The sequence below is a fragment of the Argiope bruennichi genome, chromosome X2 (assembly GCF_947563725.1).
Source record: "Argiope bruennichi chromosome X2, qqArgBrue1.1, whole genome shotgun sequence".
In the NCBI taxonomy this organism is placed as follows: Eukaryota; Metazoa; Arthropoda; class Arachnida; order Araneae; family Araneidae; genus Argiope; species Argiope bruennichi.
Window position 1 is genome coordinate 49826639 of NC_079163.1, and position 65446 is coordinate 49892084.

Genomic DNA, 65446 nt, shown 5'->3' on the forward strand with positions numbered 1-65446 from the left:
GTATAAATGATAGCCGGTCACCCTCGACGAGCTATAAATCTTCTTAATGCAAATAAAAAATTATCAGTAGACATAGAAGAGACAAGTTCCAGATGCATAGCCCGGAATACTGAACAGGTAAATAAAACTATCCATGATTTGCTTCCATCTCTCAAGAAGACTAGTCCAGCCAGATCTATTCCAGTGACTTCAAAACAAGAAGCATCCTTGAATCGATCTTCAGGCAGAGGAGCAAACATTACTTCAATGTACTTAAGAAAATGCAAGTAGCATAGGCTTGTTGACTAGCGTCACAAAATACATGCAAACTATGTTTTGAGTTCTTATCCCCTCAATCCATCCTGGTATTTCTAGTTTATTTAACTGATGTAACTGTCTGTCCCATTTTTCAAATTTATGAGCAATTTCTTCTGGAAGAGTATCATCCCAATTAGCCTTAATTCTCCACGTTTCTTGGAGCAATATTTTTGGAATTAAAGTTATGAGGGCAGTAATTCCAATAGGGTCAAATCTTTTGTGACATTTTGAGAGAATATATCTCTTTGTTACTTTCACAGATTCACTCTGAGTGTCATTTCTGACATCAATTTTTAACGTGTCTCTTTCAATGTTCCAAAGAAGACCAAGAACTGGAAAGGTAGGAAAAGCATCTTGAGAGTCATTACAATTGTCTCTGAAGGACTCAAAAGAATTGTGTTGCCAGCCACGTAAATCAAATTTTCCGAGAGCCATGATTTCTGTGGATTAATTTATAAACTTTGTCAAGTCAGCTTCGCTTTTAACACTAGCCACACAATTGTCAACATACATAGATTTTTGTAGGTGTTGAGCTGCCATCTTGTATCAATCAGGAGCTCCATCTAATAGGGGATTCAATGTTGCCCCCAAAAGAAATGGACCTGATTTGATCCCAAACACTACACGGCAATGTCTGTAGATTTTGACAATATTTGAATCTCCATCTTGCCACCAAAGAAATCGCACATAATCCTTGTCATCATACCTTCCAATACGAAACCTATTTATTAGGGATGGAATAAGTTCCGCAAGGTTTGGATCTGTTACTAGACAGTCATTTAAGGATGGACTTCCTTTGGATTTTGCAGAACCATCGAAGACAGGTCTGATCCCTGTTGTTGAATAGTCTTTTATGACAGGTCGATGAGGAAGATAGTGACACTTAGAGTCCTTGAGATCTTCACTATTTAACTCTTCAACAATACCTTCTTTCTTCAAAAAATTTTCATAGTCCCGTAGAATACCAATATTTTTTATTCCATTAACTGTGTTTTTCAATCTTTTCTCAGCAAGACCTTTGTTCGCAGGTAGAACAGAGTGATCTTCTAACCATGGCAGTGAAACAACATAGGCTGGATGGCACTCACAATGACCTAATTACTAAAGGAGCTTAGGTATTGATTTACACGCAAGATGCCTAGGTCATTTCTCATACATATACATCAAAATTTCCACGCGAACGAAGTCATGGGTAATAGCTGGTATTACTATAAGTACATGAAGCTACATTTAATGATTACAAAAATCTGAGTTTCTATTGCATCATATATTTTTCTTAAACCTGTTCCACTTCAGCAAGTTATTATTTTTTTCAATCAATAATCGTATATGCATGCGAGAAGATATGATTATGTCTGTTCGGCCAAATCTTTCTTTAAATAACTATATCGAAGCATCATAATTCCCGGCATTTAATGCAATTCCACGAAGATACATTTTTAGATAAGTAAATTTCTCAATTTTTGTTAATGAATCATTTTTATGAATTGCAACTTCGAAAGAATTTCAAAAGTTTATTAATTGATTGCAATCGCTATGAAAGGTTTGTATATTTTATTTAGGTAAATTAACACTTTGATTTCTTAAGGGGATAACATTTCCCGCGTTATTTGTAATTGGACTGTTTGTCCTTCTTTGTGGAATATCACTTAAATTTTTATTTGTCTTTCTAGCTTAGATGTTAGATCGATTTTTTGTCTTTCTAGTCTTCGCATAACTCACTTCGGCCTATCATTTCGTTTAGGTCTATATTTAATATTATAATGTCATCCACGCTAAATAAATCCTTTAATTTTTCCGTGAGTTGAGCTTTTAAACTCACAAGCTCATTAAGTTTGGTTTCTTTCGTGTATTCATTAGAAATTTCTTTATTTACGGTATGCTTTATTTTAGTTAGATGTTTCGTGAAGATATTTCGTAATCCTTTCCTTTTCTTCTTTATGCTATTGATATCCATTTTTAAACCAAATCATTCAAAAAAAAAACTAGAACAAATAAAAAATGTGCCCATCTCTTGTTTCAACTCCTCACCGTTCTTCTTCCAAATTGTCGCGCATTCCTAAAAATTTCCAAATTTCAACAGATCACGTCCAGGGTACAATATACAATGAGTGTACGATAATTGCATCAATTGGGGTCAATTCATGTGGGGTCAATTCATGTGACTTCTTGCGCATGGCATTTAAGTTTCATCCGAACCGCTTTCGTCGATCAGTCTGCCATTAACGTTCTCCGCGTAGTATGAAGCGGATTTTTTGTTTACATTTGAAGTTATAATTTTTTAGTCATTTTCTTTCCTCTTATTATGTGTTAACAGAGGAAATGCTGATGTGCTGATGGATGCATGCTTTAATGCGAAACACAAGAGGGACTGTCATGATAAAATGTTTTCTTATTTTCCTTTCAACAATCCTGGCTTGGGTTGATAGCTTTGGTATAGATATTTTCGCGCCTTCGAAGTCGGTGATATGCTCCGATCATTTTGAAGAATTCATTCAGTGTGTGTCCATTTATTAAATATATCTGTTCCAGTAATTTGCTAGAAAAACTCTTCGAAGAAAAAGAAATCGGTAAGCGATTTGCCGTCAAAAACAATCAAATAAAATCGTGAGTGCATTTCTAATTTATTTAATTCACATTTGATGAAATTTCTGATAATTTTGAATATGCTTAGAAGGTTTTAAAATGTTTACATGAATATTACATCGCATTTTTTTACAAAATCTTATCTAAATTTAATTAATGTAAGTAAACAAACTCCTGTTGCAAAAATAACAACTGCTATAATGCTAAACTTAGGTGGAAGTGAATATTACTAGCTTTCTAATTACATTTGCAGATTTGTGATGGATTCAAAGTGAATTTATATCAAACAACCTTTCTATTGTTAAAAATGAAATGTCAATAGTTTATTGTATTTAAACTGAATTTGACTGTTATCATAATATCCTGCTATAACACTGTGCACGTCAGTGATTTCTGTTTTAATAAAAAAGGTATTTTCATTGAAAATCAATTTCCATATGAGCATTTATTATATAATTTTTATTCCCAACTTCATTGCTACATGCATGTTACACTTTTTTTTTCTATTTCTTTAACGTATCAATTTTGAATTATAAAATTTTGTGAAAGCATAAAAGTGTTTCTTTCAATTCCTCTTTATATCCTATTTAACTTCTCTCTCTCTCTGTATATATATATATATATATATATATATATATATATATATATATATATATATATATATATATATATATATATATATATATATATATATATATATATATATATATCATGACCTTATTCTTGTTTATTAAATTTACTGTATTGTATGTTTTTGTTTTATATTATGATATTCATTCAATGTAATTTTTATCAATGTAACTCTAGCAATTAAAAAAATTTCATAAATGTTCTGCTTTCAAAGTATATTGTTCAACATTATGTTTTTATTAATGATAAAAAAAAAACTGTTCTTTAGTATCTAGGATGTTTCTGTTGAATAAAATTGATTTCATCATTTACATTGACATTCTTGTCATACTGTGTTTATATTATTTCTAAGTGTCAAGAAAAATAAATGTTGATAAATAGTAAATATTTTTTTTTAGTTTATTGAATTAGTGAGTGCATTGAAACAAACATTTGATCATATTTTTTCATTGAAAATACAAATTAAAATTTTAATATAAGAAATAAAATTATATGACTACGAAAATTTGGAGAAAAAAATTCAAAATAATATCTTTAAAAAAATGAGAAGTTTTTAATAATTGATCGGCTAGCGTAATATTTACTAAACAATGGTTTCGTCAACGTTATCGGCAGACATCACGACATGAGCAGAACGGTTGAAAATTGAACAGAAGCGGTTTGTTTGGTACCTGACACGTGACCATGAATTGACCCCAATGAAGAAACAGTTGATTTTTCTTACGTTTTATTTTAACATTTATAAAGACATGGGCATTTTCTAAATCTTCTACGCAAGCACAACAAACTGAGAGAAAACAAAAGTACATGCTGTCGCTTCGACGTTGTTTGGAAGACAAAATTTCACTTTTCTTCACCGGGGGGGGGGGGAATTGAAGCATTTTTGGCAAAATGAGAATAAATTATTTTACCATTCAAATGGTAAAAATGTACAGATGGATATTGTATACTTTGAAAAAAAAATGTGGTACTTTCTATGGTATTCATAAGAAATGTTTTTCTTGCAGAGAAAGGCAGAGTACACAGAACTTCACAACTTAAAATGTTTCATTAGATTTGAAAAGTCAACTGATTACCAGATATTAGTTTTTAAACAAATATACATGCCACCTAAAAATCACGATATAAATTTACGTGTATACGCCGTTTCGACTCTATATTATAGCATGCTTTCATCCACTTGATTTTGAAGGAATCAAATTGATTTTAAAAACATTAATCCATTATTGTTTTTACAGAAAAAGAAATATAAATTTAGAAATAAATGTAGCCATAATTTAAAATTATGGTGAGATTGTTTTTTTGTTTTTTTGAAATTTAAATTTTAACTCATTTGCATATATGCAGGAAAACCTGCAAATAAAACAAACATGCGTTTAATTTCTTCTTTTCCATAATTTTACTTCATCTGTACATTTTTATTTCTGTAAATACATTAATATGCACTGATTGACAAAACTAACGACCTACATGAGATCAATAATGTATTAAAATACACATGATCGAAACTTTACTTCGGGTTTTAAAAAATTCATAGGGAAAATGAATAATTTAATAGACAAACATGCAAGATGACGACAAGATATCTTAAAATGCAGCATTAACATAAAAAGAATAGCAAACAAAAATAAATGTCAATAATCTGCAGGAACCATAAACAGGCAACATTTCATCATGTTTTTCAATAAGTATTTTTCCTACCCTGTGCACGGTTGAGAGCCTGATAGCAATTTTTCAACTAAAGTATTCTGGGAACTTTTCCACGTGGGTTTAATCCATTCAATAAGATATCTTAAATGTCAACAAATTCTGAATTGCACAAAAGAGCATTACTTTAAACAAATAAGTTTGGCCCAGCTGCTTCTAAAAAAATTCACATATTAATACTATTAACATTTCCTACAAAAAAAAAAAAATGTTCACATTGATGAATGGCCATTTATAACTTTTCGAGATTTTCAGTAAAGATATTTCATTACATGTCACTGATCCTGAGTTTTTAGTTTCTCTTCAATCAAAAACTCACTTCATTAGATGCAACATGAATTGCCTGCAAACAGATTACCAATCGAGTCATCATCACTCAAGTGTGGATGACAGAATCTCAAACAAGCTATATCACATTAAAATGGGACAAAAAGGCCATTCAAATATCTTATATGAGCCAATTTACCAAGCTTTCAATATAGAATTTGTGATAATATATTTTGAACAGAAACTATACTGCAAGAAAATTGCAGAGATATTTAGTCTTTTCTAATTATGAAATCTAAAGATCAATCATGGCAACTGTATAAATTAAATAGCCATTAGATTCACAGGCAATCCAAATGAATACATTATCAATTTCAATTACAATTCTGACAAAAATTTTAAGTCTTTACATACTGGTTTTGTAACTACGTAGCTCACAAACTGCATACAGCAACAAAATTCTTGCATTTCATAAGGAAAATTCACAAATAAAAACTTCCATAATTCATTAATAGCAATAGTCTATGAATTATATAAGCACATTTTATACTGCAATTTTATTCTTTCTGGACCTGCATCAAAGGGGGGGGCATATATATACAATAGCATAATTTATTACTGAGAATTAAAGGTCTTTTCTTCAGCTCAGAACAAAGCGTGGACTAATTTTGCAAACCATGTACATAAATTCTTAATCAAAATTAAATAAACATTAAAAATCAAATTTTAAGGAATAAGGTGCTTTATTATTATTATTATTCAATATATTTAATAATTAAGCTGCTTTGGTTTCAGAATATAAAATGAGCAATGATGATAAAATGAAAATATAAAAGTTTAAGACTAAATTATAAAAAGACACAACTAAATTGAAAATAAAATTTTATGATTGATATCTTTAATGGATTATTAAATCTTTTATAACATTTTACAATGAATTGGGATAAAAAAACCATATTTGTCCTTCAGGTATATAACATAGTATAGCAAAACAATGAACTGAAACTAATACTCAGTTCCCATGTAAACAGCAGATACATCATGGTCAGAATTATTTCGAAGTTTAGTACGTTCGAACACTTCATTTGCTGCTGTCGTGACTGACATTGGGAGTTCACGGTCATTATCCAATGCAAGAGCCAAAGTTATATCTCTTTGTTGATGCTTAAGAGAAGTATTAGTTTTAAAGTTACGTGATATTATGGCTTTTCCTAGTTCTTTAAGAAGAGGTGAACATATTGGTCCAAGTTCCATAATTTCAAAGAAGTCGACCTGAGAAAGATTGCAACGCTCAACAAGTGCCATGGCTTCTGCAAAGGCAACACATGATACTCCCACTAATGTACTAAGAATCAGATTCATCTTAGATCCGGAGCCAACATCAGAGCCAAGATAATAGGCATTTCTTGAAAGGGTAAAAAAGCAACTGTGACACGAGACAAAAACTTTCTTATCGCCTGCACACAAAATTAACAGACTTCCATCTTCTACGCTTCTTAATGATCCACTGAAGGGAGCTTCAAGATATCTTCCACCTTTACGTGTGATAGCTTCTGCAATGTTTATTGATGTAGTTGGATCTAATGCAGTCATTTCAACATAACTTTTTGACCCAGGTGGCGACTTTTCAAGACCTGACAGAACGCCATAGTTTCCAAAAACCAGGCTTTTTGAGGCCTCAGGACCAGAAACACAGCAAAAAATTATGTCAGAGTTCTCAACCACATCACTTGGAGTATGTGCAAGCTCAGCCCCAACATTAGCAAAATCTGCACCTTTCTCAGGGGTTCGATTCCAAACTGTGACCTTGTGATTGGAAGTAAGCAGATTTTTAACAAGCCTTTGACCCAACATTCCGAGACCAAGAAATCCTATCTTCTTATGCGATGGCGTGACATTTTTTGCTTTTATGGCTTCATTGGGTTCATGTAAATCAAAAGTAGGAAACGACTGAAATTCACTGCTGGTAATTCCTGAAGAAGGATACTCATCTAATGGTCTGCTAACAGCTATACGCTTATAGTTTAAATTAGGAGGTGTATTTAATTCAGAGAAATCTTCAGTAGGCCTTTTAATTAACTTCTGAGGAGGAGATGTTCTTTCATAATCTGATTTATCCGTACAACATCGTTTAGGTAAAACTCTCTTCCGAACTTCCTGGTTTTCCTTCTTCACTTTCTTTCTTTGTACTTTAGAAATTTTCTTTTCAGTACCACTTGTCAATACTTCAGGAGATTCATTTTCTTTGAATAGTGATTTAGCTTGTTTGGGTGCATCTGTAGTGTTTTCTTCCTCTGCTTCAGTTTTCACTTTCTTTCTTTGTACTTTAGCAATGTTCTTTTCAGGACCACTTGTCAATACTTCAGGAGACTTCTCAGGATATTCAATTTCTTTGACTAGTGATTTAGCTTGTTTGGGTGCTTCTTCAATGATTTGTTTTATTGCTATTTTTAAAAGGGCTGATTTTTTCTTACTGGAAGTAGACTGTAGCATTTCTTCAGAATGACGTACAATATTTTCATCTTGTATCCATGCATAATTTAGACTTCCAAAAAAGAATACATAATGACGTGCCTTTTTAGGAGTAGATTTTTTATCTGTAGGGGGTTCTACTATCTTGGCTGGCCAAAAAGGAAAACCCTTCATCTTTGCCCAAACGAAATCTCCAATACTAAAATCTTTATTGACTGCCATCTTCAGTTAGAAGCCTGCTGTCTTTAAATCTATGATTGAACAAACGAAACAAGAGAAGTCAGTAATTATTTACATCATTAAGTGAATAAGTTTAAGGCATACTTCCAGTAGCAGGAACTGAGAAGTCATTCTTCTTCTAAACATACTTTATAAACAGAACTTCTGCATGTTTAAATTTATTTATGTTAAAATTTAAATAGATAGCATTTGGAAAATAAGAGAATCTGGCATTCATGTGAGCAAATTCGAACAAGAAGCCGTGAATTTGAAATTAGCCATTCTATAAATTATACTTATTCCTTTTAGAATAAAATATAAACTTCAATTAAATAAAATCAAACAATGTACATAAAAAAAAATTGAGATGCATTCCACATCTACCTATTATAATTTTAACTGTATATGTAGATTATGCAGTTGCAAAATAACACCCTCCCCTCTTTATTCACTAGGTATACAGTCTGAATTTAAAAAAAACAATTGCTTCATATAAGTTTTAAATTACATGAAAACAAAAACTAGGCTCAGTCCTATTCACTGAAAGTATGCCAAATGAAAAATCAGTTTACCTTTTGTAAATATCAGTCTATATCTTCTATTTCTTAAGTTTCTTTTCAAGGCAATAGGCTTCCCTGGAAAGAGAAATTTGTTGAGTATATAGAAATTATCAATGTTTATGAAAAACTATTAACAAAGCAACTATTAAAAATGTTATACTTTTAAAAAGCTTATTGTTTTTAAGGATTTATTAGACACTATAAATTCAGTTATATTAAAATATTTACTAGGCATTTTAATTTTAATTATGACATAATAAAAAATAGACGAATTGAGTTTGATATATTTGCAGTAACAGGAGGCAACACCACATAAAAACTGAAAACTATTTAATTTAATAATTTAAACTTATAAAATTCAATTATAGCTTAATACGTACATAGATAAATAGTTAACATATGTATCAGTAAACTCTGAAATGCAAGAACTCTAAAACAACAGCAAAAGAAAAATTATGCAATTTTTAAAAATTGCTTTCAATTGGCACTCTGAATACTTCAGCTACTCTCACTACTGCCATTTTCAAAGCAATGCAGATCCTTTAAAGCAAAAATTATCTAGCCCTTATTCTGACAAAAATTAAATATTTTTATATGAGAAGAAAGAAAGAAATGGTAAAAAGGCCGAATGAAGAATTTCTTAATCAAAGATATGATTCTGAAAAATTAAAATTCAGTTTATGACGTCATGAATCATTTAAATTCAGATGCAAAAGATTAATGAAAAATATTGCAGAAACTAAATTCAACAAGAAAAGTTTGATAATATTCTAAAGTAAAACTAAAACACGAAGAACAATCTCATAAACCTGATAACACATTTAAGCAATACAAACTACAAATATACAATATTAAAAATTGTAAGAAACATCCCTATTAATTTACTTAATAAGAATGGGGCATTTTTTTCATTTTTATTTTAAAAAATAACATAATGAAACTCTTATTTAGTTCCAAACCTTTTAGATTTTTCCATTATTGTATCACTAAAAGGTTTGGTAAAACATAAAGATAGCAAAGAGGGGAAAAAAATTCAAGCAAAACACTGTGATTGGACTAATATAAATATTACTGCATATAATATAAACAAATCAAGAATGAACAAAAAAAAAGTTACTAGCAATTCATGTTTAAACATAGCTATTCATTTTACTTCAGTATTTATCAATTCAAAAGATGAACAAATGCTGTAAGTACAGAATTGGCCATGAAATAACTATAATTTTCAAATACTAAAACCAAGACAAAGAAAATAAAAAGATGTAATAACATTATATATTATTATTGTCACATTATATTTATGTAGTATAATACACATCCTCACATCATCAAGAAAGCAATTACTACAACAGCATTTCACAGATTCGCGAGTGATTAGCCATCATTTTCCAATTATATGGCTTCTTAGTTCGCTGGAATTCACTCCGTGCAACTTTTGGTTGTGAAGTTTCCTAAAAGAACATGATGGACCAAAACATGTTGGTCTGTGAAAGACCAGCATCTGTGCTAGGTCTGATGGACAATATTTGGCACTGTGTTCTTGAAATTCTAACAGACTTATTCCAGTCAGATATGACAAATATAGTTCTGTGATTAGAGCCCATTGTTGAACATGAAGAAAAACATCTTGAGTAGTTTTAATGCTACATTTTTTTTGTGTGTTATTTAACATTTATAAAGCATATTAAATGTTTGAAATTGTATTTACATTGCCATTTATTGGTGGAATTTCATGTAAAAATGTTTTGTTTAATAAATGTTAAGCACATCATTTGAATAATCTGTAGCTCAAATTTCATTTCATTTGGACTAATGGCCTTCATTCTAAAGCCCTCTGAAGGGGGAAAATTATTTCATGCTCAGTATATAAGAGAATAAGTATTAGAAAAAGTCAGCAAATTACAATAAATATACGATTTAAGCAAATATTTCTACAATGTTAATGGGATTTTGTTGCTATTTCAGACACATTGTTAACAGGTCTTTCATTGGTATGACTATTGACATTTCATAGTCTGCTTTTGAATGTAGCTACAACAAACATCTTTATTTTGTCTACTGAGAGTCAGACAAGGAAGAAATCTGGGACCTGGGCCCTCATTTTTTTCTATGAAATATTTACCTACCATTCAACAATTTTGCCAGATAAAGTGGGCAAAGATATGCAGCAAGGAAGAACTACTTTCTTTCCACAATGGAAAATTCCTACCATAAGATAAATTACAAAAAAATCTTATTTTTCAAGCTAGTTATTTCCATACTTCATAAATTTTAAAATACAGCCATTATTTCATTTTTATCTTTTCCTCTAAAAATTAGCATATAATTGAAAAAAGTTAACTTTTTATAATTTAAACATGCAGAATATATCAAATATCTTTTTGAGTATGCCAAGTTGCGATATGGCGCTAAAAAAGGTCAGATTTCCTCGGAGTCACATGACTCATGTTGCATACACTTGTTTAGACAAGAAACAAGCGATTAGCTTCCTCAATTTATATATCAGCTCTATGGTAGAGAATGACAAGAGTGCACGTGTATGAAAAGAATATCAATATATCTATTAGATAATATAGCGATTCATTAAATTGGCGGAATATAATTATTTTTGCTATAAATCGGCTAAGATTGAAGTCTTTAAGCCTGAGAATTCCAATAAACCTTCACTATCAATCAAGATGTATAATTTTCAATGATTATTATTGATTGTAAATTTACCAGCAAAATATCTTGTATGTACCATAGTGTAAAAAATAAGCCGCTTATTCTAAGTAAATACGGAATATTAATCATATAAAAAATTGTAATTTTATTTTTAAGTTTATCAAATTTTACATGTTTTATTTTGTAGACATTTACATTTTCAAAATAAATTTGATTTGTTTTTCTAAAAAGTATTTAATTAAAAGAAAGGGAGGAGAGAAATATTCATGTTTATTTTATTTTTCAAATGTGTTTTTATTCTTGATTTGAGTAAAAGTAGTGGCAAATAAAATAGAGTAATAAAGTGACAATTTTCCGTAAGAAATACCTTATACCCATTCCTAAACTTTCTATTCAAATTTACTTAAAAAAAAATTAGATGTAGAGATACTTCCCAAAAAAGATGATGTAATGATAAACATACTACGGAATTTTTCATTATTCCATAAGAATTTGTTCTCTAATTTCCATATTTCCAATAAAAAGAAATTCTGCTTAAAATAGAAACTTTATTATTACACTTACACAATGATAAAAAATGATGGGGGTAGTAAGGGGAAAAAATACTTAACCTAAAGTTTAAACAAAATATAATTTTGGGGGCAGTGAAAAAAAGAATCAAACAAGCGAAAACCATTATCCAGCTTTAATGGACTCTGGAAGATATACACAATTGAGTTGTAAACGATTATGCTGTTCTTAACTATATGTAAAAACAACATTGAAATGAAAAGAATACTTCTTTGATGATTTTTCTAAGAAATGCCAACTCCCTTCATTCTAAATCTCTAATAAGTAATATTTGTATCATTAGCAAAAGCCTCATAAAATCAAGTGTTGACCTGTTTGGCACCTTGGATTATCAGATTGAAATCAGTACTGCCAGTCTGCTAAAATCATGACAGTTAAGAGTGACTAAAAATTTTTCTAAGTCCGAGTAGGATCGAGATAGTAAAAATCTAAAGCAGCTCTTTTCAACTTTTTAGCGTGAAGCCAGAATAAAAGCGATTGGATGAGAAGCATAACTTCAAATTCTTGGTATTTTCAAAATTCTAGAAAAGATTGTCATCTATTTTAATACATTTTTAGATGAAGGAATTCAGTAAAATTCGAATAGAAAGATAATCAGTCAGCCGAGAAAAGCAACATTTTAGGAAAATTTCTCACTCTATTATCTTATTAAAAGGTTGAGAAATGAGCGGAGGGGACCATGCAAATTGAAAGGAAAGGGATTTTTTTAAAAAAAAAAAAAATCAAAATGAGAGCAATCGGTCATGAAACTCACTTAGTACTTCAGGTCTACTTTTATGATAAATAACAGCATATACTTTTTTCTTAAAAGCGAACTTTTACAACTTAGTCCAGGAATAAAAAGTAATAAAGCTTATAAAAAAGTAAATTTTCAGAGTTTGAGAATGAGTTAAACGAAGCATCATTTATAAGAATAACAAAAAGTAGCTTTATGATGACAAGAAAAACTTCTATTTTTATAACTGCATAATTGCAGAAGTTATTTAGCTTTAATTTATTGGAAAAGAATCATGAAAATGATTATTAATATAATATCAAACAGCTGAGAAGGGAGACGGTTTTGTGGGTAAATTTTCAGGAAGATAGTAAACGAAAAATACTGTTAGTCCAGTGAAGAATAAATTGAAAATCCAGAGAAGATCAAAAAGCTCAGTTGAAACTTATTGCTATTTAATTTAAACTAGAAAACTCAGAGTTTCCTATAAAAACAACCTGTTTATCATTATTCAAGTATAAAAACAAAGCAGGCTTTAAATAACCATAGAAAATTTATAAGTCCAAGTACAGGTTTAAAAAATAATTCCTCCCAAAAATTAAGATTTGAAAGAATAACTCTAGTGATGGAGTTTATGATGGAGAAAAGTGTTTTCAAAATTGTGATTAAGCCATTTTAATCTCTTTTTAATTGGGGAGTCTCTTAAACTCTTTTAAAAAATTAAAATTCATGCCTATAAGAGATGTACACATGAAAAAACACTTAATAATAATAAATTGCTCTGAAGTTTTGTTATTGTCTTTACAATTTTTTTTCTTTCAAAATCATAAGTGATTTTTATTCGAAACTATTCTTTTAATATATATATATATATATATATATATATATATGTAATGATATTTTAACTCAAATTTCAATTTAATTAATTTTCAAGATTTTATCTTAATTTAGCCCATAGTAACTTCATTCTAAAATATTCCTTTATTTCGTGATCCAATTCCACTGTCTCTACTTAATTAATTCAAGAGAAGCTTTGTTAAATTGCTGAATCAGCTAAAATCTAACTTTCCCACACTGCGCGTGAAGAGGCAAAATACCGTTGATGAGGGAAATTCTTTTTTAAAATCTCCCTGTGTTTCCCCTGTCTTTATTCAAAACTATTCTTTTAATATATATATATATATATGTGTGTGTGTGTGTGTGTGTGTGTAATGATATTTTAACTCTAATTTCAATTTAATTAATTTTCAAGGTTTTATCTTAATTTAGCCCATAGTAACTTCATTCTAAAATATTCCCTTATTTCGTGATCCAATTCCACTGTCTCTACTTAATTAATTCAAGAGAAGCTTTGTTAAATTGCTGAATCAGCTAAAATCTAACTTTCCCACACTGCGCGTGAAGAGGCAAAATACCGCTGATGAGGCAAATTCTTTTTTAAAATCTCCCCGTGTTTCCCCTGCCTTCTCCGCGCGTGTAACGAAAATCCCTATCGAAATCTCGTAATATATTAGCACTATGAAGAAATGTTTTCCCTATCAAAATCATAGGTAATATAAGACCAGGGATAAAATGTCCAAGAGCTTTTTCCTCATTCTTTTTCTGTGTCGTTCTGTGTGCTCATCGCTTGTACATATGCCTGCTTCTTCAAAATGAAATAAAACGACCTCACGAAATTAAAAGTATCTTCACTGTCTTCAAACTGCATTCTGCTTCACAAAAAATAATGTTACACACACACACACACACACACACACACACACACACATATATATATATATATATATATATATATATATATATATATATATATATATATATATAACTGTAGTGAATGCAGAGATGCCTTTGCGACTGAATATTTCCAAACTCCCGTCAATCAATCAATATCAAAAGCAAGAACTCTTCTCCTCCAAACGCTTTTTTTAGCTATCACTTACAGATCCGAGGAATGAACGGAACACATTCAATTATTAGATCCGACTGCTTGAACCCAGATCTTCGAACTTATTTCTGCCTGAACGACACATCTCCAGATACGGTTACCCGTACATAAAAATAAAATATATATAACCCCTTAAAAGCATAGTAAACGTTCAAATTCCACGATATATCACTGATATATTACCCCTAAATGATAATCAATTAAAAATAGTTTTAAATTATCGAAATTTGGAGAAATATAACTTTTTTATTTTCTGATAGCTTTCTCATAGCTATCAGAAAACTAAAAATGTTTTTAAACTACAAAATAAATGTATATACATGAAATAAAATTCTCACATTAAGAAAAATATTTATACAAACATTAAATAATTTTAAAATGATTTTATCATAATTTTTCCAATACAATTCACTAGGACGCCCGCCTAACGCTATTTTTCACGATTCATTTTTCTTCAGTTAACACACCTCCACTTCACTGCGGGATCAGAATACCAACCAAAAATTTGAAAGCATGTTTTCGATTAATTCTTGTTTTGTAAGAGCCTGGTTTAGATTATTTTAATAAATATAAATTCTGTATACTTCAAGTGGACTTAAGTGTGATGAATACAAGTAGTCAAGGTAACGTCCACTATTTCATTCTAGAAAATTACGACCTGCTTTATTACTATGAAACAGCTTCAACCTCTCAATATTATGGTTATACCCCTTTCATCGAAATTGAAAGTTTCATGACTGGATTTATTAACGATTTATCGTTAGCAAGATGTTATCCTTTGAAAATGCACGTTACGGGTACGATAATACGATTCGAAAATTTTATTAAATGCCTTTTTTTCGTATTTATTTTAATAAAATCAAAGAAGCAAATGGTTAAACCTCTCTCCTCTATTGAAACAGCAATATTATTATTTATATAAAGAATAATGCGTTCATTCACAAATGTAAGCTTTATTATAATGTTTTTTTTTTTTTAATTATCCTATTAAACTGCCATAGCATATAAAAATTGTTTTGCAATGCTCAAATATATATATATGATGTTTTCCAACACTGAGTAAAGTACATTTTCTCTTTCTTAAAGACCTGCATGAAAAACATTCAAATCTATTTCAAGCTTAATAAAGGTATATTATTATACTTATACTTAACATATAAAATAATGTTATAATTTTAGTTGTAGGTTTTAGATCTTTATCTTTCTGAAATAAGAAATTTGAGCCTAAGCCTAAATGTTTTGTTCATTGCTTCAAGTTCTTTTAAACAATCTTATCTGTGATTTCCTCTTTGAAAATTATATTTTGATACATATAATGCAGCCATAGTTCAATTTTGCTATGAGATTTTTAACTCCATGATTGATAGCAGGGATGGATTGATCAGGCAGCAGCTCAGACTGAATGTGTCAAATGTAATGCTACATACAGGTAGTAGAAACTTTAATTTCTTTTTATAGTTCTATATTATTGGATACAAGAAATCTTGAGCCAGTATATTTTTTTAACAATTGCAACCTTTTTCTCTTCATTTACTATTTTAATGAATCCTTGTCAAATGACCATTACATTTGATACGAATTCCTAGGCAATACACTTTATAAAGTACTTTTTTAATTTTTATTATAGAAGCATATTTTCCTTCTACTGTAGGTATAGTAATTATTTTAATACATGTCTAAAAAAATTGTGCTATGCTTCCATTCATTTTTTTTCTCTTTATATTTTAAAAATAAATCATCTCTCATGTCCAGGTTTATTTGAAATTTGACCAGAGATTTGATATTTCTGGTTTATTTCTTATTAATTCCTCCATGATTTTTCATGCCATTATTTACTTTCTCCAGATATATAAATTATAAATTTCTGAATATCTGTATCTATTATAATCCTTGACTCCCATTTACTCCACTCAAAATTTTATTTTTGCTCATAAATCAAAAACCAACATCCAGACTGAAGAAAGCTATTATTCAACATAATAAAACAAAGATACTTAAACTATTATCTTTTAAAAAGTGCTTCTTCTTATTTTATGATATAGGCATTTGTTTTGATGCCAAAGACATTTTTTTTTAAATATGTGTTCTACATTTCTGTAAATATTAAGTCTTAGATTAGATTTTGTAAATCTTTTAGACTTAAAAAAAGAGTAAATATTATATTCTAAATTTTAATAATTTTCTATAAATATGTTTTCAGTTAACGTTTTTCTTTGGCACAAATTTTAATTTACCATAGTTTCATTTAAATATCCTGCTAAATTAAGTGTTGAATATTAATCTAATTTTTATTGGGAGGCAGCATTGTTAAAATATAGAATAAAAGAATAAAATTTAAATTAAAATATAAAAATAATTAAACATGATTTTATAGTAATATAAAGTAGGAAATAAAAATTATTACAAATCTAATAAGACTATGAAGAAATTAAGACACAATAAAAACTAAAAGAAATTCCAAAAATTTATTAATTAAAATCCCAATTTGCATAGAGTGCCATGTTCTTGACGAAGTAATTAAAGTAAAATTCTAAAAATGTTTTAGAAAGATGAAATTTTAAAAACATCAAGTAGGAATACATGAACTACAATATTTAAGATAATTTAAAAATTCAAATATTTATTCTTAGAAATTTAGAATATTTAAGTTTATCACATTGAAATTTTATGTGATTGTTTATAATATTGATGTAAAGTTAAAGAAGGCTAGATATTTTGGCATAGTTCTTTGCATGCAGTGCAATCGCATTTGATTTTTGAATAAAGCTTAGATTTTTTTTACGCCTCTATGAAGACCATAAGAGATAAAGACTTAAAAGTGGAAAATAATAAATATAAAAGCTTTTTAAAATTACAAAAAAATTTTTTTTTAATCTTAATCAATTATCTAAAGAAAATTTTTATCACAAAAAAATTGAAGGTCAGAGTATAAATCAATGCCTTTTGAGGTGTAAAAACAGCAGGAGAAAGTTATAAAGCCACTATGAATATCCTTATAAGTATCAGAACGTTTTTCGTCATTTCAATTTAAAGTTTTATTCTTTAAACCTAGTGCTTTCCCAAGATTAGTTTTGACCTTTAAATTTTTAATACATTATTTTTCCTTGTTAGTGCAGAATTTTTTATTAATGTTATGATTCTTTTAAATATAATATTTTGTTTTAAAATAACAGCAAATGATATAAAATAAAATTCTGCTTATTAATCAAATCATTTTTGTAAATTTAAAATTACAATTAAAAATTCGTAACTGAACTTTAAAGCAAAATTCAATAACAATTTTATTAGATTTTTTTTTATTTCTAATTAAAGCAAAGAAATTGGCATAAATCTTACTATCATAATTTCAGAAAATAAAATTGTATAAGCATATTACAAATCCTGCTAATTTCTTATTCAATTCCAATTTTCATATAAAAGTATCAGTGTTTTTATTGAAAAAGGTTTATTCATAGTTTTAAGCAAATTGATTGTCTTTAGGATCTGATATTGGTTAACTGAATAACAAAACAGTTGTTTATTTCCTCAGCTCTTTAGGATTCAAAATTTATTAAGTCATAGTGCCGGTTTAAACTAAAACTACTTTGATCAGCCACAACTCATGAAATACAATATACTGCTGTGATGTATATTTACACTGCTTACTATTTCTGATTTTTTTTGAAAAAGTTAATAGGTTAATTTACTTACTTATGTATTTTCAAATAAAAATATATTTTGAAGTTCATTTTTCATTTCTTTTCCCTGTATTATTTAATATACTTAAAAAGATTCTCACAAAGTTGGTTAAGCAATAAAATAATTGCAAGATGTAAGTTTAAAAGAAATATACTTGTGGGGAATTAATTTCTTATTGAATTATGTGAAAAATCTGAGAGATAATCAGGATGGCCAGCTGATCGGGAATTCTGAAAAATCAGGCAAAGTCTGGGTAATTTATTCTAAAACTTGTAATTTTTTTATATCAGTAATTCCCTTCAAACTTGTCAATTTGCTGGTATTTTTCATTAGTAGAATGAAACATTGTGAAACCATTGAAAATCATTTACTGATAGTCAAAAACAATAGACATCCTTGTTTTTTTTACTGCTCTAGATAGCAGAACATTTGCATTTAAAATTCCAAGAGACCTAAATTTCATCAATGTGGCATTGTTGGTGCTGTATTTAAGAAGTTCCTTCATTTCTGAAGAACAAATTTTGTACATCTAGTTTACAATGGATTCTCACTTAAATTGTATCGGCTGTTTTATGTCAATTAACTTTGCCTTTACTTTTATATTCTGTATGCTTATCTAAAAAATTTTACTTACCTTAATTTATTCACACTAAAAAAATTATCTTATTCTCATGCATTATTTATGGTATTGCAATGATAATCTGATAGTTTAATAATTCATTATTCTTAGATCGAGTCAGTTGCAGGGAAATGAGGCTATGTTTAGGTGGTTATATTAATACTTGGAATTAAAAAAAAAGATTAACCATCATATCAAATTTATTGCATATATATAAATCTATAATATTCCACCTCCATTCCACTTTTGAAAGTTTTTGGTGCTTTTGAGGTCATCAAGTTATTGACATAATTAGCAAAAATGGTATCGTTTTTGCTTTCTATAGGAAAAGGCAGCCTAACTAAAGCCCATCTTCTGTTAGTGTTATGAATGAAAGCTTTAATGGCTCTCTTTTATTTAAATATATAATATGCTCTACCCCCCCCCTCCCAATTTTCTTCCTTTAGACATTGCATTAATCATTCCATGTGTAACGGTAGCAAAAGTATGAATTTTGAGTTTTAAGTTATTTTAAGCAGAATATAAAATGTTGACCCATTATTATAATTCCCTAAACAATTAACTGTAACTAAATAAATGTTATACTAAAATACATTTTTTCCCACTTTGTATTTTTTTTAAATGCTCTAGAAATTAAAAATAATATTAAACACAAAAAGTTAATTTGTTTGATACATTATAGGTACACATTTTTCCTGTTTTTTTCTCAAAAAAATTTTTAAAGGAAAAGAAAACGTTTTTCATGTTTTGATCTATATGAATACATTGTCACAAAAACTTATAAAATTCATTCGTGTTATATATCTTTTTTTAATTTACAGCTCTAAAACATTTTTCTTTACAAGCAATAAAGAATTGATTAGGATCAATTTTCTACTTTTTTTAAGTGTTACTAAATATTCTATTCATTAATTGTGCAAGTGATTTTTTATTACAGTTGGTGGACTAAAAGTTAATGGAATTTTGCTATCATTGAATAATTTTTTTTTCATTTTGATACAATATTTTCATTTTGTTTTTAAATTATTTTTTAATTAATAGAATTATTGTTCAGTTCTGATTTGCATATTTATAAACAATATGGATAGGGGAGACCCCCCCCCACACCACTAGAGCTAAACAATTCATTTCATTTTTAAAAACTTTGTCAATGTACATGTGTTTTTGTACTGCATCATCTGTGAATAAATCTGACAAATAGTTCTGAGATATGACTGGTTGGCTAAAAGTCTGCTTATTAGGGCTTGCATCTAGTATTTTGTTAATATATTTGAACTGAAATAATTATAAACACATGTTACAGACAATGAATTCCTTTTTCTTTTCATTAAAAACAAAGAAGAAAGATAAAAACTTTATAGATAGATAGTAGATGACCACATTTGTTCTGAAACATTCATAGAGGATGATATGTATGAAAATATTACAGACCAGTACCAGACTTGAGTATTGGTTGTGGTAAAATCTTTTCATCATAATCAAAGATACGTACATTTTTGAAGCATTTGAAAAAAAAAAAAAAAAAAAAAAAATGAGTTAAGTAATCAATTCTCTGCTTCTGATGGCACCAACTGCGTAAAGATTTCCCTTAACTGGTAATAAGACATACTATACTCCACTTCCTTTACAGAAAATTAGGCAGAAAAAATTCTATATAAGTAAAATATTTTAGCGTCCAGCGATAGAATTTCAACGTTGCAATTTTTTAAAAATTAAAAAAAAAAAAAAAACTAATATATTGTCCTTTAGAGGACTGAAGGGGAATTACACTAGATTGTTGAAGTATTTAAATACTGTGTACAAAATTAAATTTATATATTGAAAATAACCCTAACTTTTACCGATAAAATATGTTCATTTAAAATTTATCTTCGCATTGAAAAGAACTTCTACTTTCCTAAGTTATAAAGCCTTAAGAAATAATAAAAGTTTGTACACAAATTTCTAGTTCGTAAAATAAATTTGATATATGTTTATTTTATATTTTTCTACATCAGTGCATTCTGGATTACAAAAATATAGATATATAATTTTGTTGTTTTATACTATAAGTATTAATTTCAGAAACATTTAATTTGATTTTTCTAGCCATTTCATTATATTTGTATATCAATATCATATTATTGAGAGAAACTGTAAGATAGAAAGAAACTGCACAAATATGAATCAGTATTAGTAAGAATCCTATAGATTCAATCTGTACTGATAAATCCTATAGATAGAAAAATTATATGTCCTTGAATTATTGTGTGACATAAATTTCCATCATTTATTTGACAAAACAAAATGAATCATCCGTACTAAAGAATTATCATGATAGCAATAGCGGTTTTAGGGGAAAAAATCAATTTCATGCAAACAGAATTCATACTTATGGATACTATTAAAAATTATTTAATTTTTTTTTATTATATTATTAAAATTAAATATCTAGTTATTTATAACCTTTTCATACTCATCTTTATAGACACTATATATGTTGAAATAACTGAAATTTATTCACTTAATTTTTGACATTTTGGAATGCTTCAACCAGAACTAAATGAAAAAATATTTGGAGTTTAAGAAATTTTGAAATAAAAGGCTATTCAACTAGCAGAAAAATTCTTAAAATGAAACTATCATTAATCAATAAAAATGCATTCCAGGAACTTACTTTTTTGTGATGCTTTAAGGAAAGATCTTATAATATATTAATGCTTATTATAGAATAATCAAAATTATATATGTATTACTACTACACAATCATTGAAATTTACAGTAAGAGAAATCTAAAATAATTAAATTTAAAAAGCACAACGCTTTTTCTGAGCATCATATTGTTTTGTTTCAGAAGAGGAATTTAATTTATAAAACAAGGATTTTGTTAACCGATTAGAAAATTTAAAAAGAAAAAAAAAATGTTCATACCTTATTGTTTTGAATCAAACTTGAAATATAATGAAAATAACCATAAGTTTATCCTTTTTAAAGACTTAGTATTAAAAAAATTTCAAATTAGTCCTTTTATTCAAAGAGCACATAACATGAATTTTTAAAATGGTTTACATAGTTTACTTGATCTTAGTTTTCCAATTTTATAAATCAATAAATAAATTTTTTACTGAGAATATTTATTATTTTAACTGAATTTCTAATTCTATTTAACTATGTTGCTGGGCTTGGCTTCTGAATTAGAGTACACCTTCTGCCTTGAAGCAACAATAATAATAGATCAGAATATAACATTAAGAAACGTTTTATTCACCAAGCAGTTCAAAAAGGCAGTTCTCTTCCCATCCCACATATATATTAAATGATTCAACCATACACATTGCTAAATAAAATTTTTAAGTCCTATTTTTTAATGATGAAAATTCATTCTACTAAAATACTGAAAATATACTACTAAAATACTGAAACAATATTGGGGAAGATATGAAACTGTTATTCTTACCTTTAGTACTGTACTGTAGAAATCCAGTAGATTTCGGGTAAAAAGAAAGAGCTGTAATTAGAGAAATAAATAAAAAGTTTTGACTTATTTTTTCGAGAAATCATATATATCATTAAGAAGTATTAATAAATAGTTTAATCAATTATGAATTACTAGTGTATTATAGAAGAAACTAGTCTATTAATGTTTTCATAGAGCTGAAAAAGCAATATGAAAGTTTGCAATATATATTACGAATTTCGAAGCGCTTCACTCTGTAAACACTTATAATACGTCTAAACTTTGTATTAATTCACTAATTATTGTGACTAATATATTATATACTTACATTTCAGTTGAAATATCTGATGGAATTGAAGGTTAGTCCTTCACAAAAGTATGGCAGTGCTGAAATGAAGTGAAGCAAACGAATGAAATAATTGTATGCTGGGAAAAGCTCATAAAAATGTTATTAAATTATTAGAGTAGGTTTGAGGAAAAATTGTGAAAGAAAAAATTAAAAATCTTTAAAGAAAATTTTATTGTGAGAAAAGGAGTAAAATATGTCACTCAGAATTTCCCTGGGCAATTTTTTTTATATATTTCATCAAAATCGGCCTTTGTTAGATATCATGGCGCCATCTTTTGATGAAATCTGAAGTACGATTAGTGTTGTACCAATGGGCGAAAATATAAGAGGGCAGCACGAAACTAAAGTAACCATTTCTAGAGAATTTTTACTAGAGCAGGGTGTTCCAAAGCCCTAATTATGAAAAGCGGAGCAATAAATAATGGGATTCGCAGCATTTTTAAAATTTAAAGGTGAGGAGATACTATTTTATCTTGCATGTATCTGCAATGACTCTTCTACATTTTTGAAATCGTTCTATATATATCTGCTAAAATTTTATCACTTCCGTTTTATTTTTCTCGACAGAAAAAAAGGGAGTTTAAAATCTGACACTTTCTTTCATAATTTGTATTTATGTCAATTTTAAGTTGAGAAAGCTACATGATCTTTAGGTTTGACTACAAATATTTACACCCTAATGGTGACCCCATGAAAAATTGTAAATCGGTAGAGATAGATATACGCTTTTTACCCAAAATACGCTTTACCCAAAAATTGATCTAAGCTGTGCATAATTATTATTCTGCATTTTATATTATTGCATCATTAGCTGTGCATTTTTATACAGTCTCCTGGTCATATTTAGTAAAATATTCTTGATGCACATTTTAACAAAAAGTTATTTGGTGAAACGAAGCAGATTTTAAAAATAGTTCTGAGAAATGCTCTTTTTATCTTAAAAAATAATAATAGTTTTATGTGATGCAGAGTCAGTTAAAAATTCCACACTGTTTTCTTATGTATTAAAAAAGTATTTGAACTTATACCTTCGTCACTTTACTTATTTTTTAAAGTTTTTTAGATTTTCATCTAATTGGTGTTCTGGATATCATTGAAAAATAAAGTTGCTCTTTGTAGAAGAAAACATCGATAGCAATTAATCATTGATATCCGAAAGAAAAAAAGAAATTACATATTTTAGCAAAGTTGACTCTTGCGCCATTAAAACTCGCATACCATTAACCGAAAAAGAAAAAAGAAAATTAGATCCGAATAGTTAGGACTTTTGATTCTGAGAAATGAATGCAAGAAACAAGGACGGCAGGTTTGACTTGTCGAAGCTGTGCTCATTGGAAATAATAAGTCTGTTATTTGTGCGAGAATTATTAACTGTAACCGAAATTAAAATGTTTTATTTTGATCTTTTCTTTTTACAGAATTTTAATTTTTTTTCTAAACAGTTTTTCTGGTCCTTTTATATGTTCCTGTTTGCAATTAATAATTTGCCGATTTCATAATAAATTATTCTAAACTACAATAACGGAACATTATCATCGTGCTTTTCTATTGTTTAAGCACTACAGTAATCACTGTAGTGATTATATAAACCATAAAATATTAATACACATAACTAAAATTTTAAAGTAATAAATAGAAAATGCAAGTAATAAAAAAAGAGGTAGGAAGTGGCAAAATATGAAAAACCGAATTAAAAATATGTTGTGAATTTTTATTACTGTAATATGTGACAAGACCCAAAGATTTGCTTTATTATAATTGTACTCATTTTTTAAAAGGTTATTATTAATTTCCTTGTTGCAGAAGTATCTTTTAATTGATTTCAATTTTTACACAAATAATGCTTCAATTTTATTAAAATATTTATAATGATCAGTTAAAAATTAAATAAATTATTTAATTAAAATATTTGTAAATCAATTAAAAAATCTATTTCTTTCTTTTTTTATTTTTATTGACACTGATTATTTAGATGTTTTTTTAAAAAATCTTTTTGTTCATTTTTTTTGATGCCTTATTTAATTATAAATGAATTTTTCTAAATTTATTGCTTTACCAACATCGCCACTTAGATATTAAATAAAAAAATTTTGACAATTACTGTTCTTTTCACATTTAGTGCATTTTTTAAAAAAAATGTGGTGACTGTTAATAAAAATCAATTGTTGTCTAAAATTTAAAAACAAAGTAAAATTTGATGCATTTAACTTAAATTTACATGAAACTTCTTTGAAAATAATTGAAAAATTATGAACACTGATTGAGAAGTGTCTATATGTGCACGAAAAGTACAGATAATCTTATTTTTTTATTAAAAACTTCCTAATTTTATAGAAACGCAAAAATCTTGCTGTTTGGGATAAAATTTATTATGTCTTAATTATGAAATCGAAAATATTAATTTTGATTCAGAAACTAATTTGAATTGCTGTAAGAATACTATATGATTATGAAATAGAATTATTTTATGAGAAGGAATAAAATGATTATTTGGGCAATCATAATGGTAACATTTGAGTAATCAAATGAGCATTTGGGTAGCAATAATTTTTTCATCATAAAATATCACCAGAGCAGTTTTTTTTCTCCATAATTATGCACTTTTAACTGATAATATTAAGATTATATATGTTGAAGATGCAAAAGAATTGTCTTAAGATACTCTTCACGGCCATCTTCACAGAATTAGTTTTTTGTGGAATTTGTATTATTGGAAATTAGAGATATGTTTTAAATTTAATGTTGAGAAAATAATTTTATTATTTTAGCAAAATAACAGATTTTAATGGTGCATCTTTTCAACCATTTCATTGCATTCCTTTCAGTTTTTCGAGCTATAAACACCTTACTTAATGTTGCACTATATCTACAAAGTTTGTAAAAATATTATTGATTAGTTTCAATAAGCAAATAAAAGCAAGCTTAATTTAATTTAATAATTAAAATCAGGTTTGCATTTTGAACATTTTTGGTACTAAAATATTTTCCTATTCATTGAAGTGTTCATATGCTTTATATAAAGGTTTAAAAAATGAAAAAAAAACCACTATTTCTAAAAAACAAACTGAAAATACCAATTTTAATTTTATCAAATGTTTTCATCCTTGATAAGTAAGAAAATAAACTTTTGAAAAAAAAATATCCAAAGAAGATTCGATGATAGTAATGTTTGATGTTAATATAGCTTACTCTTGTTTTATTTTTTGAATTTAGTCTTAATTCTGAAGTAATTATAAAAGACAAAAAAAAAAAAGCATCTAAAATCTTTGAAACACACATGAGTGTAAATTCAGCAACAAAATAAACAAACCCTTCCTTCAAACTGCAACTACAGCAGGCAAAAAACAGACCACACATTTGAATTATAGCTTAATTGGTGTCCCCCTCCTGTAATTTATCTGAAGAAAGAGAAGGACTTTTAGGCACTGGAATTCTTGCACTCACTGAGCTCAGAGTTAATCATATTTAAGTTGAATGATGAAAAATAATACATTTGTCTTTCTATCTATATATATATATATATAAAATATTATTTTGGATTTAAATAGTTATAATAAATTTAAAATATTTTTGTCAGTGAAATGGATTTTGGGACAGTAACATCAAATTAAATAAGAAGTAAATAATATTTGAATTGATTTTAATTGCTCAAATATGGTAAAAAATATAGCTTTTAACACACTCATTTATTAGCAGTAATTTTATAATATGATTTCATGTATTTTGGCATTGAAAGAAGATATTTATTATATTTTTACAACATGATTCTAGACCATAATGGTAATTATTACAGTTTTAAATAATTTCTAAGAAGGTAATATTTATTGAAATTATAAATAAACTACTTTTAAATTATAAAAAGGTCTTTTCTAATAAGTGTATAATATAAAATCTATTGGCACAGTATATAGTACGAGAAATAAAAATAAAAACGCTATTCATACCATAGTAAATTTCGAAGATATTTCGAGTAACTTGGACTTTAACTCAATACCAATTTTTTTTTCATTGTGTATCTAATAACAAACTTTTTTTTCCTTAAAAAATTTTATATTCCAAGTAGAGGAAATGTATAAATAAATATTATTATTAATTTAAACTAGTTAAAATTGTACAATACACAAATAAAAACTTCCATAATTCATTAATAGCAATAGTTTATGAATTATATAAGCACATTTTATACTGCAATTTTATTCTTTCTGTACCTGCATCAAGGGGGGGGGGGGGCATATATATACAATAGGATAATTTATTACTGAGAATTAAAGGTCTTTTCTTCAGCTGAGAACAATGCATGGACTAATTTTGCAAACCATGTACATAAATTCTTAATCAAAATTGAATAAACATTAAAAATCAAATTTTAAGGAATAAGGTGCTTTATTATTATTATTATTCAATATATTTAATAATTAAGCTGCTCTGGTTTCAGAATATAAAATGAGCAATGATGATAAAATGAAAATATAAAAGTTTAAGACTAAATAATAAAAAGACACAACTAAATTGAAAATAAAATTTTATGATTGATATCTTTAATGGATTATTAAATCTTTTATAACATTTTACAATGAATTGGGATAAAAAAACCATATTTATCCTTCAGGTATATAACATAGTATAGCAAAACAATGAACTGACACTAATACTCGGTTCCCATGTAAACAGCAGATACATCATGGTCAGAATTATTTCGAAGTTTAGCACGTTCGAACACTTCATTTGCTGCTGTCGTGACTGACATTGGGAGTTCACGGTCATTATAAAATGTAAGAGCCGAAATTATATCTCTTTGTTGGTACTTAAGAGCAGTATTAGTTTTAAAGATACGTGATAATATGGCTTCTCCTTTTTCTATAAGAAGAGGTGAACATATTGGTCTAAGTTCCATAATTTCAAAGAAATCGGCCTGAGAAAGATTGCAACGCTCAACAAGGTCCAAGGCTTCTAACAAGGCAACAGGTGATTCTACCACTCTTGTACTAAGAATCAGATTCATCTGAGAAGCTAAGCAAACATAGGCTCCAAGATAATATACATTTTTTGAAAAGGTAAAAAAGCAACTGTCACAAGAGACAAAAACTTTCTTATCGCCTGCACACAAAATTAACAAAATTCCATCTTCTACGGGTTTTCTAGATCCACAGATTGCAGCTTCAAGATATTTTCCACCTTTACGTGTGATAGCTTCTGCAATGTTTATTGATGTAGTTGGATCTAATGCAGTCATTTCAACATAACTTTTTGACCCAGGTGGCGACTTTTCAAGACCTGACAGAACGCCATAGTTTCCAAAAACCAGGCTTTTTGAGGCCTCAGGACCAGAAACACAGCAAAAAATTATGTCACAGTTCTCAACCACGTCACTTGGAGTATGTGCAAGCTCAGCTCCAACTTTAGCAAAATCTACACATTTCTCAGGGGTTCAATTCCAAACTGTGACTTTGTGATTGGAAGTAAGCAGATTTTTAAGAAGCCTTTGACCCATCATTCCGAGACCAATAAATCCAATCTTCTTATGCGATGGTGTTACATTTTCTGCTTTTATGGCTTCATTGGATTCATATAAATCAAAAGCAGGAAATCGCTGAAATTTACTGCTGGTAATTCCTGAAGAAGGATACTCAACTAATGGTCTGCTAACAGCTATACACTTATAGTTTAAATTAGGAGGTGTATTTAATTCAGAGAAATCTTCAGTAGGCCTTTTAGTTAACTTTAGAGGAGGAGATGTTCTTTCATATTCTGATTTATCCGTACAACGTTGTTTAGGTAAAACCCTCTTTCGAACTTCCTGGCTTTCAGTTTTCACTTTAGCAATTTTCTCTTCAGTACTACTCGTCAATACTTCAGGAGACTTCTTAGGATATTCATTTTCTTTGACTAGTGATTTAGCTTGTTTGGGTGCTTCTTCAATGATTTGTTTTATTGCTAATTTTAAAAGGGTTGATTTTCTCTTACTGGAAGTAGACTGTAGCATTTCTTCAGAATGACGTACAATATTTTCATCTTTTATCCATGCATAATTTAGACTTCCAACAAAGAATACATAATGATGTGCTCTTTTTAGGAGTAGATTTTTTATCTGTAGGGGGTTCTACTATCTTGGCTGGCCAAAAAGGAAAACCCTTCATCTTTGCCCAAACTAAATCTGAAATACTAAAATCTTTTTTGACTGCAATCTTCAGTTAGAAGCCTGCTGTCTTTAAATCTATGATTGACCAAACGAAACAAGAGAAGTCAGTAATTTTTTACATCATTAAGTGAATAATTTTAAGGCATACTTCCAGTTGAAGGAACTGACAAGTCGTTCTTCTTCTAAACATACTTTATAAACAGAACTTCTGCATGCGTAAATTTATTTATGTTAAAATTTAAATAGATAGCATTTGGAAAATAAGAGAATCTCGCATTCAAATTCGAACCAGAAGCCATGAATTTGAAATTAGCCATCCTATAAATTATACTTATTCCTTTTAGAATAAAATATAAACTTCAATTAAATAAAATCAAAAAATTTACATAAAAAAATTGAGATGCATTCCACATCTACCTATTATAATTTTAACTGTATATGTAGATTATGCAGTTGCAAAATAACACCCTCCCCTCTTTTTTCACTAGGTAGACAGTCTAAATTTAAAAAAACAATTGCTTCATATAAGTTTTAAATTATATGAAAACAAAAACTAGGCTCATTCCTATTCACTGAAAGTATGCCAAATGAAAAATCAGTTTACCTTTTGTAAATATCAGTCTATATCTTCTCTTTCTTTTCAAGGCAATAGGCTTCCCTGGAAAGAGAAATTTGTTGAGTATATAGAAATTTTCAATGTTTATGAAAAACTATTAACAAAGCAACTATTAAAAATGATATACTTTTAAAAAGCTTAGTTTTTAAGGATTTATTAGACACTATAAATTCAGTTAACTTAAAATATTTACTAGGCATTTTAATTTTATAAAATGAAAGAATTTATACAAATTGTGAAGAATAAAAAATAGACAAATTCAGTTTGATATATTTGCAGTAACAGGAGGCAACAACACATAAATACTGAAAACTGTTTAATTTAATAATTTAAACTTATAAAATTCAATTACAGCTTAATACGTAAGTAGATAAATAGTTAACATATGTATCAGTAAACTCTGAAATGCAAGAACTCTAAAACAACAGCAAAAGAAAAATTATGCAATTTTTAAAGCTTGCTTTCAATTGGCACTCTGAATACTTCAGCTACTCTCACTACTGTCATTATCAAAGCAATACAGATCCTTTAAAGCAAAAATTAGCAAGCCATTACTCGGACAGAAATTAAATATTTTTAAAAGAGAAAAAAGAAAGAAATGGAAGAATGTCTGAATGAAGTATTTCTTAATCAAAGATATGATTCTAAAAAATTAAAATTCAGTTTATGACATCATGAATCATATAAATTGAGATGCAAAAGATTAATGAAAAATATTACAGAAACTAAATTCAACAAGAAAAGTTTGAAAATATTCTAAACTAAAAATAAACCACGAAGAACAATCTCATAAACCCGATAATACATTTAAGCAATACAAACTACAAATATACAATATTAAAAATTGTAAGAAACATCCCTATTAATTTACTTAATAAGAATGGGGCATTTTTTTCATTTTTATTTTAAAAAATTACATAATGAAACTCTTATTTAGTTCCAAACCTTTTAGATTTTTCCATTATTGTATCACTAAAAGGTTTGGTAAAACATAAAGATAGCAAAGAGGGGAAAAAAATTCAAGCAAAACACTGTGATTGGACTAATATAAATATTACTGCATATAATATAAACAAATCAAGAATGAACAAAAATAAAGTTACTAGCAATTCATGTTTAAACATAGCTATTCATTTTACTTCAATACTTGATCAAAGTAGTTTTAGTTTAAACCTACACTATGACTTAATAAATTTTGAATCCTAAAGAGCTGAGGAAATAAACAACTGTTTTGTTATTCAGTTAACCTATATTAGATCTTAAAGACAATCAATTTGCTTAAAATAACATTATTTATTATTATTGTCACATTATTTTTATGTAGTATAATACACATCCTCGCATTATCAAGAAAGCAATTACTACAACAGCATTTTACAGATTTGCAAGTGATTAGCCATCATTTTCCAATTATATGGCATTTTTGTTCGCTAGATTTCACTCCGTGCAACTTTTGGTTGTGAAGTTTCCTAAAAAACTATGATGGACCAAAACATGTTGGTCCGTGAAAGACCAGCATCTGTGCTAGATCTGATGGACAATATTTGGCACCGTGTTCTTGAAATTCTAACAGACTTATTCCAGTTAGTTGTGGCAAATATAGTTCTGTAATTAGAGCCCATTGTTGAACATGAAAAACATCTTGAGTAGTTTTAATGCTACATTTTGTGTTTGTGTGTTATTTAACATTTATAAAGCATATTAAATGTTTGAAAGTGTATTTACATTGCCATTTATTGGTGGATTTTCATGTAAAAATTTTTTGTTTAATAAATGTTAAGCACATCATTTGAATAAACTGTAGCTCAAATTTCATCTCATTTGGACGAATGGCCATTCTAAAGCCCTCCGAAGTGGGAAAATTATTTCATGCTCAGTATATGAGAGAATAAGTATTAGAAAAAGTCAGGAAATTACAATAAATATACAATTTAAGCAAATATTTCTACAATGTTAATAAAGAAATTCAGTGAAAAAGTTTGAAATAAAAATAAAATTATCATGTTTGATATTTCTTAAAAGCAAGAGAAATCTAAAATAATTACATCCACCTGTGGAATGTTAAATTAATCCTATAATTTGTAACAGTGCACCTACTGAGAAATTACTGCAAAAATTAAGTATATTTGTATATGCAATAAATAAGATTCAGCATAGCTGGGATGGAAAGTGTAAATTTCCTCCTGCAATAACTCACTATATTTAGTAATTTTATTTGCAGTCTTAAATGGTTGCATAGACTAATAATAATAAATTTTATTAAATGACTTTCACCACGTCTTAAATTATACAATTGTGTAATTCCATAAGGGAAAAAAGGTTATATTCCTACCTCATTAATATTCCAATTCCTCGAAAAAAGGTTAAGAACATAAGTAAACAAAACTAGAATATAAAATTCAAGCACATTTTATTGAAGTCAATTTTCTCAAAAAACTTTTCCAACTCATTAGAATTTATTAGTAGTAAAAATTTTCTAGCTTGCCAAACAAGTGAAATAGTTTTGTATTAAATTCAACATTTTCCTTTTATAAGAGAAATTTCTTTCATCATAAAGAGATCAAGAAATCAGATTCTAACTTTATGCTACTGACTATTTCCTTTACCATCCACGAAAATAGGCAATATTTTATATGGACTGAATTTCTAAAATTCTTAACTTTTTTATTAATGACTACTGAATGGATTCTGCCAGACTGCTTTATGTAGTCATAAGACTAATTGTTTTGAAATATTTTTCATTCAAATTTTCCAAAATTTCAAATTTTTTTCTTCTTAATTTTTTTCTTCTAGTAATTGAAAAAAATACACTGACATTAGCAATGTACAGAAAAAAATTTTTAACACATAAAACTTTCTTTTAAAGAATACAAAAATTTATAAATATAAGGACCTTCTGCTATTTAGGCCAGATAAAGCTAGGATCATTCTAGGATTGTAATCACTCAGACACATTTGAAAAATAGATTTAATATGCTCTGCAACACATGTAAACCAGCTGAAAACGTCAAATTCTTCATTGCATACTCTCTAAGAAAGATATTATCACCTCTACTTCCAGCATAAAAAGTACAAACCTTCGGCAAGGCTATGAAAGTCGAGAGTACAAACATATTTTATTTTCAGAAGTCTAGTATAGTATTAAAAAAAAGGGGAGGTGCAACAAATATGCTCCATAATATTTGGGTCGGAGAAAAATAAATGTTCTTCTTAAACTTTCTTTTAAAGTATACAATAATAGTTCTATTAATTTATAAATATCACATGCATAAAAAGCCAATTTCATTCTGGGTGGGTAATCACTCAGACACATTTAAAAAAAATGGTTTAATACGCTCTGCAGCACATATAAACCAGCTGAAAATGTCCAATACTTCATTGCATACTTTCTAAGAAGGATATCATTACCTCTCCTTCCAGCATAAAAAGTAGGAACCTTGGGCAAAACTATGAAAGTCAAGAGTACAAGCATATTTTATTTTCAGAGGTCTAGTATAGTATTAAAAAAAAACAAAAAAAGGGGGGGGGAGCAACAAATATGCTTCATAACATTTTCGTCAGTCAATTGAACTCAAAATTTACGATGGCGCTACAATTTTTAAAAACAAGATTACTTATCAAATTTCATTTATCTAAATTATTGTGTTTCTCTGTTATGATATTTATATGTAGAAAGACTGATAAATGTTCAACTAGATGCTAAAATTGTGCACTAAATATTACCAGTTTTGTTAAAGCTTTAAAGTTCTATTCACCTCTACTTGGATAAACAGATATAAATAAATAAACAATGGAAATAGATTTCTTTCAAAATTTGAGAGAAATCTGCAAATTTGGTGTTCAGAAATTTAAACTCAAAGTTTTTTTTGTGTTTTAGCGTTTACAGACATTTCCAAAAATGTTTTATTTGGAGATTTGAATCAGGAAGATTGGGTGAAAAAGAAAGTTTCAATTTTCTGACGAATACATTTCTTTTTCTCTTATACTTACATACTAGTAACAAATGTTCTACAAAGAAGTAATCATGTGAAGAGAAATACTGACTCACTGTTAAAAATCAAAACTAGGGCTTTTAAGTGAATACATAAAATCATCTCTCGGAGGAAAGGAGTTTTCTCCCTGTCTAAACAAGCAAATGGTAGGGAGCCTAATGAATGAAAGGGATATATGTTCCTTATTCAATCAGTATTTCTCTAACTTGAGATAAAACCTTTCCCACTAATGTCCGGATTCACGGAAAGATCTGTCATAGCAAAGAAAAACAGTCGGTAATCAGGTAAATCTAGCATAAGGGATTCCCCCACTCCAACAGAAGAAAAATATAAGTACTTGAATAAAAAATAAGAACTTTTAATAATGATATGCATCCTGTTATAAACAGGGTTGCCATTCAAATCTGGAAAAAAATTTCCCTGTATGTATATTTAACTTACGAGGATACTCGTACTAGTTAAAATGCAACATGATTTTAAAGAGTGTAAAGAGCAAAGAAAAGAAGTAACAATTTAACATTATTTGAAATAATAGCATTTTTAAAAAAGGTTATAGTTACATAGAAAAAAATTTCTCTTTATTTATGATCTAGAATTTAGCAGAACAAAATTTATATATTAAGGGAAAGGGGATTTATTACCTTTCATGCTCTTTAACTGTAAGACACACAAAATTAAGAATTCAGGTGAAATAAAATACACAACTTTTTTGCTGTGATACAAATCGTTTGATGATTAAACTTAACAGAAAAATGTTACAAAGAAAGATTAATTTTTTTATTGATACATTTTTGAAATTTCATATCTTTGGGCATCAATTTGAAGAGGTTTCAGCCACCACAGAATGCCCAGTTTTTCTAAACAGATGTATGACTTATTTTCCAGTCTTTTAAAAATAAAATTGATATTTTAAATAAAATGCCACAGATAAATTTTCCTTAGTAAATATTTAAATACATCTTGGGTGATGCATAGAAATTCATCCATATATGAATACTTTCTTTTTAATGTGTAACAGAAAATTTAAAAGCATCAATGATTTTTATACATTAAATTTTGTAAGTTTTTATTATAGTATTAATTTTATTTTCAGTGCAATGTTGGATTTCTCCTTAGCAGTAAAAATTATATGGCTTGCATTAAAATTATTTATTTTCACTAATTCTTAACATTTATGTTGAAAGGTACTCCGGAAAAGTTAAAGGAAATTATACTTTCAAAACAGCTAAAAAATATGTAATTAGCAGGTACCATATAACCCGGATGGTATAATTGCATTTATTATATATCTTCTTTATGACAAAATTTTCTGTAGTTTTTAGACCGAAGTTTGACAAAAACTAATCAAATTTGACAAAAAAGTCACTCAGATCTGCAAAGATTATCAACACCAATGTAAGAGCTATGACAAAGAACCAATATATCTTTAAACAAGAGTAAGCCCCAAATATAATCTTTCTTATAATACATCAATAACAATAATTAATAACTTTGTTTTATTATAACTATCAAAGTAAGGTGCCCTAAAATCAAATGATTAAAAAGGTTAACAAGTTTTCTGACCAGTATTATAAAAAGAAGGCAAGCATTGTTGCATGCCTAAACATTTAGAAATGGGAATGTGAAGTAAATAAGATACAAAGGAAATTCATGCTTTGTACCATGGCCATGCTCTCCACATCTATTCAGTGATAAAGCTAATAAATAATTTAAATACAAAATTTTAGTTTCTACATAAGGGAAAATAATGTGTATATACTTATTCATGCCTGTCAAGAAAATTTAAGCCCACCTAAATTAATTTACCAATTCCTTCCAATTTAAAAGAAGGAATGAGAACATTTTCTTTTCAAAATTCTAAAAGACAAATATAGAACAGATACATTTTAGCAAGCATTTACTTCCTGAAGTGGACAAAATTATGAGTAAATTTCTCTACAATCCAAAGAAAATAAATAAAGCATGAATACTTTTCTTTACACTGAAAAACATAGCTAACACTGATAAAGTAGAAATAAACTCTTTATTCATAAAACATTAGATGAAAATCATATATATGCGATTCCTTGAAAAAAAAAATTTATCCCATGCAGTAGGCAGCCATCATAATTACTATAAAATTAATTAATGTGTGTCTAAATAAGAGATGAAAAAAATTAAAATAAGCAACTACTTCTACGAAATTGATGATAAATTAATTCTTGAAATGTGGAAATAACACTTTAAATAAAAATAGTGCATGCTTTCAAACAAAAAAGTTTCGACACACAAAATTCAAGTCATTGTAATGGAACAATTCTTTAGTTAATAAAAAAAGCTCATACCGATTAAATTGATATGTAAGCTAGCTTATTTCTGAAAAATTGTTTAATATTTAAGTTAAGTATTTAATATAACATGTTTAACAAACAAAAAATTTGCTGAACGTTAATTTGAAGAAAGCGATCAGCTGATGAAGAGACGCTCCCGCCATTTTAATACCAGATGGTTACGGTTACAGTTAATGTATCAAACGTCATATGTTTAATTTATGTGTGGTAAATTTTAAAGTAAAGAAATAATCTAAGCGTTTTACTTGAAATGTAAAAGAAAAGAATGCCTGATGACTTAATGTATTATGAGGCAAATGATCAAAAATTCAATTCTTATTGAATAAACCAATCTTCGGAAATTATTTCAATACATATATGAGTAATGTCATCGTACTTGTGATTGCTTGATTTGCAAACTTGACCTGCTGTTAGGTAGGGATGACGAATATTTTAAGAGCGGTTATTACTTAACCTATATCAAAAAGTCACAAATACAAGTGATCAATACTTTTCAAAGAGGGGTGTGATTCAAATCCTTGATACGATCTTACTGATGATATTTCAATTACAGGTTTTGGATCACGATAGAAAGTAACAATCGATACGATATCACTGAAATTTGCCGGAGCGGTGACTTCACTGGGAAGTAACAATCGATACGATCTGTCCAATGGAAGCTCTCGAAAGAAATCTGTGATTTTATTGAGAAGTGAACGGACTTGTTATTGGAATTATCGTATCGTATCGTATCATTGAATTGCATATCACTGAAATTTATCGGAGCGGTGATTTCACTGGAAAGTACGAGGCTTCACTGCAAAGGGCGAAGTCACCACTCCACTTTACTGGAGTGACCGATATTCGTATTTGATGAGGAACTATTCCATACATATCATTTTTAATTGCTCGTGACATGATTGACTTTGATTACATGTATTCTGTTTACTGCTGGCGCCATCTATTGGTAGAATACAGGACTGAAGTAAACATTTTAAAGAAATGACATATATTTTTAACTCACCTTTTCCAGAAAATGGTTCACTCTAATAAATAAATAGTTTTGAGAAAAGAAAAAAAATTTAAGAAGTAAGCTGAAACAGATAAATTAATTCAATCACAGGTTAATTAAATTAGTAAATTAAGTATTAATTACAATTAATAAGTTTTATATTTAATATTAAGTAATAATTTTTAATTAATAATATGATTGAAATAACAGATATTTGGAACGCATATTTAAAAATAACAATAGCAATATTATTTGTTTTTAAAAAAATCGTGGATTATGCATCTCTAAACAACCATCGGAACATCACTGCTTAGCGCACGTATACATAGAACGGGGATTTTCCTGGGTGAAGTATTAACATAAATTGTATTAGGAAAAGAAGATATGTAGCGCTTTAGAATGACATGAATGAAAATTGGCGCTACGATCACTACACGATCTTACTGGTGATATTTCGATTACACTTTTGAATCACGATAGAAAGTAACAATCGATACGATATCACTGAAATTAACCGGAGCGGTGAATCACAGGAAAGTAACAATCGATAGAGATGCATAATCCACGATTTTTTGAATAACAAATAATTTGGCTATTGTTATTTTTAAATATTTGTTCCAAATATCTGTTATTTCAATCATATTATTAATTTAAAATTATTATTTAATATTAAATATAAAATTTATTAATTGTAATTAATACTTAATTTACTAATTTAAGTAACGTGTGATTGAATTATTATATCTATTCCAGCTTACTTCTTAAGTTTGATATTTTTCAAAACTTTTTATTTAATTTCTGTATTGGAGTAAACCATTTTCTGAAAAATTTGAATTAAATATAAATGTCATTTCTTTAAATTGTTTACTTTAGTTCTATATTCTACCAATAGATGGCGCCAGCACTAAATCGAATATATGCAAAGTAAAATAACAAGCAATTAAGAACGATTTGTATGGAACAGTGCATCAATACATACGAATACCAGTAAGACCGGTTACTCTCATGAAGTGGAGCGGCGACTTTACACTTTCCAGTAAAGTCACCGCTCCGATAAATTTCAGTGATACGATGATTCCAGTGACCGGTCTGTTCACTTTTCAATCCGTTCATAGATTTCTCCTTTTTTGTTATGTTGGAGAGCTTCCATTGGACAGATCGTATCGATTGTTACTTTCCAGTGAAGTCATCACTCCGGTAAATTTCAGTGATATCATATCGATTGTTAGTTTCTATTGTGATCCAAAACCTGTAATAGAAATGTCACCAGTAAGATCGTATCAAGGATTTGAATCACACCCCTCTTTGAAATGTATTGATCACTTGTATTTGTGACTTTTTGATATTGGGTACGTTATAACCGCTCATAAAATATTCGTCATCCCTAACAATCGATACTATATCACTAAAATTAACCGGAGCGGTTACTTCACCCGAAAGTAACAATCGATACGATCTGTCCAATGGAAGCTCTCGAACAAAACAGAATACGAGAAATCTGTGAATGGATTGAAAAGTGAACGGACCGGTTATTGGAATTATCGTATCATGAAATTTATCGGAGCGGTGACTTCACTGGAAACTGTTAAGTCGTCGCTCCACTTCATGAGAGTAATCTTGATTTTCCGATATACGCATTTGATGATGCACTATTCCATACAAATCTTTTTTTTTTTGTTTGTGACTTGACTTTTCATATATTCCGTTTACTGCTAGCACCATCTATTGGTAGAATATAGAACTAAAGTAAACAATTTAAAGAAATGACATATTTTTAATTCAAAATTTTCAGAAAATGGTTTATTCCAATACAGAAATTAAATAAATAGTTTTGAAAAAAAATCAAGTTGTAAATCAAGTAAGCTGAAATAGATAAATTAATTCAATCACACGTTACTTAAATTAGTAAATTAAATATTAATTACAATTAATAAATTTTATATTTAATATTAAGTAATAATTTTTAATTAATTTAATAATATGATTGAAATAACAGATATTTGGAACAAATGTTTAAAAATAACCATAGCAAAATTATTTGTTATTCAAAAAATCGTGGATTATGCATCTCAACCTGCTGTGTCTATTTACGTCTAGAGATGCATAATCCACGATATTTGAATAACAAATATTTTTGCTATTGTTATTTTTAAATATTCATTCCAAATATCTGTTATTTCAATCATAATATTAAGCAAAATTTATTAATTATTATTAAATATAAAATTTATTAATTGTAATTAATACTTAATTTAGTATTTTAAGTAACTTATGATTGAATTAATTTATCTACTTCAGCTTACTTTTTAATTTTAATTTTTTTCGAAACTATTAATTTAATTTATTTATTGGAATAAACCATTTTCTGAAAAGTTGAATTTAAAAAAAAAGTTATTTCTTTAAAATGTTATTTTTAGTTCTATATTCTGCCAATAGATGGCGCCTGCAGAGTCAGCAGAATATATGCCATTAGAGAGTCATGCCACAGGCAATTAGAAATTATCGTCATGGGATAACGCATTTCCACGCATTCGGAAAGTTAAGTGGAGCGGTTATGATTAAGCGGAGCGGTGACTTCAATTTCCTGTCATAGCTTCACTTTCAGTGATATGTCATTCAATGATACGATGTTGTCAATTCATGTGACGTAAAAATCCCATGTCATGAACTTCTGCGCATGGCATTTAAGTTTAATCCGCACCGATTTCGTCGATTAGTTTGCCATGAACGTTCTCTGCCAAGTATGAAGCGGAATTTTTGTTTACGTTTGAAATTATAATTTTGAGTCATTTTCTTTCCTCTTATTATGTGTTAAAACAGGAAATACTGGTGTGCTGATGGATATTTTAATGCCAAACACAATGTCATGATAAAATGTTTTCTTAGTTTCTTTTCAACAATCCTGACTTGGGTTATTAGCTTTGGTATAGATTTTTTCAGCCTTCGAAGTCGGTGAAATGTGTTGTATCAGCATTCAGTAATACACAAACCGAAACTAACTTCAAATTACTAAAAAACGCTAGATCATCAGATTTTTTTTTACTCGTAAAATAAGATAGGATCTTTTATCACTAGTGAACACGTTTAAATTAAGGGTAAATAATATCTTAATTACTTCAAATATACTTTTACTCTTTCAAATGAAAAACTCACATTTTGTATAACGAACATTCTTTATTCACATTATTTACAAGAAAAAAGTAGAAGGTGTAGTTGTTCTTTTTGGACAAGAAACTCCGGGGTTGAGTTGTATACAATTTCGTTCGCGTACGCAACAGACAGAATCCTTATGCTTATCCTAATTTCTTATCAATTTTAATATATCAGTCTTAGGCATATCTGATATAGTTAAAGTATTTTCTCTACATTTTAACTCAAGTTCTAACTTTTTCAAATTATATTCACGCTCATTCTTTTCGGCTTCGGCTTTGGCCTTTTCGGCTTCAGCTTTTTCAGCATCTAACCTTTCGCGCTCCTGAGTGATAGTTAAAAGTAAATTTTTTACGAACTCTTCGTCATAGTTTTTCGACTCTGTTATCACTGTAACTAACTGTCGCACTTTGGCATCCTGTGGTGCCGTTAGTTCTAATTCGTCTACTAAAGTTAGTAAGTAGCTCTTTCGTGCTCGTGTAAGAAATGCCATACTTGAGAATAAATCAAAATTGTACTCACAATTTCTTCAACGTCGATCCACACTGCGTCAGTCCACAAGGAGTTGGTATCCAAAAGGTTTATTATAGCACGTAAAATTGCTCTACGTCAAATTTCACTCCTGTTTGGCTCTTCTTTCGTCTATGTACCGGTCTTCATTAATATCCGGGCCGAACCCCCATATTTGTAGGACTCAAGGATCACTACTATTTTAGAACGCACATTTAATTACATTTAAGTACAATTACATTAACATAAAAGAATCGAACATTAAATAGATTTCGTCGCGTCTTTCGTTCAGAGACTCGTCTCGTCTCACACGTCTAAACTTTCGTTCAGACCCGTCTCGTCTCACACGTATTTACTTTCGTCCAGATCCGTCTGATCTGCACTCCGTCTAACAAGCGTCATCACCTGTTGGCCAGCAGATGGCGCTCGTCTTCAGGCGTTCGTCACTACATATATTATAACAGTCAATAAGAAAATTCAATTTTTAGTAGTTAGTAAAGATTTCACTTATTAAATAAATCTTTAAGAAATTTATTCACTTCCACCTAAGTTTAGCATTATAGCAGTTGTTATTTTTGCAACAGGAGTTTGTTTACTTATATTAATTAAATTTAGACAAGATTTTGTAAAAAGAATGCAATGTAATATTCATGTAAACATTTTAAAACCTTCTAAGCATATTCAAAATTATCAGAAATTTCATCAAATGTGAATAAAGTAAATTATAAATGCACTCATGATTTTGTTTGATTGTTTTTGACGGCAAATCGTTTACCAATTTCTTTTTCTTCGAAGAGTTTTTCTAACAAATTACTGGAACAGCTATATTTAATAAATGGACACACAATGAATGAATTCTTCAAAATGATCGGAGCATATCACCGACTAAGAAGGTTTGAAAAAATCTATACCAAAGCTATCAACCCAAGTCATGATTGTTGAAAAGAAAATAAGAAAACATTTTATCATGACAGTTACTCTTGTGTTTCGCATTAAAGCATGCATCCATCAGCACACCAGTATTTCCTCTGTTAACACATAAGAAGAGGAAAGAAAATGAATAAAAAATTATAACTTTAAGTGTAAACAAAAAATACGCTTTGTACTTGGCGGAGAACGTTAATGGCAGACTAATCGACGAAAGCGGTGCGGATGAAACTTAAATGCCAAGCGCAAGAACTACATGACATGAGACTTTTACGTCACATGAATTGACCCCATTAGAATATTGATTGTTGGGATTAGTATATTGGCATGTTGATGGTTAAATTTCAAAATTGGAATAGCGTAGAGTCATAGGGTTTTTACATTTCAAAAAATTTGAAAATTACATCCAAATCTTTTGAAATGTTGAAACTCGTTAAAAATTTAAATGATCTTGACCTATTTTTAAAGTAAGAAACGATACGTTTATATTCAATAGGAAAATATTTTGTTGAAAAAAATTTCAGAGAAGAGAAAAGAATTTTTTTTTTTTTTTTTTTTTTTTTAACATTCTCTTCTTTCTTCTGAAAATTTTTTCAACAAAATATCTTTCGACATCTTTAAATTGGTAGCACTCTTGTGTGTTACCATTCAACCATGTTTGACTAACTCATTTTGACGGTAGATATTTCCGATGGGGAATGAGACGATTAGCCTCTTGTTATGCTGGAACCATTGTCTGGTGCTGCCGAGCTAAAACTATCGCCCGCTGCTGCCGTGTCGGAACCATCGCCTGCTGCTGCCGTGTCGGAACCATCGCCTGCTGCTGCCGTGTCGGAACCATCGCCTGCTGCTACCGCTCTGGAACCATCGTCTGTTGCCGGGCGAAGAGTGCCAGCCTTCAAGTGTCGAGTCGAGAGAAGAGGCGAATTTCTCCCTGTATTCCGAGATCTCTTTAAATGTGTTATCACAATCGAGAAATGGCCGTATTGAGTTTTCGAAACAATGGCTATTGTTTGACCAATGTTACAACGTCGTACGTGACGGAAAACGATCCAGACCATGAGAGGAAATTAATGCAACACGTGGCAAATGTGAAAAATACGATCTTATACGTGACCCATTGGCCAGCCATGTTCGTTGGAGTCTTTTGGCCAAGAGAAAACGATGAAATGTCGGTCATTGTTTTAAAAAACAATGCTGGGGATTGCTCAACGTGTAGCAAGAATTGCGTGCGATGGGTGGCCATTTGTGGTTTGAATACTATCAAGAAAGTGAACGTGGATCTAGAGATGTATAATCCACGATTTTTTGAATAACAAATAATTTTGCTAGTTCTTTTGTTAGTTCTTTATTCTACTAATAGATGGTTCCAGCAGAGTGCACAGAAAGAATGGCATCAGAAAGTCATGTCACAGGCAATTAAAAATGATCTTTATGGGACAGTGCATTATCAAATGCGAATATCGGAAAGTCAAGGTAGCTACCATTAAACGGAGCGGTGACTTCATAAGTCACGGCTCTGATAAATTTTAATGATATGATAGTTCCAATAATAACCAGTCCGTTCACTTTTCAACCCATTCACAGATTTCTCCCTTTCCCTTTTTCCTGTTAAGGGAATGGGACCCTGAGGACGCAAGAGAAGAATGTTTTGTGTTTCTGGGATTTCCTTTCCTCCCCCTGGAGGGTAAGGGATCAGCCGATAGCCTTCTTCTCTTTCAGAGACGTCGGCTCAGACCGCTTAAGTTTTGTTAGCATAATGTCAATACGGGGAGTTGTTCTTTTGCCATTTTAGGTTGAAGGAAATCCACGACTCTTTTTATTCCTTTTCTACTTACAACATATTCTTTTATTGCCGACTTTAAGAGTTTACATTAATATCGTGCATAAAATTGAAATCGACTGACTCCTTCGATGTATTTTTGGTACATTCAACTAAGAATGATCGATCGTATATTAATTTTTAAGCATTATAAATAAAATATTTTTATTTTCTTTTTAAATATATTTTTCAATATTTCAAGGTAAAAATATCAATACAGAGGAAACTTGAGATTCATTTTACTCCAATTTGTAATTGTAATTATTGATAATTCTATCTCATTTCAGCTGTTTTTGTTAACGAAACATTGTCTAGCGTTTATCATAAGGTTTCATGGTGCATTAACCTGAGAATGATTAATTTTATTTTAATAAAGTGAAAAAAAAATATTTTTTTAAGTTAATTATTTTCTACATATTATACAACAAAGAGGTCTCATATTCTTTTTTGTTAAATATATTTTGAAAAAAAATGTTATCGTGTAAATATTTCTCATACAAAATACATATTTTTATGGATGTGATTTCATAGATCGTTGTAAAGGAAACCATTCATTTCTTCTATACAATTAGAAAGAATCATTAGATGGATGTATTATTGTAAGCATAACTAATTTTATATTCCTTTTATAGGCTTTTTGTATTCTTAAAAAAGTATTTTGAAAAAATATAAACTTTTTTTTTTTCTAAAATGTCGGTTTTAAATCTAATTTTTAAGGATGGATGACGTAATATATTTATGCATTGCTCTGAAATGCGATTTTTTAAAAATTGAATTTCTTCATCTACTACATTGTTTAATATTTACTACAATGTTTACTATTTTCAAGTGTCACAAATAGAGCAAAAATATTGCTTTCCCCTTCTGCAGATTTTCCGCCCATTGGGAATGCCAAGTAATTCCGAACTACTCAAAACCAGTGTCAGGACATTAGTTGCTTATCGCGTCAAATTTCCGTTTTGTTTTTTCGATTTCTTAGAAAAATTAAAATTGCCTTGTAGTTTCAAAACCCATCAAATCTGTGTGGGATTTGGTAATTGATTTTCAATTGTTTCATATAACACTGCATAAAATTTCATTAAAAAAATATTTATAATTTTTGCTTTGATAAGGTTCTAGTTGTTATAAATTAAATGTGACTGATCTGTTTAATTTTTAAAAAAATGTTTAAACTTATTAAAACATTTTTATTACATTGAATTGTAAAATTATTTCTCAAAATTAGGGAGAAAGGTTTAATTCTTGAAACAAAAAAAAAAAAAAAATGTATATATTTGTATAAATTTTTATATGGGGTGAATTTATTTCTTGTTCTGCTATTAAAACATTTGTATCTGTTTGTTTTTTTGTGTGTGTGCGTTCACATTTTTAGGTAGAACTGATTTGATTTCATAGCATCGAAAAAATAGTATTGTTAGAATATTTTATAACTATTAATGAATTAAAATCTTAATTATTCACTCTGCCCTTTATAAATTTTTATTATATCACATTTCTTCGTAGTTTTCACTAAAATGTTGCGAATGCTATGTTTGTTTCTCGTAACCTCACGGAAAAATAAAATTTTTACTGTATTTAAATTTTTCAATTTTTTTATTAATTGTCTCATTCTACTACACTATTCTGCAAGTTTACCGAAGAAGGACTTTGGATTTGAACTATTTTCTCCATTTTTCTATAGGTTAAATTTCCTGCAGCATCGTCATTAAACGAATGTATATATTCTTTTGTGGTCATAAAAATAAAGAAAAGACTAATTTGATTTTACAATGAAATAATAACTAAGTAAGAATCTTATACGATGTACAACTGGATTAAAATTCAAATCATAACAAATGGTATTATACAATAAGCGACAAATTTAATAATTAATATTACTACTTGGAATGAAGTTTTCAGGAAAATAAAAAAATCCCTAGTATCCGTCCAAATGTCATTTAAACACATTTTTTCAGAATGCTTTATTAACTTTCTTTTTCAATTCCTACTATTAGCTCATACTCTTCCTATATATATTTATATATCTTGTTCAATTTTTCAATTGTTAATAAAATACTTTTTATTCATCCACTCGAATCCAAATACATTGTTTTAAACTTGTATTGGATGATACTTGATGTCAATACAGTTTTTTTCAAATATTAATTCATTAATTAAATTTAATTAATTTTTAATACTTTAAAAAGAGTTTTAGCAATTTGTAATGAAAATTGAAATCAACAGGTTCAATAGATAAAATGCAAGGATTTCAGTATTTTTCAATTCTTGCGAAAATTAATAACTTTTTGATACTTAATAATTTTTTTGATAATTATTTAATAAAAAGTAACTAAAATAAAATCTTTCTTTGTTAACCTCAGTAGGAATTGAATTTAAAAAAATTTTTTTACATTACTTGTTTACATAAAATCGTATAGTCTCCAGCGGTCTTGCATTTTAGCTTTATTTATTTATTTATATTTTTTTTTTACATTAATTCAGCTAAAATATATTCGAGAACATTTTGAATTGAAATCTACAATAATCACAATCAAGATTAGTGAATAAAATATATTAGCAAGTGGTTTTTCAAAAAAGTTCCTTAAAAAATTTAAAATTTAAAATTTTTTGAACAATAAAATAAAATTATTGTGATTATAATTTTTTTTTTTTTAAACTAAAGCTTTTAAAGATGCAAGAAGCTGAAAACAAAATAAAAAAACAAATATCAGAACTTTGGTGTAGAAAAAAGTATTCAAGTCTCCACATGTGTTTAGTAATTGCCTATTTGAATGAAAGATATTGATCCTCCTTTACAAGTAGAGTTTTTTCCCAGAAGTCGAGTCATCAAAGATGGTAAAGGGCCGAGTAAACTCAGGAAAAGGGCGAATAAAGGACGGACCTCCCAAGCACAAAACATCTGCTAATTTTCCGTAAACCTTTTACCCACGCGCCGATTTTAATTAGGAATTTTGAACGTTGCATTATTTCATATTTAACACACTTCGAAAAACAGAGGGAAAAGTACCTGGATGAAATTTCATTTTAAATAATAATTGTCTTATGCTTTCACATTTTAAATTTTAATTCTTTACTTAATTCCTTTCTTAAATCTTACATGTCAATAAAAATTTACATGTTTTGAAGAAAATAGATTAATTTTTTTTTTCTATAGCATTAAAAAGGCATCAATTCCCTAAAAATGAAATTCATTTAATTTAAAAATTAATTTCAGTTTTTCTCCAAAACAATCTCATGTGCAAACAATAATTTAGTGCGTAAATATTTGTACTCATAAGAAAGCTGAGAATTACACACACTTACATGCGTGCCCGAACAAAAGGGTCGTCATATTTAAATTAGTATTTAGTAAAAAGTGTGTATATATATACAATTGTTTAATATTTGAGAAAACTTTGAAATTTTTGCATTAAATCTTTGAATTTTTTTCCAAATGCTCTTAGTCAATAACAAATTCTCAGAATGAAATAGCCTTTTCAATAATAGTTAAAGAATTGACTTGGGACCAAACAAAATCGATTACCTTTACTTTTTCTAGAGTAGCAAAGTCTATTATTAATAATTCGAGTTGAGAAGATATTATATAGTCCATTTTCAAGCGAATCCCCTCCTTTTTTTTTTTTTTTTTTTTTTTTTAGAAGCATGGTTCCCTATAAAAAATTTTAGAAAATTTGATAATTAGCTCAGTAATTATGTTTCAGGTATACAGTTTTTTAAATCGGTAGAAGTTGTCTCATTTTAAATAATTACATTATAAATTTAATTTTCGTTATGAAATATTTTTAAGACATTTTTATTGGCTCTAAGTTTAGAATATAACATTTCAAAGTATTCCATTTGCACAAAATATTTTTTTAATTCCTAAAATTATATAGTTTTGCGAGACACAAACACGCATTTATCTATAACCTACGCGATATCGATTTTTAAACGTTTTCCATGAAGCATAGCTAAAAATTTTACAATAGACATTTTTAAAAAATGCAGATTTTTTTTAATATATAATAATATTAATTTGAAGGTATTTTAGTTTTGATAATCAATATTTTGTAGTTAATGGAATTTATGATTTTTTAATATAGTTTATGTGGGTTTCTTTTATTAAAATTTCACTGAAAAAATAAAATACAAAATAATATGTAGACAATACAATCTAGAGTATACATGGCTGACAATCGAAAAGCTGTTTGCAATTCTTTTTCAGCAATTTATCTCCCTTTACTTTCAGAAATTTCGATTCGATTTTTTTAATCTTTAGTTTAGATTGATTGAGATTCAGTAAACATAACTGGTATTTTCTTGAAATTATTATTATTATTATTGCATATTTATTATTTGATTCGGAAATTATATTTCCGAATCAAATGATTTCAGTTCTCTTTTATATACCTTTAGAACACTTTGGAGAAAGGGGGGGGAAGCAAAGAAATTTTATTCTAATTGGTAGTTTATTTAATTTCATTTCAATTAAAAGTGTTAAATATTTTAAAGAAAATCAGTTTATAGCAAAAAGAATAAATAAATATTTTAAATGCGAACGTTATAGTTTATTTCCCATTAAATTCTGAAATCCTCGAAATTTTAACAAACGAAGGTAATTTTTTTTACCACATTTCCAACCATAATAATGCTGATATGTAAACAAAAGGATTGATATATACGTGATGCCAGCATTTAGATTTTTCTGTTGTATATTTAAAAAATATATTTCATTTGGATGAATTTCTGTGCATCTTTCCCAAGATGTTTTTAAAAATCGATGAAGAGAAATTTATCATTGGGAAATTATTTAAAATATTCCTTTTATTTTTAAAAGAGCTTGAAAATAAGCTATAAATCTGTTTTTAAAAAACCGGGCGATCATTCAGAGCAGCGGAATTCTCATGCTAACCAGGCACAAAAAATTTAATTATGCGAATATCAAATCGTTTCAATCGTGTAAATTTAGTAATTATGGTGTTTATATCCTGTTAAGGATATCACATATGATATTTATTTGGAGCATTGAATATCTGCAGAAACTTTTTTAAAAACACAAATAAATATTTTTCTGGGGAGACTTGAGTGCGAAAGAAATCTTGTTTTCGTACAATGAGACAAGCAGCGTGTAGCTTCTAGCGATGGTCCTTATCATGCGATGGGACAGGGAGAGCTTAGACCTGATTCTTGTGAAATAGGAAGCTCTCTGCATGTGATCAATAGGTCCCACCGCCCGCCACAACTATTTGTGTGGTCTGTTCCTGGAAAGTGCATCAGTGGATAAGGGACTTTCCCTATGCCTGATTGAACTCTTATACCAGAGCTTACATTGGACAGATCGTATCGATTGTTACTTTCTATCATAAACCAATACCTGTAATTGAAACATGTTGCTGGATTTGTCAGTGCTGACTGTTGCACTTCCTCTATCTCCTATTCCGGACCCGCCCGAAGTGTTTACGCATCAGCCAACCATGATGGTTCATTGCATAGATGAGAAAGGATTTGCCCTCACGGATGGACGAATTTATTCAAAATTATTGAGAAAACCCTTGGGTCACTGTAAATGTCAACAAAGTAAATGTCTTTAGATTCCAAAAAAAAAAAATTTTTTTTTTTCATGGAAAAAAAATCTTTGAAATTTTTTTTATTGGGCTGTTAAAAAGTCGAGTCAGCAAAGCATTTAAGCAATCATGTGGTTTCAACTCGCTCTCACTCCCTATCTCTCTCCAGTGGCCGTACTCGTCAGCGAGACTGGGCAGTTGCTGTTTCGTCTTTTAGATATTTGAATGCTGCTAAAGAAAAAGAAACCGTGCAGTTACAAAAATCACTTTAAGTTCCTGGCTGTTCAAGGACATGAAGTCTTGCCCTTGAAAGGGTTCGCTATTTCTCATCAGACCCTCACCACCCACGTCGTCAACTTTAAAGTGGCTCACGACTGGATGGCTGCAGAAAATCCGGAATTGGCTCAATTGTTTGAAAAGTTTCTTTTTACAGGCCTGCTTACAAACATGGCATAAGGAAATTTGTGACGACTGTACGCAAATCGCCTCTGCTCATGTGTGTGGAAGAACAAGATGACAATTCCATCATTGTCAAAGACTGGATAGAACTTTTTGTCATAGATTTGCAATTGTACTGATTAGAGATACAAAAGCGTCTCGTGCCAGAACAAGAGAGTACGAGGAAAAAAAAGACTTCAAACAGAAACTCGACAAGACTCTAAGATGATGCAGTCTGTTCCGAGTCTGATCGAGTCTATTGAAGAACTTATTATAGAATCTACCACCGAGACTATTTCTGGACCCTCTACTACAGAACCTACTCCCGAGCCATCTATCCATGAGTCTGTTGCTGGACCTTCTACTATAGAACCTAGCCTTGAATCTGTTCATGGACCCTCTACTGCGGAGCCACCTAGTACCGAGTTTGTTGCTGTACCCTCCACAGCTGAGAATACTCCTCTTCAAATGCACATTTTACCACTGACCTTTCCTTCAGAAGTTCCCTAATCTGGACCATTTCCCGAGCCTGGAGATTTGATTGTGACATTTCAAAATCCTCCAAAAAGCGTTTAGTTTGTGCATTGACAATGCGACCAGATGTATTGGGTCATAAATGAATGATTATAATTTAAAAACTGGTTAAAACTACTTTCTTTTTAGAAATACAAAAAAAATATATTGATGGTATAAATAGGAGACCATTTCAGACAAGTCTTTATATGCTGCAAGGCAGAGTGCAAGCCTTCATTTCTTATATGGAAGTGGCGACTGTTAGTATTTTCCATCATCGTGTACCAGACTGGACAGCGAACGGACTCGACGCCGACAATTTTAAGAGGGCAATTTTGGAGTCGAAAAAAATGCAGTTTTTCGAGCCGAATAAAGTGAATGGGGTCAATTCATGTGACGTAAAAGTCACATTGTCATGTACTTCTTGCGCATGGCATTTAAGTTTCATCCGCACCGCTTTCGTCGATTAGTCTGCCATTAACGTTCTCCGCCGAGTTTGAAGCGGAATTTTTTTTGTTTACATTTGAAGTTATAATTTTTGAGTCATTTTCTTTCCTCTTATTATGTGTTAAAAGAGGAAATACTGGTGTGCTTATGGATGTTTTAATGCTAAACACAAGTGTGACTGTCATGATAAAATGCTTTCCTATTTTCCTTTCAACAATCCTGCGTAGGGTTTGTACCTTTGATATAGATTTTTTTCAAGCCTTCGTAGTCGGTGATATGCTTCGATCATTTTGAAAAATTCATTCAGTGTGTGTTCATTCATCAAATCGTAAATGGAATTCCAGTAATCGCAAATGTTTCAGTAATTTTTTAGAAAAATTCTTCGAAAAAAAGAATTTGGTAAGCGATTTGCGAACAAAAACAATCAAACAAAATCATGAGAGCATTTCTAATTCACTTTATTCACATTTGATGAAATTTCTGATAATTTCGAAAATACTTAGAAGGTTTTAAAATGTTTACATGAATATTACATTGCATTTTCTAAAATATCTTATCTAAATTTAATTAATGTAAGTAAACAAACTCCTGTTGCAAAAATAACAACTGCTATAATGCTAAACTTAGGTGGAAGTGAATAAATTTCTTAAAGATTTATTTAATAAGTGAAATCTTTACTAACTACTAAAAATTGAATTTTCTTATTGACTGTTATAATATATGTAGTGACGAACGCCTGAAGACGAGCGCCATCTGCTGGCCAACAGGTGATGACGCTTGTTAGACGGAGTGCAGATCAGACGGATCTGGACGAAAGTAAATACGTGTGAGACGAGACGGGTCTGAACGAAAGTTTAGACGTGTGAGACGAGACGAGTCTCTGAACGAAAGACGCGACGAAATCTATTTAATGTTCGATTCTTTTATGTTAATGTAATTGTACTTAAATGTAATTAAATGTGCGTTCTAAAATAGTAGTGATCCTTGAGTCCTACAAATATGGGGGTTCGGCCCGGATATTAATGAAGACCGGTACATAGACGAAAGAAGAGCCAAACAGGAGTGAAATTTGACGTAGAGCAATTTTACGTGCTATAATAAACCTTTTGGATACCAACTCCTTGTGGACTGACGCAGTGTGGATCGACGTTGAAGAAATTGTGAGTACAATTTTGATTTATTCTCAAGTATGGCATTTCTTACACGAGCACGAAAGAGCTACTTACTAACTTTAGTAGACGAATTAGAACTAACGGCACCACAGGATGCCAAAGTGCGACAGTTAGTTACAGTGATAACAGAGTCGAAAAACTATGACGAAGAGTTCGTAAAAAATTTACTTTTAACTATCACTCAGGAGCGCGAAAGGTTAGATGCTGAAAAAGCTGAAGCCGAAAAGGCCAAAGCCGAAGCCGAAAAGAATGAGCGTGAATATAATTTGAAAAAGTTAGAACTTGAGTTAAAATGTAGAGAAAATACTTTAACTATATCAGATATGCCTAAGACTGATATATTAAAATTGATAAGAAATTATGATAATAGTGGAGACATAAGTGTTTACCTTTCGTTATTTGAGAAACAAATAAGTAGAGCTAACATTGCAAAAGAAAACTGGATTTCCTATTTACCCGCGTTATTACCATTGGATATAGTCAATTTAATTGCTCGTGAACCTGATCCATCAGCTAATGACTATGATTACATAAAAAAAACTGTTGCTTAAAAGATTTAAATTAACTTCCGAACAACTCAGGCAAAAGTTCTTTACTCCCAAACGAGATTCTTCTTCTTCATGGCTGGATTTCGGTTTTGAACTGAATAACTTTTTTGATGAATGGATAAATTGTTTAGAAATAACCGATTTTGAAGATTTAAAGCAGCTAATGGTCGTTGGCCAGTTAAAGAGTAAAACACCAAATGACGTACGCGATCATTTTCTCGACGATTTGCCCAAAATAAAGAAAGTAGAAGATTTGGTTAATAAACTGGACGAATATGAAGCTGCACGAAGTCACCTTAAAAAGGAAACAAACAGAAATTGGCGTGTTTCCGAAAACAGAAGTAAATTTGATACCTCGAAAGAAGCTAAAAATTCACCATTGCCGTTCGTTCGTGCTCAAAAGAATTATGCTGATGATAATTACTATAACAAGAGTAATAATAAATGTTTTAATTGCAATGAGGCTGGCCATGAATCAATTAATTGCAAGTTTAAAAACAAAGGATTGAAATGTTTTCAATGTGGTAGCTTTGGCCACAAAGCCAGTATCTGCCCACAAAGAGATTTTAAAGTGTCTCTCTCTAATAAAGTGTATATTCGTAATTCTCCAAAAACTGTAAATAAGCTTAGTAAAAATGTTGAAATAAATGGTGTAAATTGTGATGCACTAATTGATACTGGAAGTGATATTACTATGATTAATTATGATTTTTATTTGAAAATTAGTAAACCTAATTTAACGACTGATAATGTGAAATTAGCTGGTATAAGTGGAGATAGCATTACTCCTCTAGGTTTTTTTTTATTGTGATCTATTAATTGATGAATATGTAATATCAACTAATGTGTATGTGTTAGAAACAATGCGGAACGAAATAATCATCGGCATTGATGTATTAAATAATCCAAGCTTTTCATTCCAAGAAAAACAAATTATCATTTATGGAAAAAAAGTCCAAATAAATTACACCCGGCTGGTGAGAAACGAGGTCAAGGCCGCATCACTACGTTCCTCGGAGCTGAAAAGAGACAGTCAGGCACCTATTTTTGCTGAGACTTGCAATAAAATAAATACACATCCTCTCCCATACTTCATTCATTTAGCGGATTCGATAAACTATGATGAAATCGACATGAGTCATGAAAAAAAAACCTTGAGTCAGGAAATAAATCGTCTATTAAATAAGTATTCGCCAAACAAAACAAAAAGTACGCATTTGCAAATGAAAATAATATTGAGCGATGATATTCCGATTAGTCATAACCCTCGAAGGCTACATTTTAAAGAACAAAAATTCGTTGAAACTCAGATTGATAAATGGTTACAGGAAGGGATAATAAAAACCAGTTGTTCAAATTATTCTTCACCTGTGGTTTTATGCAAGAAGAATGATGATAGTTATAGGTTATGCATTGATTATCGCAAGCTAAATAAAAAGATGATTAAAGATCGGTACCCTTTACCCCTCATAGAAGATTTGCTCGACAAACTTGAGCAATCAAAAATATTTACTACTTTGGACTTGAAAAACGAATTTTTTCATGTAGACGTAGAGAAAGATAGCACAAAATTTACGTCTTTTGTAACACATCATGGCCAGTGGGAATTTCTTAAAGTACCATTTGGACTTTCCAATAGTCCGAGTGTATTTCAGCGTTATATTAATGTGATATTCGGGAATTTGATGCTAGACGGAACTGTACTGATTTATATGGATGACATTATTATACCATCCAAAACCGAGGAAGAAGGGCTAGAAAAATTACAACGTGTTCTACAGGTTGCATCAGAGTACGATTTGGAGTTTAATTTTAAGAAATGTCAGTTTTTAAAACCACAATTAGAATTTTTAGGCTATAGAATCCAAAACGGAACTATACAGCTCTCTGTATCTAAAACAGTAGCTGTACAAAAATTTCCACAACCACAAACTGTTAAACAAGTTCAAAGCTTTTTAGGCCTTACTAGTTATTTTCGGAAATTCATACCCCACTATTCAAAAATCGCAAAACCGCTTAGTGATCTACTAAGAAAAGACATTGCATTTAAGTTTGAATCTGAAGAAAAGGAAGCATTTCAAAAACTTAAAGATATTTTAACTCAGGAGCCAATTTTGCATCTTTATCAACAGGGATCAGTTTTAGAACTCCATACAGATGCTAGCAGTCAGGGATTCGGAGCAGTGCTGCTGCAACAGGGAACCGACAATAAGTTTTATACTATTCCTTATTTTAGTCGAAAAACATCTCCACAACAAGAAAAATATAATAGCTATGAGTTAGAAGTTTTGGCTGTAATCGAAGCGTTGAAAAAATTTAGAAATTATTTACTGGGTTCTAAATTTAAAATTGTAACTGATTGTTGCGCTTTTCAACAAACTATGAGTAAAAGAGATCTTACACCAAAAGTTGCAAGATGGGCTTTACAGTTAGAGGAGTTTGATTACCAGATTGTTCACAGATCAGGAAAACAAATGGCACACGTAGATTCTCTTAGTCAAAAAGCAGTACTTGTTGTTACTCGTTCATATAGTGAAGTGACCACTAAAATAGCTAATGCTCAAAATCAGGACAAATTCCTTAAGAAATTAAAAGCTTTGATAGATAAGCAAGAAGACGGTGAACACATTGTGAGAAATGGAGTTTTATACAAATACGAAAATGGTAGAGAATTTCTCATAGTCCCAGAAGCATTACAAAGAGAAATTTTTCGAGAAATTCACAATAAAGGACATTGCGCTGTGGCTAAGACGGAAGAAATTTTAAAGCAAGAATTTTACATACCAAGGTTGAGGTCGAAAATAGAAAGTGTGGTTGCCAATTGCGTGGAGTGTATTCTTTGTAATAAGAAACGTGGGAAATGTGAAGGTTTCCTTAACCCCACCCCAAAAGAAAATTTGCCTTTAAGTACATATCACATCGATTTCATTGGCCCTATGCCTTCTACAAATAAGAACTATCAGCATATTTTTTCAATAGTCGACGCTTTTACAAAATTTGTCTGATTGTATCCGGTTAAATCAACATCTACTCAGGATGCAATAACTAAACTTAAGCTTCAACAATCTACTTTTGGAAATCCGACGAGAATAATAAAAGACAGAGGTTCAGCTTTTACCTCAAAAGAATTTGAAACATACTGTCAGGATGAAAATATTGAACATTTCAAAATTAGCACTGGAATTCCTCGTGGAAATAGGCAAATTGAAATAATGCATAAAATTTTAATATCCATTTTATCAAAACTCTCGATAACAGACCCTACCAAATGGTATAAACATGTTGCATCAGTGCAGAAAATAATCAATAGTACTGTTTCGAGGAGTACAAGGTTTACCCCGTTTGAGCTTTTAACTGGAGTAAAATTGAAAGATACCACTGATTTACATTTAAAGGAAATATTGGAAGAAGAATACACAAAAGCAACGATGGAAGATCGAAATAATATGAGAGGAGAAGCAAGGGAAAACATTTTGAAGATGCAAGAAGAGAATCGCAAAAGTTTCAACAAACGAAGAAAAGTGGCGAATTTGAAAACTTGCGAAGAAAACTTGGTGAATTAGTGGCCATACAACGGACGCAGTTTGGAACTGGACTCAAACTAAGACCAAAGTTTCATGGACCGTATCGGATTGTTAAGGTTAAACCTAAGGATCGATATGACGTGGAAAAAGATGGATGTCATGACGGACCAAATACAACTTCCACAGCAGCTGATTTCATCAAAGCATGGTCTTCAGACTAAAAGAAAAAAAAAATGTTTATTGCTTTATCCAGATACTGTTTTCTGTTTTTTATTCTTTCAGATTTTTCTACTTTGATTTAACTTTCGAGGACGAAAGAGACGTCAGGATCGCCGAATGTAGTGACGAACGCCTGACGATGAGCGTCATCTGCTGGCCAACAGGTGTTGAGGCTTGTTAGACGGAGTGCAGATCAGACGAATCTGGATGAAAGTAAATACGTGTGAGACGAGACGGGTCTAAACGAAAGTCTAGACGTGTGAGACGAGACGGGTCTCTGAACAAAAGACGCGACGTATTCGACGAAATCTATTTAATGTTTAATTCTTTTATGTTAATATAATGTAATTGTCCCTAAATGTAATTAAATGTGTGTTCTAAAATAGTAGTGATCTATATATATATATATATATATATATATATATATATATATATATATATATATATATATATATATATATATATATATATATATATATATATGTGTGTGTGTGTGTGTGTGTGTGTGTGTGTGTGTGTGTGTGTGTGTGTGTGTGTGTGTGTGTAATGATATTTTAACTCTAAGTTCAATTTAATTAATTTTCAAGATTTTATCTTAATATAGCCCATAGTAACTTCATTCTAAAATATTCTCTTATTTCGTGATCCAATTCCACTGTCTCTACTTAATTAATTCAAGAGAAGCTTTGTTAAATTGTTGAATCAGCTAAAATCTAACTTTCCCACACTGCGCGTGAAGAGATAAAATACCGCTGATCAGGCAAATTCTTTTTTAAAATCTCCCTGTGTTTCCCCTGCCTTGTCCACTCGTGTAACGAATATCCCTATCGAAATCTCATAATACATTAGCATTGTAAAGAAATATTTTCCCTATCAAAATCATAGGTTATATAAGACCAGGGATAAAATGTCCAAGAGCTTTTTCATCATTCCTTTTCTGTGTCGTTCTGTGTGCTCATCGCTTGTACATATGCCTGCTTCTTCAAAATGAAATAAAACGACGTCACGAAATTAAAAGTATTTTCACTGTCTTCAAACTGCATTCTGCTTCACATAAAATAATGTTACACACACATATATATATTAATAACCACCACAAAGTAAAAATACAATAACAAAATTAACAATATAAACAAAAATATCATAAAATAGTACTAACGGAAAAAAGAAAGGCAAGAACTTACCATTAGCAGTCAAGAAAATTTTAAGCTATCGATTGTGACACCCGCTTTTTAAAAAACAGTAACGGTAAATTAGGTAAGAAATTGTAGGCTCCCAGCGCCATCTATTGAGTGATCTAATATGCAAGGAAAGATCTATTTTTATTTAAGCTAAAGGATTAATCCCAAACCATACCTTGTTTAATTAAAAAATTGACATTACAGTAATTTCTTGGAAATTCATTTTTAGTTAAATTTTTAATGAGGTTGTTTGATACTTCAATATAGGAATTTTTATTATTGCAAACCCTTTTGATCCTGTTAACTTGTAAGAAAATTAGATTTTTGAAAATTTTAGAGTTTAGATTGGAATGGTAGTCACATAGTTTTGTTATTTTAAAGTTGAATTCATCCCTTTTATCGTATATACCAACTATTGTTTTATCCTTAGTAATTTCGATTTTTAAATCCAGAAAGATAGCCTCAAGTTGATTTTTATTTGTTTCCGTTAGAATTAAATCTTTTGGATAGCAATTAGTAACAATATTAGTATTGTCCAAGTTAATCAAAAGTAGGTCATCAATATATCTCCACCCGTTTATTAAATTATATTTAATTATTTTTTTCTCATAGTAATGTAGGAAAATATTAGCTAAAGCACTTGCGAAAGTTGTTCCCATTGGAATGCCCTTGATTTGTTTATAAAAATTAATACCATTAAAAACGTAATTTTCAGAAATATTAAAATTACATAACTCAAGCCAGTTATTTTTAGGAATGATATTTTCATTTAAATATTCGTCATATATAAAAGTACAGACCTTTATTAATTTTTCATGAGGTAGTTAGTGTATAAATTTTCGAAATCAAAAGTATTAAGTTTATTAATGTTGCTATCTTTAAGAAAATCCATTAAAATTCAGATTCGTGACCTGTAGCACTGGCAGTTATAATTATTATACGGGCAAACATTTCTTTAAATACTTAAAAATTATCCTGGACAAAATAAAAACTGAAGACAACTTTATTATTTCTAGTAACAAAGAAGTACTGGATTTTCTTATATTAGATCACTCAATAGATGGCGCTGGGAGCCTACAATTTCTTACCTAATTTACCGTTACTGTTTTTTAAAAAGCGGGTGTTACAATCGATAGCTTAAAATTTCCTTGACTGCTAATGGTAAGTTCTTGCCTTTCTTTTTCCGTTAGTATATTCGTTAGTATATAGTATTCCGTTAGTATACTATTTTATAATATTTTTGTTTATATTGTTAATTTTGTTATTGTATTTTTACTTTGTGGTGGTTATTTTCTTCTAATTTGTTGTTTTGTATTTTCCTTTTTGTTAAAATGGTATATCTTTTGGGCCTAATTTCAGGGGATTTTTGGGTCACGAGGAATCATTATTAGACATTTGTCTGGATTTCCTTACAGAAAAAATCCCTTTCTTTGAATCCCTGCCTGAGGGTGACCCTTGAAAAAGTCTTCAGGCCGGATTCTTTTTATTTGGTTTAATTTGTTTTTGGTTTATTTGATTCTCCTATTAACTTGATTTTAATAATTTTGTATATATATATATATATATATATATATATATATATATATATAAGTTTTGAAAACACATGTCATTTAATTAAGTATATAAATTAGTTAAGTATAAAAACCATTAATTAACGTCAAATAATTTTTCCATTTGATTTTTAGTTTTTGGCATTATAAGAAAATGCATTATGAGGTTTTACTTTTTTATTATGAACCTTAAAGTTATCATATTATTCAGTTATTGCTCGGTAATCATATCTAATAACAAAAGAGCAAAATGGATGGCTCCAGAAAGCATTATTACTAGTTTTCTAATTACATTTGTAGATTTGTGATGGATTCAAAGTGATTATATCAAACAACTTTTCTATTGTTAAAAAGGAAATGTCAATAGTTTATTGTATTTAAACTGAAATTGACTGTTATCATAATATCATATTATACCATTGTGCACGTCAGTGATTTCTGTTTTAATAAATACAGGTCTTTTCATTGAAAATCAATTTCCATATCAGCATTTATTATATAATTTTTATTCCCAACTTCATTGCTACATGCATATTTCCCTTTTTTTTTCTATTTTTTTAACAAATCAATTTTGAATTATAAAATTCTGTAAAAGCATAAAAGTGTTTATTCCAACTCATATTTATATCTTATTTAACTTCTCTCTTTCTCTCTCTCTTTATATATATATATATATATATATATATATATATATATATATATATATATATATATATATATATATATATATATATATATATATATATATATATATATATATATATATATATATATATCATGACCTTATTCTTGTTTATTAAACTTATTGTATTGTATGTTTTATTTTATGATATTCATTCAATGTAATTTTTATCAATGTAACTTTAACATTTAAAAAAAATTTCATAAATGTTCTGCTTTAAAAGTATATTGTTGAACATAATGTTTTTATTCGTGATAAAAAAAACTGTTGTTTAGTATTTAGAATGTTTCTGTTGAATAAAATTGATTTCATCATTTACATTGACATTCTTGTCATACTGTATTTATATTTTTTCTACGTGTCTAGAAAAATAAATGTTGATAAATAGTTTTTTAGTTTTTTCAATTAGTGAGTACATTGAAACATACATTTGATCACATTTATATATATATATATATATATATATGTAATGATTTTTTTAAACTTTAATTTCAACTTAATTAATTTCCAAGATTTTATCTTAATTTAGCCCATAGTAACTTCATTCTAAAATATTCTCTTATTTCGTGATCCAATTCCACTTTCTCTACTTAATTAATTCAAGAGAAGCTTCATAAAATTGCTTAATCAGCTAAGCGCCGTTACTTTCACACGCTCGGCGTGAAGGGGTAAAAATGTCCAGTAAGCACAATCTTTCTTAAAAGATCCCTGTGTTTCCCTTACATGTGATTGACATACGTCAGAAATCCCTATCAGAATCTTATTAATGTATTAACGCTATGAAGAAATATGTTCCCTATCAAAATCAGGTTATATAAGGCGAGGTATAATTTATTTTTTTCCTTCTTCCCACTTCGGCTTTTGTACTGCGCTGTGGCGGACGTCTTGTCCGCGTCTTTGCTTGTAAATAATTGCTTTCCCGATGTATTAAAAAGAATTCAAAAAGATAAAAATTCTCTTCACTGTCTTCAAACTGCATCATGCTTAGCATAAAATAATGTTACATATACAGGGTGTTTATAAAGTCCCGGACCCATTTTGATGTTTAATAACTCATAAAATAATGAAGATATAAACAAACTTATGGCATTTATTGATGGAATAACTCATATATTTTCCTTTTCAGGTTTGAATATTTTTACTTTTGTAAATATCGTCTGCGCATGTGGTTAATTTCAGATAATTTCATTTTCCAGTCTAAATATCTGTACTTTTCTAAATATCGTCTGCTTATTAATTGAATTTTTCTCTCTTTTGTTTTTGGCAACTATTGCAATGTTATGTTTACTTTTGATGTGTTTGTTCTATGTAGTACTTTTGTATGTGATGTTTTATTCGAGCGGATATTAAGGAGAATGCATACACCACAAGAGAAAGCACAGATTTTATGGCGGTTCATAGAAACGAAATCGATAGTGCAAGCACAGAGAAATTTCAGAAGAATTTACCAAAAAGATCCTCCATCCAAAAACAGCATCTTGCGGTGGAAAAAGAATTTTCTAGAAATTGGAAGTATCGCAGATAAGAAACGTTCCGGACGTCCTTGCGAGGAGGATTGGGTGAGGAGGTCCAATTCCTTGGCCACCCAGATCACCTGACATAACGTCGCTGGACTTTTTCCTTTGGGGGTTTGTAAAAGACAACGTTTTCAGGAGGAGAGTGTCGAACATTGATGACCTAAAAGCCAGAATTACAACCGCAATAGGCTCTGTGGATGCCGACATGCTTGCCGCTACCTGGCGTGAAATTGACTATCGACTTGATATTCTCCGTGCGACGAAGGGGGCACACGTGGAAGTTCATTGACAAGGGTCATGAAACTTTTTGAGTTTATTTAACCATTTATGTTATTAATTTTAGTCTATCTTTATTATTTTATGAGTTATTAAACATCAAAATGGGTCCGGGACTAAATAAACACCCTGTATATATATATTGTTACGAACCTGCCATGCGGCTTCCCAGCATAGTGGGTTCCATAGGAGGTCCCAGAGCTTGGCGACAATTTGGCGTCTTTGGCGCCAAAATAGATTATATCCGAAACATGTAGAATTTTCCCGATCCGTCGAGTAGGAACGGAGATACACCTCGAACGTTCCTGATTGGTTGAGAGGCGTCTAGCCCCGCCTCCTGAGACCTATAAAAGGAAGCAGCCGCAGCTGCCGAGTCGTCGTGAACCTGGACGGTGAGTTGAGAAGAAGTCGGAAGCTGCAGAGCAGAGTAGTGTGAACCGACGGTGAGTCGACTCGTGGACCAGTGGAGTCGAAGAGTAGTCGGAAGCGACGGTGAAGAAATCGTCTTCCAGGGACTAGCGGAGCAGCGACGGAGTAGAGCTGCTGTTTATGCTGCACGTCTCGGCCGAAGATAATCGTCTTCTGTGCTGTATATAGTTATCGTCTTTGTGTTGTCCTGTGTGTCTTCGTGTAAATAAACGTCGTTGTTTCATTTTCTAATGCCGCCTGCTGATTGAGTGTTCTCCACACCATATAACTCCCACTATCCAAACGAACCCCGGAAATTTCGTAACAATATATATATTTTTGTAATGTGTAAATATAAAATATGAAACTGTAATTTTGTTTGTTTTCCTTTAATGATCTCTACAAATCGAAATGAAATAACTGATTCATAAACTATATAGATTTTAAAAAAGATATCTATACCTTTTATATTTCATAATTTGAAATTGTAAACATAATTTATTCAATATATACTAATTTGAATTTCATGTTCTTTCCTCTGAGCAAACTGAAAACAACAAAGTCTCAATATTAATAAAAATAATTACATAAGAAAAAAATGTAATAATTTTATTAGTAAGCTTTAAAATATTAACTTATCTAAGAGTAATAATTTATTTTTAAAAAGAACTATATTTATAAGATTCAACATTCAATAATATTTAAATAATATGTAAAAAAAGAACATTTGTATTTTTCAAAAACACTGCCATAGTCATTTGTCAAAATGCATCCTTTGGATAAAAAAGAGGGAAGGGGGAGGATATGCGAAAGGAAAGAATAAAGCAGCACCAAAAAGCGACGTTAATTAATTATGCAAAAACAATAATTCCATTGAAAATACTAATTAAAATTTTAATATAAGAAATAAAATTATATAACTACCAAAATTTGGAGAAAATAATTCAAAATAATTTCTTTAAAAAAAATCAGAAGTTTTTAATAATTTATCGGCTAGCGTAACATTTACTAAACAATGGTTCCATCAACGTTATCGGCAGACATCCCGACATGCGCAGAACGGTTGAAAATTGAACAGAAGCGGTTTGTTTGGTACCTGACACGTGACCATGAATTGACCCCATTGAAGAAACAGTTGATTTTTCATAAGTTTTATTTTAACATTTATAAAGATATGGGCATTTTCTAAATCTTCTACGCAAGCACAACAAACTGAGAGAAAACAAAAGTACATGCTGTCGCTTCGACGTTGTTTGAAGACAAAATTTCCCTTTTCTTCACCGGGGGGGGGGGAATTGAAGCATTTTTGGCAAAATGAGAATAAATTATTATACTATTCAAATGGATAAAATGTACAGATGGATATTGTATACTTTGAAAAAAAAATGTGGTACTTTCTATGGTATTCATAAGAAATGTTTTTCTTGCAAAGAAAGGCAGAGTACACAGAACTTCACAACTTAAAATGTTTCATTAAATTTGAAAAGTCAGCTGATTACCAGATATTAGTTTTTAAACAAATGTACATGCCACCTAAAAACCACGATATAAATTTACGTGTATACGCCGTTTCGACTCTATATTGTTACAAAAATTTTCTTCTGCTACAAATACCGCCACTCAATTGTAATGACGCAGCGCATTTAATCTCTAATAGTTCAGCAGCTTGCTTGCTGTCTGATCCTCTCAAATCTGTTTACTCGTCGGCGACTCCGACCACTCGCACACACCATTTCTGACGATCCACACGACTTCTTCTCCAGCTTCAGAGTGCCCGTCTTTTATAGTTCCGGGAGGCGGGGCTAGAAACTGCAGACCAATCAGGGCGTACCTGGGTGTATCTCTGTTATTACTGGATGGATCATGAAACTTCTCGAACTTTCTGGTATTATCCATTTAGTCGCCAAACTCGCCAAATTCACCGCCAAGTCGCCAAATGGTCGCCAAGCTCTCAGGTCATTGACGTGGCAGCCGCTCAGCTCAGATCTTACAACGGTCTTTCTTACGGTGATACTAGCCGTGATGGGAAGCAAATTACAAGTTTGTAACAATATTATAGCATGCTTTCATCCATTTGATTTTGCAGGAATCAAATTGATTTTTAAAACCTTAATCCGTTATTATTTTTACAGAAAAAGAAATATAAATTTAGAAATAAATTTAAACATAATTTGAAATCACGGTGAGATGGGGTTTTTTTTTGAAATTTAAATTTTAACTCATTTGCATATATGCAGGAAAACCTGCAAATAAAACAAACATGCATTTAATTTCTTCTTTTCCATAAGTTTACTTCATCTGTACTTTTTTATTTCTGTAAATATATTAATATGCACTGAGTGACAAAACTAACGATCTACATGAGGTCAATAATGTATTAAAATACACATGATCGAAACTTTACTTTGGGTTTTAAAAAATTCATATGGAAAATGAATAATTTAATAGACAAACATGCAAGATGACGACAAGATATCTTAAAATGCAGCATTAACATAAAAAGAATAGCAAACAAAAATAAATGTCAATAATCTGCAGGAACCATAAACAGGCAACATTTCACCATGTTTTTCAATAAGTATTTTTCCTACCCTGTGCACGGTTGAGAGCCTGATAGCAATTTTTCAGCTAAAGTATTCTGGGTCCTTTTCCACGTGGGTTTAATCCATTCAATAAGATATCTTAAATGTCAACAAATTCTGAATTGCACAAAAGAGCATTACTTTAAACAAATAAGTTTGGCCCAGCTGCTTCTAAAAAAATTCACATATTAATACTATTAACATTTCCCACAAAAAAAAAAATGTTCACATTGATGAATGGCCATTTATAACTTTTCGAGATTTTCAGTAAAGAAATTTCATTACATGTCACTGATCCTGAGTTTTTAGTTTCTCTTCAATCAAAAACTCACTTCATTAGATGCAACTTGAATTGCCTGCAAAGAGATTACCAGTCGAGTCATCATGACTCAAATGTTGATGACAGAATCTCAAACAAGCTAGATCACATTAAAATGGAACAAAAAGGTCATTCAAATATCTTATATGAGCCAATTTACCAAGCTTTCAGTATACAATTTGTGATAATATATTTTGAACAGAAACTATACTGCAAGAAAATTGCAGAGATATTTAGTCTTTTCTAATTATGAAATCTAAAGATCAATCATGGCAACTATATAGATTAAATAGCCATTAGATTCACAGGCAATACAAATGAATACATTATCAATTTCAATTACAATTCTGACAAATCTTTTAAGTCTTTACATACTGGTTTTGTAACTATGTAGCTCACAAACTGCATACAGCAACAAAATTCTTGCATTTCATAAGGAAAATACACAAATAAAAACTTCCATAATTCATTAATAGCAATAGTCTAGAAACGGTTTGTTTGGTACCTGACACGTGACCGTGAATTGATCCCACTTGAAAAAGCCGTCCATGAAACTGAAACGTATTCCCTACAACAGTAAAAAGACGTCGGATCAATGCCTGCATTTCATTATGGACAACATGTTGCTGGTCAAACAACATTTTTCTTTTGGGTTGTGGAATGTCTCTCAGAAAGAAGAGCACGTCTACCAAACGTCGGAGGCACCGATGCTGATCAATCATTTGCCCACCAAGAGCCTAGAGTGTAAGGCGAATCCCTGCCCGATGCGGCGAAGTCTGTGCTAGTACGATCAGTATCTTTAGGACAAGTACGTACTGCGACCAAACACCACCTACGTCGTGCCTCCTGGAACGCTCTATCTCATTTTGACGGTGCAGAAAACGTTATTTGCCATAGACGTTTTGCCCTGGGAAAAAGTGAAGCATCACCTGGATTTTAGGGTGCTCAAACATTTCCCTCTGCAAGTGCACAACTTGCCACATCTGACACCTGCTCACGAGTTTGAAGTGCCGGCGAGACCAGCAAACAAACTGAAAAGAACACGATATTTGACTCCCATTCGTGTGGAGCCTGTACAAGAGACCTCAGTGGAGCCTGTAGCCGAGACCTCAGTGGACGAATCAAGAACTCGACAGTATTTTGGAAAAGACATTTCGGCAGAAGCAATAGATGATTTTTTAGAAGAATTTGGAAGAGATTTGTATAATTGTCCTCCAGCCGCTCATGACATTCGATTGGAGAGTAATCCTCCACAAGACAATTATCGGAGATTACCAGAGACTAATCCTCCAGCAGAGACGTCACCTTCACACGTTTGATTTACTGATTGTCAACC

General features: G+C 29.8%; 2 protein-coding genes across 6 annotated transcripts; both read right to left on the reverse strand.

Annotated features, from left to right (window-relative positions):
* Window positions 1-843: 843 nt before the first annotated feature.
* LOC129959752 (uncharacterized) lies at window positions 844-2032 on the reverse strand. Its single transcript, XM_056072644.1, has 2 exons — window positions 2020-2032; window positions 844-1370 (listed from the first exon to the last, which is right to left on the reverse strand). The coding sequence occupies exons 1-2, from the start codon at window positions 2030-2032 to the stop codon at window positions 844-846; spliced, it is 540 nt and encodes a 179-aa protein (XP_055928619.1).
* A 4331-nt stretch (window positions 2033-6363) lies between these two features.
* Window positions 6364-35939, reverse strand: LOC129960314 (cytokine-like nuclear factor N-PAC). Of its 5 annotated transcripts, XM_056073663.1 has the most exons (6): window positions 35786-35939; window positions 29458-29511; window positions 22694-22752; window positions 22366-22416; window positions 8751-8813; window positions 6364-8210 (listed from the first exon to the last, which is right to left on the reverse strand). In XM_056073663.1, exon 6 carries the CDS (start codon window positions 8179-8181, stop codon window positions 6493-6495), a length of 1689 nt encoding a protein of 562 aa, XP_055929638.1. In that variant the 5' UTR covers window positions 8182-8210; window positions 8751-8813; window positions 22366-22416; window positions 22694-22752; window positions 29458-29511; window positions 35786-35939; the 3' UTR covers window positions 6364-6492. The 5 variants fall into 5 exon arrangements, 4 of the variants coding, with proteins under 4 accessions (XP_055929638.1, XP_055929639.1, XP_055929640.1 ...); XM_056073664.1 differs by lacking the exon at window positions 22694-22752; XM_056073665.1 differs by lacking the exons at window positions 29458-29511; window positions 35786-35939 and having other exon boundaries at window positions 22694-22841.
* Between the last annotated feature and the right edge of the window lie 29507 nt (window positions 35940-65446).

Excerpts from the sequence above, each read along its gene's own strand:
- LOC129960314 (XM_056073666.1), bottom strand. The coding sequence starts at position 8,181 with ATGGCAGTCAATAAAGATTTTAGTATTGGAGATTTCGTTTGGGCAAAG.